The sequence below is a fragment of the Neltuma alba genome, unplaced genomic scaffold (genome assembly GCF_004799145.2).
Source record: "Neltuma alba isolate B1F8T4 unplaced genomic scaffold, ASM479914v2 tig00011269_pilon, whole genome shotgun sequence".
NCBI lineage: Eukaryota > Viridiplantae > Streptophyta > Magnoliopsida > Fabales > Fabaceae > Neltuma > Neltuma alba.
The window spans coordinates 1-64489 of NW_021635980.1; the positions used below are offsets into that span (position 1 = coordinate 1).

General features: G+C 36.9%; 6 protein-coding genes and 1 pseudogene across 9 annotated transcripts; 3 read left to right on the forward strand and 4 right to left on the reverse strand.

Annotated features, from left to right (window-relative positions):
* The first annotated feature begins 230 nt into the window (after window positions 1-230).
* Window positions 231-1652, forward strand: LOC114763276 (uncharacterized). The gene is made up of 4 exons (XM_028952907.1): window positions 231-236; window positions 530-723; window positions 827-940; window positions 1092-1652. Exons 2-4 carry the CDS (start codon window positions 559-561, stop codon window positions 1425-1427), a joined length of 615 nt encoding a protein of 204 aa, XP_028808740.1. The 5' UTR covers window positions 231-236; window positions 530-558; the 3' UTR covers window positions 1428-1652.
* Window positions 1653-2816: 1164 nt separating this feature from the next.
* Window positions 2817-5901, reverse strand: LOC114763269 (probably inactive leucine-rich repeat receptor-like protein kinase At5g06940). The gene is given in 4 exon segments (XM_028952899.1): window positions 2817-3215; window positions 3217-3379; window positions 3506-4654; window positions 4657-5901. Coding segments are annotated over 4 exon segments (2649 nt in total). The 5' UTR covers window positions 5792-5901; the 3' UTR covers window positions 2817-3013.
* A 5884-nt stretch (window positions 5902-11785) lies between these two features.
* Window positions 11786-13645, reverse strand: LOC114763273 (zinc finger A20 and AN1 domain-containing stress-associated protein 8-like). Of its 2 annotated transcripts, XM_028952906.1 has the most exons (3): window positions 13543-13645; window positions 12127-12684; window positions 11938-11949 (listed from the first exon to the last, which is right to left on the reverse strand). In XM_028952906.1, the coding sequence occupies exon 2, from the start codon at window positions 12663-12665 to the stop codon at window positions 12144-12146; it is 522 nt and encodes a 173-aa protein (XP_028808739.1). In that variant the 5' UTR covers window positions 12666-12684; window positions 13543-13645; the 3' UTR covers window positions 11938-11949; window positions 12127-12143. The 2 variants fall into 2 exon arrangements, with proteins under 2 accessions (XP_028808738.1, XP_028808739.1); XM_028952905.1 differs by lacking the exon at window positions 13543-13645 and having other exon boundaries at window positions 11786-12051; window positions 12144-12684.
* Window positions 13646-18184: 4539 nt separating this feature from the next.
* Window positions 18185-23385, forward strand: LOC114763270 (serine/threonine-protein kinase Nek6). Of its 2 annotated transcripts, none has more exons than XM_028952900.1 (13): window positions 18185-18753; window positions 18993-19059; window positions 19771-19836; window positions 19975-20021; window positions 20706-20751; window positions 20838-20918; window positions 20996-21038; window positions 21129-21178; window positions 21392-21473; window positions 21562-21611; window positions 21723-21796; window positions 22015-22066; window positions 22148-23385. In XM_028952900.1, exons 1-13 carry the CDS (start codon window positions 18635-18637, stop codon window positions 23297-23299), a joined length of 1929 nt encoding a protein of 642 aa, XP_028808733.1. In that variant the 5' UTR covers window positions 18185-18634; the 3' UTR covers window positions 23300-23385. The 2 variants fall into 2 exon arrangements, with proteins under 2 accessions (XP_028808733.1, XP_028808734.1); XM_028952901.1 differs by having other exon boundaries at window positions 18718-18805.
* Window positions 23386-34849: 11464 nt separating this feature from the next.
* LOC114763272 (zinc finger protein WIP2-like) lies at window positions 34850-37709 on the reverse strand. Of its 2 annotated transcripts, XR_003742326.1 has the most exons (3): window positions 37027-37709; window positions 35308-35869; window positions 34850-34991 (listed from the first exon to the last, which is right to left on the reverse strand). XR_003742326.1 is itself a non-coding variant. In XM_028952904.1 (2 exons), exons 1-2 carry the CDS (start codon window positions 37657-37659, stop codon window positions 35435-35437), a joined length of 1068 nt encoding a protein of 355 aa, XP_028808737.1. In that variant the 5' UTR covers window positions 37660-37709; the 3' UTR covers window positions 35260-35434. The 2 variants fall into 2 exon arrangements, 1 of the variants encoding a protein (XP_028808737.1); XM_028952904.1 differs by lacking the exon at window positions 34850-34991 and having other exon boundaries at window positions 35260-35869.
* A 7705-nt stretch (window positions 37710-45414) lies between these two features.
* On the reverse strand, window positions 45415-50952 carry LOC114763271 (1-acyl-sn-glycerol-3-phosphate acyltransferase 2). Its single transcript, XM_028952902.1, has 11 exons — window positions 50505-50952; window positions 49697-49819; window positions 49122-49161; window positions 48858-48931; window positions 48562-48621; window positions 48250-48327; window positions 47916-48074; window positions 47426-47551; window positions 46388-46480; window positions 46072-46158; window positions 45415-45945 (listed from the first exon to the last, which is right to left on the reverse strand). Exons 1-11 carry the CDS (start codon window positions 50580-50582, stop codon window positions 45703-45705), a joined length of 1161 nt encoding a protein of 386 aa, XP_028808735.1. The 5' UTR covers window positions 50583-50952; the 3' UTR covers window positions 45415-45702.
* Window positions 50953-57466: 6514 nt separating this feature from the next.
* On the forward strand, window positions 57467-63534 carry LOC114763275 (uncharacterized; annotated as a pseudogene).
* Window positions 63535-64489: the final 955 nt, after the last annotated feature.

Genomic DNA, 64489 nt, shown 5'->3' on the forward strand with positions numbered 1-64489 from the left:
TTTCCCTTCTCTGGCTCCGAAGGTTTGTTAATCTTTATCTTTGAATTTAAATTCTTTTTCCAGGTCATGGAACAGTGCATAGGCAGACTAGATGTTGCAATGTTCAATGCTATACTGCGGGAGTCAGTCCACGAGATTCCAACTGATCCTGTATCAGACCCTATTGTGGATTCAAAGGTTCTGCCAATTCCAGCTGGAGATTAAGCTTTGGGTCTGGTGCACAACTTAAAAATTCTGTGCGTTCCTTTTTCTTGCAACTTCTTGTTTCCATACATTATTTGAACATGTGTTGAATCATAATGGGAAATTATGAGAAGAAACAAAATTTGGGGGGTCATAAAGATATATATAACTATTATTAATACCAGCTATGAATTTTTTCAGAAGCCATGAAGATATGAACAATACAACTCACATCAAATTGTGTTTACATGGAAAAACGAATCAAGTTTCGTATAATGTGGATTTCTTATCCCAGAATTTAAGCCTATAAGAATTCTAGTTTGACGAAGAGCTAACTGAAATGCAGGTAGGAATTGGTCTCGATGGCTTACTGACATGTTTGGGATGGATGCTGAAACCTGTGCACCTGAAGATGAGAACTGTGAACATGACAGGGCGGGTGGAGATGGTGAACCTCAATCTTTTCCTCTCCTGAACGATTTGAGTGACCTCCTTATGCTCCCAAAAGACATGCTTATGGACAGACATGTCAGACAAGAGGTTCCTATGAACTAATTCTACTGTTCATAGAAGGACATTACCTTAGCTTTTCTTTTGCTTGCGAGCTCACTTCCCCTCACTTCATTATATTTATGCCACACAGGTCTGTCCATCTATTAGTCTTCCATTGGTTAAACGGATACTCTGCAACTTCACTCCGGACGAGTTCTGTCCAGACCCTGTTCCTGGTGCCGTCTTAGAAGCGCTGAATGCCGAGGTATGATCTACGCTTCTTTCCTGTTTAGGCTATGTTTTTGGCGGAGGGCTGTTCATATACTATCTTTTTACTCGACAGCACTGCATATATCTTGCGCTGTGGAAGTGTTAAGACGAAGTTGTTGAATATATTATTGAATTTGGTGTTTTAGTTTATTGCGGAGAGAAGATTGTCAGGAGACTCAACCAGAAGTTTCCCATATGCTGCTGCTCCAGTTGTGTATAGCCCTCCTTCCTCAGCTAATGTGGCAGAGAAAGTTGGAGACGCAGGATGCAAGTCTCACTTGGCAAGAAATGCGTCAGCTGTTCAGCGGAGAGGCTATACGAGTGATGAGGAATTGGAGGAACTGGAATCTCCTCTTACATCCATCATTGATAAACTGCCTTCATTTCCATCAGCTCATGGACAAGACAAGCCCAATGAACTAAACACTCGCACCAGCACCAATGCTAGATACCAGCTCCTTCGTCAAGTCTGGTCCACGTGAAATGTGCAGAAAAGATATTTTGGGGGGAGGGGGGGACGAAAAAGAATAGAAAGATTCTAGATGACTGAAAATCTCGAGTTATAATAATCCGACTTAAGCCGGTATATATGATCAGGTCCTGTGTAGCGTAGCGTTGAATCATTTTTACTGTTTACCAAAGAGTCTGTTATGAAAAAACAGTGCACAGAAACCTTATATAATGTTTGAGGTTACTGTTTCTTTGCTTCTTGGTTGGAATTAAAATGGGTTTGAAGAAAGATAAAGATGAGGGGCATTATTGGTAGCTCGTGTGTTTTCTAATCTGGACTTTATATTTAAATTGAAAATATACTCATCTTTCTAATGTGTAAAATATATTAAAATTTGTGAGGAGATATTGAAGGATTAAAGATGAAATTGTACAGATGTGAAAAATTCAACAGAGCGGAGAGAATGAAAAGGATTGCATGGATGTCAGAAGGATAATCTCCTTTCTAATTAATATTTGCAACGCAGTGGTGGATTTTTTTTTTAGTGCTTGTTTTTTTTTTTTTTGACCGGATTTTTAGTGCTTGTTTGGAACCATTTAATATAAGTATTTATAAGCATATTTACATAAATTAAGATATAACGTCCCTTTTGAAAATCCTATCATCATTCTAAATAAACTCTTATTCATGCTTCAAAGTAAGATGATAGTACCATGTCAAAAAGACTACGATTTCGATAGACGTGTAATTATTTGTATAAAAAGTGTATTTTATGTTTTAAATGGGTATGCATTATCAATCCCGCCATCCATGGCCAGTTTAGGTGTCGTTCTTGCTCCTAAAATAACCGCTAGAAATACAGGTGAAGCGTAATACAAGTTGATTAGACATCACTAGGCCATAATTGAGAAAGAACACCATCATTATAGTTCTATAATGTCTCAAAGTTACCTATTGTCATGATACCTTCGATCTGGTTAATATTTAAAATCATTTCGTTTTTACTCAACATGCCTTCTTTTCTTCATGGAATCCAGGCGCAAAGTCTATTCGACCAAGTTGAATTCACAGGCTGGATTCCATATTTCAAAGAACATTTCAAAAATAAAAGAATACATACTTAATCGACGCGACTTCGAAAAGTTCTATAAAGAAAATATCTAGTTTGGAAGAAATACGCTATAATATGCTCAAATCCTAATTGTGCTAAAAGGAAAGAGTTGAACTCGAAAGCTTGGAAATTTATTCTTATTAAAAAAACCGCGAGATGATCATGTTTCCAACGTCATAAAAGGGGCGAAATTTGTCTTGATGCTCTGTTTTTCTAACACCCTACGCTCACTAATTGTCCTCCCCTCCCACAATCTTTCTGCGACCGCTTCATCGTGAATTGATGCCTGACAAACGACAATCATTGACATTCGATATCGGAAGGATTTCGTGTATATATCAGTGGTCAAAACCCTAAAACAGAACCCGATACAAAACACGAATATCGTCGTCACCTTAACATTCTGTTACCACAAATCATCATCAGATATCAAAAACAGCTTACAAAATAAAACTGCATTTACATACAAAAGATTCAACGAAAAATCGACCCTCAGGGTTACGATTTCATATTGGAATCGAGGGTTCCTCATTCGAATCCTGAGAATTTGCAGCGATGGTTTGTGACTCAAGGAACTGAAGAGCTCGAACAACTTCTACCATCGATGGTCTTTTTTCAGGCACCACGGAAGTGCAACGAAGAGCGATTTCCAGAGCTCCAATCATTTCTCGCTGACTGGAATGTGATATTTTGGGATCAAGTACTTGAGATCCCATCAGTGATGTTCACTCTCCTTCGAACCCACTTCACTATGTCAAGAGATTCTGTTGATATTGTTTGCTCTGCTTGCTTCCCAGTCACAAGCTCTAGCAATAAAACACCATAGCTGTATATGTCCAATTCTTCAGTTGGTTTCTTACTGTACCCATATTCTGCAATAAACAACCACCCCTTCTATAAAGTTAATATCTTTGTGATCTAAACCTTTAGTTTGCCATCCAAAACTAACCCATTTTATAAGAAATTAATAACGGCTTTAGCGTAGTAAGTTGTCATACCTGGAGCATTATAGCAGGAAGATGCTGCTTCAGAAGCAACAGTTGACTGAAATGCGGCTTCTCCCACGATTCGATCAAGAGCGAAATCTGTGAGTTTCGGCTCAAAGTTTGAATCCAGCAGAACGTTCCTGGACTTAACGTTTCTGTGAAGCAAGTGAGGAACATAGTCATTGTGAAGATAAGCTAGTGCTTGAGCGACTCTGATGGCAATCCTCAATCTTGCCTCCCACTGCAACTCAAAATCCTCACGGGAAATCAAGTCCCCTAAGCTTCCTTCTCGCAAGTACTCATAAATGAGAAAGATTGACTCATCAGAATGGCAAAACCCCAGGATTTTAACAACATTCTTATGCCTAATCTTAGCCAATGTCTTGACCTCAGCTTTCAAACTTTTTGACGTCTGGTTGCCAAAATTGACTAGCTTCTTTACGGCCACTTGTTCACCGCTAGGTAAACTCACAACATAAACTTTGCCAAAAACACCCCCATTTCCAATCAAGCTTTTCTCATCCATTCCTATAAGCAGATCTTGCTCAGTAATTCTAAGGGGATAGAAGAACACTGAGCGCCAAAATCCTATTTGATTCCTCTTGCTAAACTTCCTATACAAAATAAATCCACCAACAAACACCGCAGTTCCCACAACGAATGCTACAGAGATAAGGGCACATGCCAGCGGAGTGAGACCTCCGGAATGGTCTCTTGGAGGGTCATCAGAACAGGAAGTGGGTAATCCAGGGCCACAAAGTTCAGGGTTTCCTTCCAAAAATGAAGCAGGAAGACCAGAAATCAGGGAATAAGGTACCTTGCCAGATAGCTGATTGAAGGACACATTGAAAAGAGCAAGCTTTAAATTTTGAAGTCCTAGTGGTATTGAGCCTGTGAGATTGTTAGCTGAAAGATCAAGGTAAGTTAGCACTGGCAAGTCAGCAAGGGAAGGAGGGATTTGTCCGGTAAGACTATTGTCTGCTAGAGACAATGAAACCAGTTTCCTGCATTTGGTCAGCTCTGGGATTGGACCAGAAAGGGAATTGTGAGAGAGATTCACAATACTCATAACAGGGGAATCACAGAAGTTTACAGGAAGTTCTCCGTAGAAACGATTGAGAGACGCAGAGAATCTGTATAAGCTCTTGACCAACCCAAGACTCGAGGAATTTTACCAGCAAAGCTGTTATTGTCAAGCTGAACTTGCTCCAACTGAACAGCTCCCGATATGGATTCAGGTATTTGTCCTGAGAATCTGTTGTTTTCAGCTCTAATGAGCTTAACTTTAGGTAATGACCATAACGAAGAAGGGAAGTCTCCAGTTAACTCGTTGTTCTGAACTTGAAATCTCTCAAGATTCTTACATTCACCAATGGTGTTGGGCATTGAACCACTGAAAATATTTGTATGGAGACTGAGATTTATGAGACCTTTTGCATTACAAACGCCATTTGGTAGTGACCCCGAAAGCTTGTTCTGTGAAACATCAAAGGACACCAGGTTCTTGAGAGAAGACACCAGACCCTGAGAAATCTCACCGGTTAGATTGTTCTGGGAGAGGTCTAAATGGGTCAAACTACGCAGGTTCGCAAAAGAATCCGGAATTTCACCGTGAAAACCAGAACTTTGCAACAGAAGTTGCCTGAGACTTCCAAGTTCGCCCATACCCTCTGGAATCTCACTTTCCAAGTATGGATTTTCAGACAAGTCAAGAACGGCAAGCTTAGTTAAATTCACGAAGATAGCAGGCACATCACCTGATAGTAGGTTACTTCCCATGTTAAGGACTTCGAGATTCTTCAGGGAGCCCAAGCTTTCTGGGATATTTCCTTCGATGTGATTTCTGCTGAAATCAAGCACTCTCAATGAACCAAACTGAGAAATCTGCATTGGGATGGTTCCCCATATGAGATTATTACTGAGATTCAAAGTCTGTAACGAACTACACTGAGAAAGATGGAGAGGGATGGGCTGGTTGAATAAATTATCAGCAAGATTGAGGTATGACAGATTTGGAAGATCACATATCGAAGACGAGAGGTCCCCAGAAAGGTTCAAGTTTTGAAGATTAATGGACGTGACAGAGAGGGAAGGAGAAGTGGAGGAGCAGGCGATTCCGGTCCAGTTACAGTAGTGAGTGGAGGAAGTATTGGACCAGCTTGACAGAGCCTTCCTAGAGTCTTCAATGGAGGCCTTGAAGGAGAGAAGGATATCCGCCTCTGATGACGAAGATGAACCAAGATTGAACGTTGTGAAGGTCACAGAGAGAAGGAACAGGTATATACAGGATGTAGCCATTAGCTAGGTGTCTGGAAGCAAGAGGGCTTGCTCTGTGTTGTCTTCAATGCTTTCCTTTGTATATATCAGTGAGTTGCGAGTGTGACGGGATTGGTATTAATGAACGTCGATGATGGACCAAGAGGAAAAGGGTTTACGTGCGATAACTCATCATAGCTAACGGGAATTTTGTCATGAAAAAATTATCCAAAAAAAAAAACTTTTTTTCTTAAAAGAAAACTCCAACATATCATATTTCATCGTGTTTTCACCTTTTTGTAAGACAGTACAAGCATTGATGCGTGCCTGCCGAGTTCCTTCTCTGCATTTCCAGTTTGTTACCCACCAATGCTTTATTGTTTTTGGCCCTGGTTTTCACTTTAATAGTATGTTTATCGATAATTACTTTTACCAAATCTCTCCAAAAGAGAACCAAGCCAACACAGCATCAGCACAGAATCCATCCACCCATTGACCCTAGAAGAGAAGAGGATCGGGGATATGGGTTTTTCAACGCTGAAAATAGAATCCTAAGAAGATAAAAACAAAGTATGGGGTTCACTCAGGATTTGACATTCCACCACCCAAGCAGAAACCTTATTAAGGAGGGAAATAAATTCAATGTACCTCACTGCATTAAATTGAAGACGGATGATGTTTGGCATGTTGGGGAGATCCCAAAATCCATGGCTCGAAGGTCACATGGCCATTTTGTCAACTTCTGTCCCGAGATGGGGTCTTCCCCATTGACTGTCAGAAATCAGACGGTTTACATCTCCGAGGATTTCCCGTTAAGGATTAAAAATTATGAAACACATAAATTAATTAATATCTATATCCAAGACAAGAATATGTGGATTAAAAATTGAAGAGTGGGTTTCTCACTCATCAGATGCCCCATGATTTTATACTCGATGAACCCAACTTGTCGAATTCCGATACCGGTAGCTGATTAAATAATTGAATCCATACTGTTCTTATGAACAGTTTAATCAGTTAATCAGTTGAGTATAACGAGAGCTACATAAAGGGGTGACTCGAATGTCTTCCACTCCTTTTTTCTTTGCATTATAATATCCATCGGATTACATTGTTTAATGTGTGAGAATCCGGAGACACAAATCTGCCCTCTTGAAAATTATAATAATCCGAAACATATAAAAATAAACAAATGGGTGTGTTTTACCTGCTCCGTTTCTCAATTGATTCCTTTCTTTTTCTTTCCCTCTCTGAGTCTCATTCAGCAGATTAAAGAATTCTGCCCAACTAAATATCGACTGAGAACAAAAATAAAAGACAAAAATTGTAATGTACAAAAAGTAACATGCAAATAATTATGTCTTTGAAATCCATTTTTTTTATTAAAAAAACAAAAAACTGTAATGGTTCATTTGTTTAACTTTTAAGATGTGGTGATAATTTCTTCCATTTATTATCAAAATAATTGAAATGGAATTTTGCAGGACATTTATAGTATTTGCTTGAAAGAGAGCGTCTTTGTCAATAATATGCTTTCCGACTTTCAATTGCTAACAAGTTTTGTGAGCCACAGTGCTCACAACAAGCATAAAGAACCTAGAGATTTATAAAAATGCTCCTAGAAAAATTTGAATACTTTAAAAGTAAAAAGCCGTTTTCTGTTTTTTTTTTTTTTTCAAACAAGTGATGTGAAACTACATGAACTTTAAGGAATCCAAATTGAAAAGCTGTATGGAGATTGTAAACGAAGGGGTGGAAAGGAGTGAAAAAAGCGAGGTTAGCGTCTCGTGAGCAAGTTTGATAAACGACAATCGCATTACCTGCCAAAACTCCACCTCGCTCGTGCCTATGCCCAAGACTTTTTGGGAACTTGCACATATCACTAAGAATAATACTAAAATACAATCGCTTTTTATTATGATACTTAATTATTAAAACAATTAATAATAACAATAACAATATTAGTGATATCTGCTTCATTTATTAGTCATGAGCACCAAATGTCAATGGCTTTGGTCACAAGCGAAGGCCTCTGATATGTATTCAGGATCGGCATCGGCATAGCAACAACAGTAATAATGGAAATTTGGAAATGTCCCTTGCACATACAATACAACCACGGACTCGTACATTATTATTATTCATTGTGCTTATGGACCACATTTTATTTATTTTTATTTATTTTTTTCCGTTTCATCTCCATACGGTAATAATACTTCCAGGTGAAATTAATGTCCAGATTATCACCCCAAAAAAAAAAAACAGGGGAAGGGAATGAATAAGTAAACAGGGTTTAGCTTTCTCTGGCAAAAGAGGATATGGCACCTAAAAAAGTTCTTGGAACGCATCAAAGTGAACCCAGGTTTTAGTTTGGTCCTGAAAAGTGCAGCTACATTAAAATTATAACCTTTTTGAAAGGATTTCTATCAACTTCAACTGTACAACGTCACGAGGCTCGTCTCCCTTTTTCATTTTCAGAACTTTCCCATCCGAACACGTACCTCAGAAACAACGCCTTTAATTTTTTTTCCCTGTATGAGTTTCCAGGAATAATTGCTGTAGATGAGAGGGGTTGTTGAATGTGATTATGGGAGGATTTTCTACAAAGTTGACTTTATTTACGTACCGTTTGACCTTTAGCTGTAAAGATGTAAAAAGATGTGAAGGACCACAATTATTATTACTGGCACTGGAAAAATGGGTGAAAATGAAAAAAAAAAAATCTAAAAGACCTGCAGCATCTGAAATCTTTTAGATTCTTCTGGGAGAGAACAGTGACTGAGCGCTCTGAAGCACCCCAAAACCGGAACGAATGAATGAACTAGAGAGAAGGTGAAACGACTTAAGCATGATTAACATTAATTAACATTAAGTGGTTATATACGTTTATCAACCATTAGTTGGGTTTGGTGCCCATTTAATCAACATCCTTGACTTTGCTTTGAAACGTACTCGTCACGAAGGAATGAGGAGTAATTAATTAGATGGATAAGATATGCCATGTTGCTGCATAATCACTGCTAAATCGTGAGCCATAATCAGTCAGGAGAGGACCAATCAAGAAAGTCAGATCCGTGTTTATTTAATCTTGTAAATAAATAAATATGTTTAAAGTAGTAATGAAGAGTGAGGAGAGCAGAAGAATAAGTAGAAAAAAGTACTGGGAGGAAAAAGAATATATCGGTTAGCTGTATGCAATGAGACAAAGCTTTATGGCTCATCGATCATGGCGGTCAAAGGCATCAAGCGATGCGTGCGCTTTGGAGAATCATGATTTTCAATGCCACCGACTGATAAAGGCGTCTCTATCACTTAGATTATGCTTTTATCTCCCTTTTTTTTCAATTAAGATGTTCCATTAAGTATTAACCTACCTATAGTTAGTTTTGGCTCTTCCTCAATAGTGCTCAATGCTGGTAAATACAGTTCCTCTAAGAGTTAAGAGAGGCATGGAAATTTTAAGGAGAAAAATCTGCACAGATGCTGTTAAAGATAAGGGGGTATATTTCCCGAGTGATTAAATTTTAGGAAAAAACAGAGTGGACATGATGCGGTTTTGGCACATTTCACACTGGCCATTGGGGAAATCTGAACAAAGGCATATTCCAATACTTTCGAGAGTCAACTTTACAATGAGCAAAAAGGTCAAATTTTGGAGCATCCAAGAGGAAAAGAGATGCCAAGGACAGCATCAAGAGTTATTTTATTCGTGTCACGAAGAAGATAATTTATAAAAGCAGTAGTAGCATTTTCAATACGTTGTGAATTGTGATTCAGATTTGGGGGAGTAGAAACAAAGAGGGCATGGGTGTCTGTGCTGCTCTCTTTGTTAGCAAAAAATATTCGCCAAGACCCAAAATCACAGATGGGATATGAGAACCCACGTAATGAGGGCGACATCTTTTTGTCTTTTAATACAGAAACGGGACACAAGATCGTGGGTGTGAGCAAAGGGCAAGCTTATTGTCAAACGCCACTTATTACTCCGAAGAAAGACATGAGGACTAGGGTCCATAATAATGATACTAATAATAATACTTATTCCTATAGCTCGGCTTCATCAATTTTGGTTATGCCAACACGTTTGCTGGGGACGGGGGAGGGGTGGGGTCGTTTCGTTTCAGCTTCATGTTGCTATACTGGCCCCTATTTATATAAGTTGTGAAGTGCGTTACATTGCACAATGCACACATCCAACCTTCGAATTTGTAGAGTAAAACGGAGAAGAAAATCAACCCCAGCTTCTTTTTCTGCCTTGCCTTTCCACCTTTCTCCTCTTTTGTCCGAATACGATGGCCATGGTTGCTTAGTTACATGAAACAGCTTACCAACCGAGTCAGTCAAACTCACGAGATTAAAACTCCATAGCCAAATAGGGAAAAAGGGCAGGGCCAAGGACTACAACTTTCAGTAGGATTAGGATGCAAATAAGCAGACCGAAACAATTAGATTTAGCCCTTTCAAACTCATCCTCCAGTTGTCGTCGAAGGAGCGTAGCTGAGAATATCGGGATAGGACGCAAATTCGTATCCCCACGCAGCAACGTCTGTACGTATCGGAGCCATTAATGGACATATTTTAAGAATAGAACCGCTTATGCAGCCATCAATCACAATTTTATTTTGGCAAGAATCCCATCGTATTTTTAGCCAAGAAAAGAAGCCATAGCTGCACACACCTGTCTGAAAGCATGAGTTTGACGACCAAGGCTCCAGAAGAACAGAACATCTCCCACGAAACTTACCCGTGATCAGTGTGGGCAAAATTCGGGTAAATGAATTTAATAAGGATGCGATTCTCTAATCAAGAAATGAGAGATGCAGTTGCTCAGGTCAAGAAACGGCTAAAATCACATGTCTGTCCACCGGAAGCAAGACGTCTAAGATGTTTAGATATCTTTAAAAGTGTTTTTTAAAAATATTTTTTTTGTATAAATCAAGACGAATTCCTTTACATATTTATTTCGTATAACATACAATCACTTCTAAAATCATGATTTGATTTCATCCAAACACTTTTTTAATGTATAACAACTTCGATAAAAAGAGCTCAATAAGAACACATCCAACTGTGTGCGCCACAGCATTCCGTTCCGTCCTCTTGTCAACAAAAAAAACGGATAATGACGGCCCAACGGCGGTGCGAATGCTACAGAAAAGAAAACTCGATTAAATATATCGCCAAATGCCAGTAGCAACTTCAACGCAACTGCTCGGAGACAAACAGATCCTTAATGTTCCGATATGCCCCAATGACAAATTGAACACTTTGAAACAACGTTATATCAAATAACCACAACCAAAAACAATCAAAACAATAGCCAACAGGTATTCAAATCATGGCAATGAACCATGACAATCACGTTATTGTTTGTTACTTTCTAGTCACACGTCACACGATGATATCAGCCCCTCTGGCATCGTTTGTTAAATCTTATCTCTACACAAGATCCAACTTTTTAGATCTCTGACTCTGTACCTAGATATCTCTCAGACTTTTCAAATCTCAATACTTGAGAATTTTAGGATTTCGCGCATTAAACACTTACACATAGCTTCGGTCTTAAATCCATTACAAGATAACCCAAAATAGAAAAAGCAGGCCATAGGCGCCCTCTCTCAGCCACGTTTAACTTAAAACACTGCCCCAACTTTTGGAAGGCCAGCAGTATTAGATCCACGATAGTGTTAGAAGGCCAAAACTATCAAATAAAACAAAAGCATCCTCCCCAACAGCCAACTGAATTGATTTTGTATCTGAACTCATAACCTCAACATATATCAAACACAGGGACAATAGTTATGAGTGAAGAGAAGCATCCTCTACCGATGAAGAAATAACACTCTAAACAAAATCAATGTGCACATAGATTCAACTATGCAACATGCAATCAGATAAAGTAAGACACATTATTAAATATATTTCTTTAAAAAATACCTAAGGCTCATATGACGTGGACTAAAGACAAATATACCTTGCTACGACAGAGTCCAACCCACAGCCTCCAACTTTGGAAGAACACATAAGAGCGCATAATAGGGTAAATAAGTATTATTTAAACAGCCTCAAACTTCAAAACACACACATAGATAAGTAATAAATAGCATTCATGCACCAAAATAATGCAAGCCAAACAAGGAAATCCATTTACAGAATGACCCATCGGTGTCCTTCAACTAGCACAAACATTCAAGCAACAGCTAGCTAGCAAGTGAATCTTTGCCAATCAACCCATAACACGGATATTCCCCAGTGAGGTCCTTGTTGCCGTGACATTGATCATTAAAATCACTAGAGGACGCCTGAAAAAGTCAAGAAGCCAACATATATGAAGACATGTTGATAAAAAGGGAAGCATCAAGCTATATCCATTTGACTTCAGTTTAGTGCATGCCTAGATTTTGTCAAGCTTTTCTGCCTTAACTACAGGGTTGGCTTTGGCTATAGCATCCTGACCAACGGTCCGATAATCAAAAGGGCAATTGTGTTTGTCAGAATAGCGATGTGTTGGACAGAAAATGTTCCCACATTTGCAGCTAAAACCAGTTAATCCAACACGCTTCCGGCAAGTTGTACATCTGCTGGGACCAGCCTTGACTTTCATCTCTAAACTCTCACTAGAGGATGAATCCTGACAAATTTCTGCATGTATTGTCTTGACCTCCATAGTTCCGATTTGTACATCAGTAGAACATGCAGTTGCAGCCTCTTTCCCACTGCCGCTGCTAGAGCTGCCATTCACAATGTTTTCAACTGATGATGCAGCTAGTTTGGCCTGATCCTGCTTCAGCAGCATATCCTTGTAACATTTGGAGCACATATTCATGGTAGCAGCTCTGCCAAAGAAGCCACAATTGTTAATACAAAGAATGGTGCGATCTGGTGCCTGGCATCCTGTCTGATCGTGAGACTCCATTAATTTTTTTTTTTACCACCTGCAAGTAAAGCACCTCACCATCTTTTAAGAAGATATACAAAAGCAAAAGAAAGATATTCCCTCACAATATGCAGTAAGTAAGAACTATGCCTCACAACAAGGGTTTACATTAACACAGCAAAATAAACTTGTACGCAACGGATAGCAGCATAAAGCGAACATAAATATCCCCACAAAAACTACAACTAAATGCGTTATCACCCTCAAACGCGGACGTGTAGCCCCAGCCACCCTCCAAATTCTTTCCCTTCGCTTAATGCTGATCGTTGGCCCAAAACAAAATTCGATTATAAGAATTACAGTACTGTAAAATTACACACAGACGCATACGCTAAAGAACTCAATAAACAAGCAGTATTTGCTCAAAATTGAAACACGCAAACAAAACTTATCAATCAAGATAAGCAAGCCTCTGTCGAAGAGTTACATAAGCGAAGTATACAACCAGGTTGGCAGAAATTTCCGACCGAATAAGGGAAGTGAGAAAACCCATCGACAACTTCGTTTTCTGTCGTTATAGGGTATACCCGAGAACCAAAATGCCATAAAATTGACCCCAGCCAAAAACCAGAATTAAGAAACCCGAAATACCAACTCATCCAAAATGATTAAACTGGGAAAGAGGGGGCTTCCACCAGTAGGCCAATCGATCAGTAGACAAAAATTAATTAAATTACCAAACAGTAGAGAGCAGTAAATCAGAAAAAGGGAAAAATCAATGGAAACATGACACTCCCACCAGTCTACTAGGGTTCCACGATTCACACAATCAGACAAGGTAATCAAGTCTCCAGATATTAGCAGATGAATAAGAAGATAAATTTGATAAAACGCCACAAAATAAAAGATCAAATACCTATAAAGGGGAATGAAAATAGTTATGGAAATCGAACACCAGACACCAGAACCACGCCAAACGCAGCAGCAGAGGCAGAGGCAGAGGCAACGGAGCGACAAAAAGAGAAAAACGTAGAAGGGTCGGCACTCCCTGTTTTGAATCGACTCTTATCTGCCAGTTGCGTAGTCGGTGATTATTGATAAAACGCCCTTCTAATTGCTCTTAATTACTGGTTTGCCGCCTTTTTCTCTTTTCTTTTTACCTTTCTTTTAATATTCACCCAGTTCAAATATACTCTTTTTGTCTTATTTATAGAATGGGAAAAAGATTTTTTTTTGTCATATTTATAACTTATTTTATTAAATTTTCAGTGTGAATATACTATTTTATTCTTTATTTGTTATGATATAATTAGCTATCTTTTTTAAAATATGTGTATATTAAATATGGGCAAAATTAAAAAAATTGTTATATTTTAATAGAATAGTTAATGTATTTTAAGGTTTTTTTGTCTATATAAACTATTTTGAAAATACTTTATAAATAGGACTAGAAGAGTAAATAATATTTTTTTTCCAACTGTTAAATATAAATGACAAGTGTTTACATCTCGGTACGTACAAAATTCCAGGGCCAAAAAAAATTAATTCCAGCTCAAAAAAATCAAGGGTAAGAAAAAAAAATCATCAATTCCATTAAATCATAAAACATGCATCTGGCTGTTTTAAAATTATTAATTAAAATACTGCTCCTGATCAAAATTCTCTCCATATCTTCGGTGACTCATCAAAGTCAAAAAAATTATGTTGCACACGCCACCCTTCTATTTTTCAGGTTTTTTTTTTCCCTATCCAACCATTATTTTTATCGCAAGAAATTACCCGTTAAAAATTTAAAAATCACATAAGCGCCTGCCTTGCCCCAAAAAAAAAAGTACTTATATTTTCAAACTTTTTATATGATATTATAAATTGATTAATTTTACTAACATATTTATTTAGTAAACAAAGTATTTTATATGTAGAGTTAATTCAATAAATGACAGCACGTAAATCTGAAGTGTCTTGGAGTGAGAATGTTGATTCTCGAATATTTGTGTTTTAATGCGATTTCACAATAAATTAATTTACGAAAAAAATTAAAAAATTGCATGTTCCGGGATTGGGTAGGATAATGAAGTTTTAAAATAATTAAATTTGAGCAGATTGATGCATTCTGGAGATCTTACTTGATATGCAAGGTTTAAATGAAATGAAGAACGGAATGTGAGACAATAAGTAATCTGTAGATTAAGTTACAAAAACAATATCATCCTAATAAAAATAAATAAGCTACTTACAGCGTGGAAGTCAGGAGACATGAAAATCCATGATGCAACTTGTTTTCTTAAAAAGCACACAATACGATAAAAGGGGTGTCTGGGATCATGTTTGGACCCCCAAACGTACATCTTAAATAGGCAGAGTTTTATCATGTTTGGACCTAGGTTTTCTCAATCTGGCTTCTGAGGCTGAAATGGGCTTCTGGAAGAAGCAATCTGAAAGAGTTTTTTTTTGGATGATGAGGGGCGGTGAAAAATACTGTTAGAAAATTTATGTGGGTGTTAAAATTTTTTACTCACATGACCCTGATCCTGTATGAATTTTTCCTCACCTCACTTAAAACAAAAACACGAAACCATGGCTCAAGGGTACCTATCTCAAAGAAGGAGTCGCTGAAACCAAAATCCCCCTCCTTTCGTGCTTCTCCTATGTCACTCTAGGCTTATCCTTCCCCGGACCTCAAATCCCAGAGATTTCCTTTTCTCACGAATCAAATGGTCACATTATATGTATAATTTTTTTATAACAATAAATTAAATTTCCTTATTTTTAATAATTTTATTTTCATTACTTCTTTTAAAATAGTCACATTATATATATAATTTTTTTCTAATAATAAATTAAATTTCTTTACTTTTAATAATTTTATTTTCCTTACTTCTTAAAAAATAATCACATTATATATATTTAATATTGGATATATACTATTTAATAAAATTCATGTCCTTTTAAGTTATTTTGCATCTAACATCCAAACAAGTTTCAGCTTCACTGACTTTTTTTCAAAATCTAATCCAAATAAATCACATTACCCTATCTGACTTTTACTCAATCTGACTTTGTAAAAGTCAGATTGAAAAAAAGTCACTTCTGCCACCGCTATCCCAAACACATCCAAAGTCTATTTAAAGAGCGGCCGTGGAGTATATACGCCGAATAGTTTATGTGGAGGCATGTATGATCATTGCGTCTTTGCTGCAACATTCAACTTTCCACGCCTCCTCTTCTTCCTAATTCTCCTGTATTTAGTTCATTGTATTCTGCTTTTAGCCATGCATGGCTAATTTTTTAAGATTTTTTGGGATTAGCTTGAACTCATCAAAGAACCAGTGCCGGCAATATTGAAGCCAAGTGTGTGATTTCTGTAGTCTGGCCAACTGCGATGAACATATGTTTGAGTGTTCTGATAAGAGTCTGGATCAAGAGAAGTGGGATAGACGGGGTGACTTGAAGCATTGCGGGGTATTACTCGTTGAGAGTATTGGTGAGTTTTTCCAGAACAGAACAATATAATGCAGAAGAAATGGCTCTGAGCAGTCAGCCAGCATACCCGACACCCATGTTCTGTTTTGGTGGTTTTATAATATAATACGAGAAGGGTAAAGTAAAATGCAGGGTGAATGAAGGCAGGCATAAATAGAAGAGTGACGTGTGAAGCAAGGGATTGAGGATTTGACTCTGAAAAGAATGATTTGCTTGATTGCATAGATGTAAGTGGGGAGTATGATGGGTGAAGCTTTTCTTTCCTGAGAAGGCTTTCAATTTGATGGCAGAAGCAACCTCAGCTCGGTTCAATGATTATTGGTTGGGAGAGCTTAAACCAACATCGTTCTGTGTGATGTTTGCTTCTGCGAATCCTTTCTTCACTCCAGTAACTTTATGAGACTGTTAGGGTTAGTGACACAGCCGCAAACTAGTTCTTAATTAACTCCATCCATGTATTCAAGTCAAAACTTACGGAGCCAGCTGAAATTGATTTTAAAGAAAAAGTCGTTCCGTGCTTTTCTTTGTAAACTGTGAAAGTAAAAAGATCATTTTTAGTAACTCTGTTTAGATTTTTTTTTAGGGGGAAGTGGCGTGCTTATGAAAAAGGCGGCCCATTTAGAGTTGGGATTAGAATGCGCAATTACTCATGAGCTTCCTTAATTAACAACTCGGCCTGTTAGACAGCGCCACATTGGGCAGCCATTGGTTTAGGCCTTCAAAAATCTATCTGGGCTCACTTAAGGTTCATATGCCCAGATACTAATCGTCCTCCAGTTCAATTTAAGAAGTACAGAAGAATTGGTTACTCGAAGTGGCGAGTGCTTTGATTTCTCTGCTTGGGTGGATCACCAACTTCTGAAATTCCCATCTGTACACACAATTTAATATAGGGTCACTTAAAGAGTCGTTGTTCAATAACGTCGATGATTTTTTTTTTTTTGTGGGAACGCAACACTCATCAATCAGTTATATGTTCAATAACAGTCGAAGAGATAATTATTTTTTTTCCTTGGAATGCGTAAGCTAAAAAGTCATTTGTCAAATATGCTGCAATGGACAAGGGTGACCGGAAAATAGTATAAACAGAACCTGAGAAGAAAATAGTTGGTGAGTGCCACTTTAACCAGGGAGGATCACCCGTTAATACTATTTTACTTATTCCCTGTGAAACAAAATATGGACAATAAAGCGTTATAACCTGGGGTATAATTATACGATTTAATTTAATTTAACTATCAAACAACATATTAATGATGTACGTTGCAGAATTTCTCATCCGTACCTATACCGTGACTTTACATAGAAAAATATAATCAGGGGGTTCTTGAGAAGGTTGGTTGAACAGAAGAATTAGGTCCAGATTTGACACCACGACTACCAAATCAACAGGTAATCTGGCTCATCAAACATTAATGCAAATAATGATAGCATCACTTACTCCTAAACAAACCGATCAGCTGCAAAACCACTCAATTTTGGAAACATAATTACGACATGTTTGTTGACCATTATTGCATTAGCAAAATCATCCTCCATTTTATATCCCCCTCAAAATTTGAAGTCAGCGAAAGATTTTCAGATCAACTATCCATACGATAAAAAAATTTAAAAAAAAAAAAAATAGAAATGCCTTTCCGCCGGAGAAGGCAAAAGTTTGAGATGTTAAACCATTATCACTGCACTGGACCCACGCTGGTGGGTGGCCTCACAAGAAAACTCAGGACCAAATAACTTTATGAACAGTATTAGGATTGGGTCGTTCCAATTTTGGATGATTTTATTTTAAGGTGCAGGGACCATGACATCTCAACTTCGTGGAAGGAACATCCCCTCTTGCGAGCGAAGATCTCCCATGAATCTGTAAATGCAAGCAAGGATATGGATTTGCCTTTTTCTTTAGTTTTCCACACCTGTCACACTTCCTGTTTCTCTCTCACTTTACTTCCCCATTTTCTTTTCTTTTTAGGTGGGAGCTATGATGCGCTCGAACTTAAATTAAAAAAATAGCAAAAGTATTATAAATGTGACAATATGAATATGACATTGGGCTTTACTATAATTGAGTGACTTTGTTGTCTTTCCACCTGTCTCTCTCTGTCTTCCCCTCTTGGTTCTTTTTGGGGTAAGTCATCAAGCTTTCATTTTTTTTTTCTCGGCAGCGCAATATTCTGCTTTTGCCTAGTCAAGCCTTGCCTCTCTCTCCTCAGAAGGTTGTTTAGGATCATAACTACGGAATTTAGCTTTACTCGCATTTATGCCCCTTCTGCATGTGAAACCCTTTAATAGGTGCAGGAACCTATTCAGGAGTGTCCGAACTCGTTCTCATGCGATAGTTGCTTTCCCTAATTAATGCTCTTCAATCGACCGGTTGCCTTTAATTAGCCCGTCTGGATTGAACACAGAGCTAGAGGACAAGGTTGGTGAGCCTTCGCCACAGAATTGTTGCTCTGCTGCGTCAATTGGATTTGCAGCAATTAGGATCTGCAGCTTCACCGTCTGTCTGCCCGCTTTTGGAGCTTTCCATGGAGACCGATAATGGTGACCCCAGGTCCAAGATGGAAGACTATGAAGTGATTGAGCAAATTGGCAGAGGGGCATTCGGCTCCGCTTACCTTGTTCTCCATAACTCTGAGAATAAGAAGTAAGACACTCTTCCCACAAATTCTATCCTCATGGTTGCTACTTTGTAAATGGTAAACCATGCATACAATGGGTCGGAGTTCCTTTTTTCTTTTTGTGGTAAAAAAATGTATGCCTTAACAATGGAAATTCGAAGATTATTTTTTTTTAAAGCTCTGTGTGTTTAATTACACCTGCTCGATTAAATAGAATTCTCTGTAAGCTGCAATTTTTACTTCAAATGCTGTTCATTTTCGGTAGGTATGTGTTGAAGAAGATTCGCTTGACCAAGCAAACCGAGAAATTCAAGCGAACAGCGCACCAAGAGGTTGGTGTAACACCCTTCCAACCGATACATTCATCTTTAGTGTACACTATACAACCTTTTGAATTTATGCTGTTTTAATATATTTCCTTGTGTCTTGCATGAGAGAAAAAAAAAAAAAACTGTCGTTCACATCCGTTAGCTACCACCTTTGGGTCATATTAGTGGCATAAATGAGCCACACTTTTCAGTAATATTCAATTTTTCTGAATACCATTTTTTCTTCTATGACTCTACGAACATGCCTTTGCTGACTGACAATGCTATCTTCATTCTAGAAGGAAGTCGTCTGCATATGTTGTGTATCTCGCAAGCAGTATCCCTTCTGCCCTGCTAGTTATACAAAAAACATGATATTAGCCAATGCTGTTTCAGTTTAATTTGATTTGATGCAATCTTGAAGACGTATGTCACATATCATTGCCTTTTAGAGTAACGATACTGATCAGACTTCCAGAGAAGAGAGATTTGTCTAGTGCAGTTTCTTATGCGTGCACAACCGTGGCACCTTTTTTTTGGCCAAGGTGGCAATGCTTAATAATATGGCATTTTGTGTCAAGTAGACAAGTATGACTCAAAGCAAGGTTTTTAATAACTTTAAAACAGATTTCTTTAGAATGATTTCTCAGACTTTGTCTTAAGACAAGTCTGAAGCCATTTTTTAATGTTATTCTTACCTGCTTACATGCATTGGTTATTCTATCTCTGTCACAGATGAACCTGATTGCAAAACTAAATAACCCATATATTGTGGAGTACAAAGATGCTTGGGTAGAGAAGGTAAATACACAATCTTTCTTTTGTATTAACAGTTGACTAAATAGGTCTGGAATTTTAAAGTTGCACGCCTGATCGTTCTGATGGTTACGAGCTTATGACTCTTTAATGGCCTCTTTCTGAGATTCTCATGTTTTGCAGGGGGAGTATATATGCATTGTAACTGGCTATTGTGAAGGAGGTGACATGTAAGTAATATCTGTCGTCACCCCGGGGGGGGGGGGAACTGTTGGTAAAACTGAAGCTTTCTGGCTTGAAATAAGATTATTAATGTATCGTTTACAATCATAGAGCATGTCTATCCAATAAATTTTGTTCCTTTATGACAGTACTATTAAATATTCTCTCCCCTAATAAATTGTAAGGAAAAAGGAAGATTTTATTAGAAATTAACAAGTAAACTTTTGACCTGAAAGCTTAAGCCATTGGGTTCCTTAAGTGAAAGCCTACGAGACCTGAAATATGCACAAAAGATTAATATTATTCTTGTACTGAAAAAACATGGAATTTCAGGCTGAAATTTCAATTTTTAGACAGATGGCAACAAGGATTCAGAAAAAGGCAGAAAGTCAGAAACTTTTAGTTGTGGGGTGTGCGTGGATGTTTTGCATTTGATAGATGTTAAGGAGACTTTTCAAAGGAATCCTCGTTAATTGAGTTTGAATATGCTGGGGAAAAACACTTCATATCATTAATTATATTAATCATAGTTGAGGGTTAAGATGACATAGCCTAGCCCAAGGATTGATTTTGTTGGTGTCATTTTTGTATAAGAAAGGCATATATCATCTGTTATACATTTATGTACATGCCAATATGGGTATGTGAGTGTCGGTGATGAATGATGGAACACTGGAATCTCTCTGGATCAGGGCTGAGAACATAAAGAAAGCTCGGGGATCATTTTTTCCTGAGGAGGTAATAGTAATATTTCATGAACCATTCTTAATATGTTCTTGTGTGAGTATTCCATACCCATTCTGCATTGTCATTTTATCCTGCAGAAGGTCTGCAAATGGCTCACTCAGTTGCTGATAGCTGTGGACTACTTGCACTCTAATCGTGTGCTCCATAGAGATCTTAAGGTATTACATATTCCCTTGTACTGGCAAGGAAGTTCTTTACATGATGTATATGGTAATGTAACTTTATTTTGTTTCAGTGTTCCAACATATTTCTCACCAAAGATAACGACATTCGTCTTGGTATGAATGCATTGTCCTTTGAAAGCTTACCTATTTGGGTTCGATTTAGTGTTGGTCCTAAAGCAACTATGTCTTGTGTGTACTATACAGGTGACTTTGGTCTGGCAAAGCTGCTTAACACGGAAGACCTTGCTTCCTCGGTTTGTGCATATCTTTGACATACTGTTGTTGTTTTCTGATGCCCTGTTGAGAAACTTAGTTCTATTATTGGTAACAGACATCCATACTTAGTGGTGGGTGCTTTCCATTTCAGTATCAATAACGTTTCATATGCATGCGTATCTTGCTCTGAACTTATCGCTGATGTTAGTGACACTTCAATTAGATCCGCTCATCATGCCTTATTTGTGTAGGTTGTTGGAACTCCGAACTATATGTGTCCTGAGCTACTTGCAGATATACCCTATGGTTATAAATCTGATATATGGTCACTTGGTAAGAACTGTGCATTACTGATACTTGTCATTGAAAAAACCATTTGGTACATGACCTATTGCAATAATGAGACCTCTTTTATCTGTAGGATGCTGCATGTTTGAAATTGCAGCACATCAACCAGCATTTCGTGCTCCTGTAAGAACCAACTTGAACCATTGTGTTTGTTATCATTACAAGCTATTTTGTCTCCAATTTTTCATTATGCATATATGAGATAAAATTGATGAAAAAACATGGATGTAACAGGATATGGCTGGGCTTATCAATAAAATAAATAGGTCCTCCATTTCTCCATTGCCTATTGTTTATTCTTCCACCTTGTAAGTAACTGCTTTAAGACCATTGCCAGTCACAAAGCTTTCAGGCTTTTCTTCTCCCTTGATCTTTTGATCATTGGTTTATTTATCGTTTTTTCCTCAAAATGAATACTCCTATGTCTAAAGCAACCAAAATGTACCTCTAGATTTGTGCTTCCAGCTGCGTAACTTTCTGCCTTTCATGTAAATGTTGATATTGAAACAAGATGACTATGCAACAGGAAACAACTCATAAAGAGCATGCTCAGGAAAAACCCTGAACATAGACCGACAGTGAGTTCAATTCAACCTGTGATGTTATTTCAGATTAATCTGGATAGAAGTGTTAATTATGCAGCATCTATTTGTTGACAGGCAGCTGAGTTGTTAAGGCACCCTCTTTTACAACCATATGTTCTCCGATGTCGTAATGCATCATCTAATGTTCTTCCAGTGTATCCCATAGTCAATTCAAAGGATAAAACAAAGAGGTCTTATAAATCTGGTGGCAGAAAAGAACGTAAGGACAAAGAATTGGGATTACAAAATCTTTTGATTAGGATTCATCCATTTCAGGGAAATGAAGATATGCCTAAGAACGGCAAGCAATCAGTCTCAAGCAGTGCAGAAGACATCCTTCAGACCAAGCTGGTTGATCCTACCAGCTTCATAACTGAATCATCTACTAGTATCAGTGGCTCGAAGGATGGATCAACAACATCTGAATCAACCATTTGCAGCATGGGCAAGGAAGCAGACTATAAAAGCATACCTACAAGGGAGACAACTGACAATGAAATTACGTCAGAGGGTATCCCAGTTCCTAAGCATGAAGAACAAGTAGTTGCTGCTGAACAACGAAAATCAGAAGGGGTTGACATGATTGCAGGGACCACGGAAGTTGAGGATGCTTTTCCTAATGGAGATTACGATAAAGCTGAAGTGCGGAGAGATGTCAATCTTGAGGACTTCAGGAAATCAACAGCTTCAAGCGAAGGAAGCACTGATAAAGGTGGGTCTCTTGATGAGGAATTGTCACCACCAGCGTTGCAGCCTAGCAGTAAGGTTGAAGATGACCCTGAATCGGGAGGAGTCTACTTACAGAAGAGGGAAGGCCCAGATGCATTTACAGAAGGCTCCCATATGTGCTTATCTTCTGAGACTAATGATACCGTGGCAGCTAATGATGAAGGCGGAGAAAAGCCACACGACCTGAGTTGCTCCAGGCATAAAGAAAATGATAGTGCTTGTGTGGTTGATCAGACACCAAGTGACAATTCATTGAGTACAATTACTGCAAGAGGGGGTGATGAAGCCAAGAGCGAGTTGGATAGTTCCTGCCAGGAAAGAGCTCATGCTCTAGAGACCCTACTTGAATTATGTGCTGAGCTACTCAAGCAAGACAAACTCGAAGAGCTTGCCGGCGTGCTGAGACCATTTGGGCCGGAAGCCGTCTCTTCCAGAGAGACGGCAATATGGTTGACAAAGAGCCTCATGTCTGCACAAAAACTCAATCCTGAAACCTAATTCGTGAGAGGTGATCTTCATTAATTAATTTATACATTAATGTAAGAGATGTGTATTTTCGGATGTAACACGAGGTTTTTTTTCCCCCTTCAGACTGTTGCTTGATTGGAGAATACTGGAAAAATAAGATTTTACTGATTCCTTTCTACTTCACAGGTTATATTCACACGAAATGAATTAAATCATCATCTAGTAGGTTAATTGATATTCCTTTGTGTAGCTTGAACTGCTAAAATTAAAACAGGGTGAAGGAAATGAAGATACGACGAGAAATCAAAAAAATAAAAATAAATAAATAAATTCGTGTGAAAGCAAATTATAGCAAATTCGACGATGGTCGTCATTGAAATGAAGCTGTATCGTTATTCCTCTCTCTCCTTTCATCCACAGAAAGCCTCCTTCCTTGCCACGCAATTCTGTTCCCAGGTTTAGGCTCTTGCATGTTTGATGAGGTCACTGGAAATACAAAGCAAGGAAAGACAAGAAGGAGGCACCAAAGACGGAGCCAACAACCAGCAAGCCATCCGGGGCTGAGCTGCTTGGGCCGGGAGCGGCGGCCGGAGTAGTGACTGCCATGTCGGCCAATGCAGTGCTCACGGAGGCGGCAGCAATGAGAACAGCGCAAGAAACCTTCATGTTCATGGTGACTGAAAAAGAAGTTCGAGAGACCTCACTTCGCTGGCGATGAAGAAACCGGACCTTTTCTTTCCCCGAGTCTTATGGTTATACGTTGCTCTTGGTTTTAAGGGGGAGGGCTTGAGAATTGCTTTGGAAAAATATCACATTTTTAGGCTGTGAAATGTTCGGAAGCGTGTGGTTTTCCAAGATTTAAGGGTTGCTCAATTATTTGCGTGTCAAGGCACTATTTTTGCTCTTCACCGAAGACCAATTAATGGTTCCTCTAGCGTCCGCGCGGATTCCCTTCTACATTGCCAGCTTATAATTTTCTTTTTATATATGCCTCATTTTTACCGAGATTAACGCATGCTTCTTTTTTTTTAATTGTCAATTTACTCACACACACATCTTCACAACTCCACTCGTGACTCGTTGCTATTAATTTTCAGATTTAAAATGCAATTATTGTTCTATTATCGTAGTTAGGAAGCTCGAGATCTTATGAGTTGCACACTCACACTGCAGTTTTCTGGATCCTTTTTTAAAGATCAATGTATAAAAATAAAACATTAATTGTATGGTTTATAATTGAATACATTTTTTTTAATCGAATACACTGTTTACAAATTATTTGCCATTGCAGAGCCCAACATTGTATGTCGAGATGGGTTTGCTACAAAAAAGAGTCTAACTTGGTGTCGCTGCGCAAATATCGATTCGTGGCCTTGTGGGTGAACTGCGGGTAGGATGATTGATGCTTGTTACGGGCCCCACGAGTTATGGATCAAGCCCAATATTTTTAACAGCCTCTTGCGGCCCAATACGTTGATCGATATTATCTGATTTCAGACTATATCCACGTGGGGACTGATCCCCCAAGAGCATCGAGAACGAAGGGAATACGAATAACCAATAAGTGTTTATCTGGAGTTCTGTTTAAAAAGCACTTTTAAGTACGTTCATGTAAACTAAAACAAAACTCTTATCACATATTTATTTCGTATTCTATAAATCACATTAAAAAACTACTTATAAATCATTCTAAACAAGTCCTAAATTAATGGACACATCACACTTTAAAGCCATCGGATAATTTTTTGTCGTGACGGTGCGGTTATTCTTTTATGGGGAATAAAATACTAGTTATCTTTCAAAAAGACGAAATGCGATAATCAAAACAAATGTATATAATAAAGTTTAAGCAGAGTTTAGCGGTAATAATTTTATCCTTTCATCCAAAAAAGGGGGGTTTGATTTCCCGGTAGTCAATGTCTAAGGATATAATGTAGATTTATCCTCCCTTATATTGGTATCGCTTAAGAGGAACGGTTCAAGTATTCTATCTTTGGTTTGGATTGAGCCGGAATCCTGTCTAAAATTTTTATACAAAAAACAAATACACAGTGGAGGTTAATTAGGAAGCCAAAAGGGCTCTTTTGTGATCAGGAACAGAATAAAACATTCCCGGTAGTTTTAAACTCCTATCTGTTTTGGCTACAGCACACGCGTTTTGAAAATGGTAATTAACTAATACCACTGCAATAATTTCTTTGATTAGATAATTATAAAAAAGAGGAAAATAAAAAATAGCTTCGCCCCCTTAAAAATGAATTATGCTCCTCTCCACGTCCCCAAGGACAACGAATTATGCTCCTGTCAATGAAGTATGTATTTTAAAAATTTGCCGATGTTAATGAATAATAACTTTGATTAAAAAAGTATCCTCGCTTTTATTTTAAATATACATCTTTCAAGGAACATACAGCAGAGGGAGGGAATTTATTTAATCATTGCTTTATTTTTCCTCTTTATTACATGCTGGTATATGTCATTTAATCTTTAAAGTATGTTTATTCAATAAGAATATCGTCATGGATTCATTAAACTTTTAAATAAATTTCAAAATTTTAAGCTTTTTTTAACTAATAATTAGGTGAAATATGTCAAAAGTAACTTATAAATAAAACCGAAATGGCATTACTATGGTCACTATTATAGGCACTTTCTAAAAGAAATGAGTGGTCTTATTACAAGCCACCAAATGAAATATTAATTACATTTTATAAAGATGTTCTATCCAAAATTCGATACAATTTTTCTTCGTAAATTTAGAAGTTATTTTTATCTTCAAACAAATTTAATGACTTGACAGTCCTGAATCAGTTGTAGGTGTGGCTAAAAATGGAGGGAGTATATTGGGAGAAATGGAAGGGCAAAGTTTGGAAGATGGAAAGGAAAGGAATGGGTGCGATCTAAGCAAAGACCAACAGCTAAAGGGAACCAAAAAGACAGACACTGAGAATGGGTGGCTATTTGAGGAAAGAAATCCCACAATTCCCAAATGTGCATTTATGGATGGGCATTAAAGAGGGGAACGTTAATTCCCCAGACATGTCACACAACACACTGAAAACCAGTGATTAATAAATCAGGCAGATGGAGTTAGTAATTAATAGGCGTCCATGATTTTCAAAGAATGAATATTGGGATCACAACACATCAGATTTTGTGGTTGTAGTAAATATGAGTGGGTGTGTGTTTGTGTGTGCAAGTCATTCATTCATTCAGAAAGCAGAAAGACTTAAAGCTGTGAATAATGTGTTAAATCAAGGATCCCTCGTTAGGGCAAAAAGGCATGTCCTCTCTTCATTATGCATCGCCCATTTCTATATGTCCTTCGTACGCCACCACCACATCCTCATAAATTTGACTCGTTCAAAGTCGTCCCCCCACCTAAAACTCCCCAACACATTATGCTTTACGCATCCTTCATTTGATTCTTATATTTTTACCGAATACTGCTATCTTTCGTTCTTAATAAGATCTAATTTTATAGTTCAATACTGATCAGAATTAAGATCCATGATCATTAATATAAGCACGTGCACTGTATGTGTCTTATATGCAGATTCATTCGCAGCTGTCTGCAAAATCGAAACGTGTGAGATTGATATTTCAGAGATTGCATTGAAGGCCAGCTGCCAGAGAGGAGGGTGAGGAATAACACGACCGGGACATATGGGAATGGGGGTTCGCACCAAAAAGATAAAGCCATTGTCGCTTTAAGATGACACCATATCTTAGTATGGTACAAACTTTGTTGATACTGCAATTTTTTTAAAAACATTTTTTTAGTAATTTTAGATGAATACTTATATTTATATAATATTTTGAGAGGTTAAACCCGTAACTTCTTTAGTTTGTCTTCACACCTTGCCCTATATGTACCACTATCCTATAATCCCATCACGAGTACTGTATAATGCATTTCCTTGTGTGAAAAGACAACATATTGTTGCCTCCTTGAAGATCTCATAATTTCTTTCCTCTTCGCTTAGCTGGTGATTTCTGTGATGGCCCTTTGTAACTCTCCCAAAGTTCTAAATTGTTTAGTTCAATGCAGCTGATGTGTGCGCGAGTGCGCGCGCCCAAGGTTTGACGGGGTTTGACCCTCTACTTATATTAGTGCCCTTAATTGTCTTCGTCATATAATAAAATGTGAAATTTTCATAGAAAGCATCGAAGCTAGACATTTCAGAGAGGGAGCCCTGTTCACCTCTATATACCTCTATGGCTCTATCCCCACCCAACAACTGATGATGATTACTACGTGCTAACGGGGATCATTAATTGTAATGATAACTAGTTAATAAGCCCATATATCTATTGATCGATTGAGCTGAGTGACCCAGCTATAGTTAGTGCAATTATTTGCTTCTCCGACCACTAAATAGACATCGTAACTGTCTAATCATGATGGGAAACTTTTCATCTCTTAGGCTATATAATTTCTGGAATTTCCATGCATCATAAGGCCTGAAACTTCGACAGAATCACTCAAAATTGCCCCCTTCTTTAGGCACTTAAAATTTCCAGTTTCCGTCAACATTTAGTTTCAGCCATCCCACTCGATTTCTTCCGCAGGCTTAATTATTCTCGAAATTATGATAAAATTAAATTATACTCAGACTTTGCCAGAAGCAAATGCTTGCATTACTCGTGATCAGTTAATTCAAAGCTTCGTCCTTGCTTGTTCACCAAAAGCATCGTCCAAAGAATTTCGTTCTGCGGTATTGTGAAGTTCCCCCATAACGAAACGTCAAACTATGAGAATGAATTAATAATCATAAAACTTATCATCAATCTGTGTGTGTGTGTGTGTCTTTAACTTATAGCGTACTGCTAGCATACAGGAACGAAATCTTTACATACAGAATTCTTCAAGACTAACAATATCGTACGCTTGCCAATTCTGTGATTTTACATATTTATTTATACAAATTATTCCAACGTATATAATCCGAAAGTAGGGTAGGAATATTTCCCAACGTAAAAAATGGAAAGAAAAGTCACTTTTATTTTGGGTTAGTGCGCAATGTTACTTTGTTATGCTTTTGAACTTTCAATTTCTGCTTTTTTGTTTTTGTTTTATGGTTAGTATCAAGAAAACATGCAGGGATATGATCCTTCTGGGAAGATGGTGAAAGCGTTCTTTTTGAAAGGAAAAGTTTTGCTATTTGAATTTCAACGGGAAGGTCTATTTTCAGCGAAAGATATGCGTACCACGATGATATGAGTTACCCATTCCCGGCCATCCTTTTTGTAAGCTCAAATTAACTACTATGCAAATTAAAAAAAAAGTTAGCTGAAATTAATTATTTTTGGTAAAATCTCAAGATTACTTTTAATAAAAATTATTAGCAGGAAAAGTCAAGTTAATTAGTTAGAAAAATTTATAACTAGTTAAGAATATTAGGTGAAAAAATTAATATTTTAAATAAAATATACGACTATTATATTATGAAATATGGAGCTGGAGGTCATATCAAATACTACAAGCAAAAGGGATATTAAGATGTTTTTGATTTGTAGTACTAACCCAGTGCATTTGATTTTTATTTTGGTCATAAATATAAAACCCAATCTACTTTGATTTTCATATTTATCCATTTCTTTCAAGGTAGTCCTTGTAATAATAGTAATTCTAGTCAATATATTTGATTAGTATAATATTTTGGAAAAACAACATCTATTTATTAAAGATAACTAACTTAACAAATTTTTTTAATCTACTAAGATAAGTTAATTAGTTTTTATATTAAGGATAAGAATTGAAAACACATGAAATAATGTTGCTTGTTTACAAATAAAAATGTAGTGGGCCCCTATGTGTTGCTGCGTAGTACGTAGTTAGCCCACGCTAAGGGCTTGTTTGGATTGACTTATAAGTAGCTTTTCAAACGTGATTTACGGAATACGAGGTAAGTATGTGAGAAGAGTTTTATTTCGGCTTACGTGAACTTACTTAAAAGCCCGTTTTGAACGGAGCTCCAAACAAGCCCTAAATCATTCTTCTAACGTCTCAATATGGCCTCTCACGAGTCGGTCAAACCTTGGCGATCCTGTTCATTCAAAGTTACCATCATGGCTTCCTTTTGGTTTCACACATGCCTTAACCGACTAGCTTAAATCCCTTGGATTAATTAGTTGACACAATTCTCCTCCCCGAATTATCTTAAACCCTATATTTAATCTCCATCGTTAATTGCCATACTGATCGAAATAAGAATATTTCCCACACAGGCTGAAATTTTTAAAATTATTTATTCCATGAATATCATTGTACTGTGAATATTCATATGTATTTGAAAAGTAGTTAATTTTCTTCTGAAAATTGAAGAAGATCCCTTCCACCGCTGTGAATTAGGCGTTGCAACCTTAGTTGGTAAATGCTGATAAAATTTATCGAAACTAATTAGCAATAAAAAACGATATGATGTTATTCTTATGATCCAACCCCGTTTGAGTAATATACTACTTCCAGTCCTAATTATAAGAGCCGGTTGATTAATTTGAGGAAATTAAGGAAGTAAGTTGAATTAGTTATTTATCCTAAATAGGTGTTGTCTTTCCTAAAATATTCTTACTAATATAGTGTATTGACTAAAACTACTATTATTAGAAAGGCTACTTTGGAAAAAATATATATAAATATGAGAGACAAAATGGATTGGGGTCTTATATTTAGAACCAAAATAAAAGTCAAACAGGATCTTATATTAAGGACATAAAATAGTAATAAAGTTTGTCGGCAATTATAATGGAATAGGAAAATATACAGAAGATATTGCCCACGAGAGAATGTCCATGGCAGGATTATCAGTAGAGTCATGTCAAAGTATAGACAGAGACGACAGAAAAGCAGTTGCAATATTGATTTTTCTCCCTTAATAGCCAGAGAAAGATTCAGTAAGATAACTGTTTGGTTAGCTTAGCTTGTTTTTTCTTGCTTTGTTTCAATTTGCTGCACGGAGAGGGAGATATGAAGAGTGTATATATATATATATATATATATATATATATATATATAAATAAACACAAACACACACAGTTGTTGCTAATGATTTTGTGCCTGCAAAGCTGAACTGCATAAGATCTGTGATATGCTTTTGAAGTAAATGGAAGTACTTTTCAAAGGTTATTCGTGTGGATTTGCTTGCATATGACTCATCGCTCATAAGTGCCCTTGCCTGCGGCTTTCCTCAGCTTTTCTTTGTCTCTCTCTAGCTAATAGAATCTTCAGCCACCAACACCTACCTCATTCATTGCATGCAACTCATGATGTATTTTCAAAAAAAAAAAAAAGATTAAATAAAGAATTATATTATATACTTATCTTATGATCGATTTGATGGCCATGAACCTCAAACACAATCATTAATCACTCCTCAGCCTTCAGCAAAAAGTATAACCCCATTTCAAAATCTTCCTTCCCCACGTATATATCAATTTGCTGCTAGCTAGCGCGTCTTTTTGTACGTCCCAGCCTGATCTCTTTCTTTTCTAATTCTGTACTTGAAGATTTTTTGTTATAATATAGCCGATGCCAAACACGCCCTTAAATTGGAGAATCTTGGAGCATCAATACCAAAAGAAAATGATGAAAGTAGCCATGCATGTGTCATACATAACAATAATTGATGGGGAAGAAAGCTTATCGAAAATAAAGGGCAGATTATTATTAATTAGTTCTCCCGGGCACAGTAGTCCAAAAGAGGGATTTTTGTTTTCCTTTTGCTTTAATATTTAATTACGTGTTGTCAAATTAAATAGATGCTGTATTGTTTTCAAAGTTATGGTGATTATGAGTCAAGATTATTTTTTCCTTTTTCCCCTTTACCTTTTGTTGATTGGGGTCTCCCTAACAAAGTTGTCTCATCTACTTTGAGTGAGGAGGATATCTAAAGTTCCCCCGGCCAAATTAACCTCCTTTGATCCATCAGTGGTCCATATTATCCCCCCTTTTTAACCATTTTCACCAGAGGGGAAAACATTATTAACTAACTTACAAAATATTAATTAAGTCGTATTATTAATTTCTGAATGTTCTAAACAGGCAAACAATCTAAGATATCTTTATGTCTGTAATGACTAATGAAAAAACATAGATTTAAATTATATATATATGTATGTATGGAACTCGTTTTATGTTTTTAAAAATATGTATTAATTGAGTGCTCAACAACACGAGTGAGTTGGCTTAAATATACATCACCTAATTGGATGATGAGTTTTGGATCGGCCTTGAGTGGATCTCTGATTATTCTTGATGAGTAATTATGTCTGTATCCCCACGTTTATAGCTTTATTATCAGAGTCTTATATACAGACGTAGGACTAATAGGTATATTAATTATATTGGCGTCAATAAGGGATCAAAAAAATGATTATTTAAATCCCAGGTGACAGCCCGACATCATTCTACTAATTATCGTTTTTGGAGGCATAAATAAATTAACCTGCAGTTCAAGGAACTCATGGAGTACGTGCATTCCAAATGACGAAAGTTAGGGTTGCAATTGCAATTATTTTAATTAGATCCGAAAATTAAGAAAAGGTTTATATATGGAAACAAGAGAAATAAATTAAAAATAAAATAAAAAAGATGGTGATTCGAGCCCAGGGGGACAAAGCTGTCCCTACCGTGTATTGGAATATGAAAGCAAAAGGAGAATATCGCAAATAACATATTATTTCTGTACTGGCTTGTTTGGTTTCCTTTAAATGGCCGGGCCATATGGAGCTGCGCAACTAGCTAGCTAACCCTCTATTTATATTGAATTAACTACTGATTAAATACTGTTTAGGCTTATCGGTAGAAATAATTAAAAAGATGAGAACATACATCAAGCGGATGATGCTCCAATTTGCGTCTATTTAACGAGTTTCGTATTTGATTGCTCATAAAAGAGATGGACCCAGGAGGGACAGCTTATAAAACAGAGTAATGATCGATGCATGTGCATGGACTTTATAAATGAGTACACGTACCTGTAATAATATTATTATCTTTTTGGGAATAAAATACACTTTCTTTAAAATTTTCTATGAATAACCTACCCATAATGTTTCTTACTTTCCTTTGTTTTTTTCCCTGTAAAATTTATATTATTCTCCTTTAAGAGATCTGAAAACGTACATGCTGCACTAGCTTATCCAGTTACGTATCTTTTTCGTGACTAACATTAGATTGTCTTTTGTCACAGCAATACTTGGGGGATAAGTAGCAACCTGGTAGAAGTTTTTTTAAACAAAAAAATGCATTGATATTTAAGTAAAATTTTATATTCAAATTTAAAATCCAAATTAGTGAAGAACAGAGAAGACAAAATCCAACACAATAAAGATGAAATAGAGAGACGCACAAAACTCAACGTAGAACACATTTGTGCATGTGGTTTGTGAAAAATAAATTACATGAGATGTTATAAATATGCAAATAAATTGTTCATAAATGGATACACACACCCGAATATACAAGCAGATATAAAATGCTAATTTGAGAGTAAGAAACTAGAAAGAGAGGGAATGTAATTATTTGAATAGGGACATGTTGAGAGAAAAGTGAGTAAAGGGGGCATGGGCGCTATGGTATGGGGGTGAGCTGATGAAGAGTGAAGACAGAGACTTGGCCATAAAAGCTAGCGCAGGAGACTGTGATAAGTGCGGAGCGTAACAAAGGGTTTGGATGATATTTGATTTTGCGTATCGGAGTGTTTGGGTAAAAACAAAATCATAGTTTCAGAAATATTTTTAAGGTATACGAAGTAAATACATAGATGAGTTTGCCTCGATTTATAAAAAAGTACTTCTGAAAAGTGATTAAAGGGTGTTCCAAACACCTCCTAAATCTTTTGTCAATTCTCACTACACACTTAGACACTCTACTGTTTTCCTCTTTTATGGCTTCCCAAATTTTTAACAAGAAAAATAACCTGAAAAGAAGTTAGAAATTTTAATATTTTAATTCAAGCACTTAAGAGATCAAAATCCGGGAGAGAAAGTGATACCTGATTTAATATTTTGTAAATGTAGTTAAATGACAAAAATACTTTTGTATCAAAAAGTTTATTAACAAGTTATGAACTGACAATAACTAGTGTTAAACGGTAAATAATAACAAAAATATATTGACAATGATAAGTTATTTATTAATAAGTTGTGAGTTACCAATAACAAGTGTTGAATAAGTAATAACAAGAAATAAATTGATAGTGACAAGTTTAATAACTTTTTCTTTTGAAAATCTGATACAAAGGTATTTTAATTATTTGACTATATCTGTAAAATATCATGTGAGGCATTGTTTCATCTGAGATTTTAATTCCTTGAGCACTTGGATCGGAATATAATAAATTTTAATTTCTTTTTATGTTATTTTTCTTTTTTAATAAGCACGTACGAGATGACTCATCAGTGGCAAAGAGAATGAGGAAACCCCACAATCCACATGGCCTTCCACTGACAGCGCACAGTGTGGGAGCCTGGGAGGCCATGGTTTTACACAAAACCCCCTTCTCCGCCCAAAAGCCATTACCCTCTGCTAATCATAAAGCTGACTTCATTTCCTGCATTACTATCTCTACCACAATACATTATATTACATGTACATGTACGTACGTCCCATGACACATGGCTTAGAAAGAGTCTAGAGGGGGGGGGGGGGAGCTAGGGAGGGTGGTAATTTTGATGAAGGGTCGTATCAGGCTACAGTAGCTAGGTGAGAGGCATCGGTGTATGTTGCCAATCTCTCCAACTCCAACCACCTCACGTTGGGCTCCACCCCCTCCCTCGCTGAGTCTTTGCAGATTTCACATTTCAGCCATATGCCTTTGCCTTTCATTTCATTCCCCCTCTGTTTCTCTCTCCTATCCCCACCAAAGCTGCATTTCGTTCCATTCCCACTTCTCTCTATCATACCTTACCCAAGTTCTTTCTGGGACCATCATCATTTCGTTCATCCTCCCCTTCCGATAAATCTTTCCCTATCCTTTCCTTTTATATATATAAATTCTCTCCCTAAGCTGATATTTTTCCTTTCAACTTTCCCAGCAAACGGATACTGTGACAAAATTTCCATCATCTCCAAACATTACCCATGAATTGAATCGAGTCTTTGCCTGTATGTATCGAAACACTGTGTGACCCCGAAATCCTTCCCAAGAATAACAAGGGCACGTGCAATTTTACAAAAACATATATGTCTGTGGCAAATAAAGATTAAACTTTGTCAGCCTCCTTGTTACCCACTAGCACTGAGCTTCACTTCATCATCTGCATATCTTTTCATGTGGATAATTGTGGGTAACACGGAGGATCTTAAGAGGAAAGTCATGAAATTCCCCCACGAGTTTTTGTCCGTGCTCACCCAACATATTGTCATATGCCAAAAGTACATGTGCTTCCTTCAACATCCATGCATATGCATCTAGCCAGATGCATACATATAGTATACGATGGAGCACTCGTTGCACACATTCGGAAATATCTAACTTGCTTAAAACCAGTTTTTTTTTTTGCTAGCTGTTGATATAGCTCTATCAGCAATTTGAAAATATAAATAAATAGCCAGCACTACATCTCCTATAATAAAAAAAAAATCATGTAATATATATAATAAAACAGGATACATTTTAAGCTGAATATTCTCTGGGGTATGCGCCGCTCCTTTGTCATAATTATGAACGCTTTAGCCATAATTTACTTAGTAATATGCTCCTGCCCAATCAGAAACCTAAAAAAGAAAACATTCTTAGTTATGCAATGTCTGAAGCAGTACTTGGGAGGTGAGGGACGGGGAAGGGAGGGGGGTCTCTACAGCGGAGGGCCAAAATATTTCAATGATGAGAGGTCAACTTTTCAGGAGAACCGAGTTCTTTAATGATGTCTATAGTATCTCCCTGATGATATTCCAAAAGAAGGAAGAAGGGCAAGGAAATTATATCCGATGAGTAAGAGGACGACTCAACAAAAGAAACAGGCATTATAAAAAGAGAGGGAGAAAAATAAAAAATAAAAGCTGGCTTCCCATTTAAATTTGACGTACGTACTTGATTATATATATAGTTCCCAATACAAGCCATGATCGCTATAGTAATCCTGCTGATCCGTTGGAAAAGGTTCTAAGATAATTCACATACACATACAAAATCACGAATCGGTCCGCCGCTTGTCTCACTAGGTGGATTCATTATCTTGCTCTACTTCGGATGCTGGCTCATCTTCTTCTTCTAAGCCAGCGATCCCATACGCAGCATGGCCGCTCCCAAAAGCCTTGATATGATCTTTAAGCGACCTCTTGTGTTTGAAATCAGAGCCACAAATACAATACCAAAGCTTCCCGCAGTTCTTCTCATGGGTTCTCCAATCCCCTCTCACAGCGAAAGCCTTGCCACATTTTCTGCACATGAAGGGCTTAATCCCATGCTTCCTCTTGTAGTGTGTCTGAAGGGTTCTAAAATCCTTGAGGGGCTTAGCCCTTGGGTGGTCAATGTTGTTCCTGCATCCTGGGGCACAACAATAGCAAGGAAGCCTCAGCATGCCCGTTGGTTGTGTACCTCTCAGAGATTCTGGCCCTTTTCTGTACTGTGATCCATGCCCCCACATATGCATCTGAGGAATTACATAATTAGGGACATTCCAAAAGAAAAGATAATCAAAAGCTCTAATTTTGTAGTTTAACCTTTACAGCCTTAACGCAAAAAAGCAAACTGTCAGTAAATCTCAACGAAACCATATGTACTATATATATGTTGTTCAGCCGCGAGTTGTCATCTTATATAGGCGAGGCATGGGTATAGTGCAGTTACATATGGCTGGAGGTGTGTGTTCGAGGCCGATCTCAGTCAGCTCAAATAAAGGAAGACCGTACCCAATTACTTGATTAAGGAAATATCCGAAATACCTATACAAGAAGTGTTATTACGATTTGATTTTCATTTATGAAGAAGGGTATATATATTTACCCTGAATTTTCGAGAGATTTATTGTATCTATACACTGAAGCATTGGATTAGAGAATCTTTGAAACCAAACACCGCAAATCTATGAAATCTACATAGATAGTCATTATGAGGATCTAGCTAGAACGGAAAAGAAGTAAATTAGGACGCAAGTAGAAATTATGAATATGTAAGAGAGAGCAGGAGGGAAGCGCTATATCCCATGTATATATGGGGGAATTTTTAAGGAATCGCGATGCTGTTTGGATTCAGACCGAGGGGCCTTCAAGAGAAACAAATTGGGGTGTAAGATTAATATCATTATCTGAACGATCTGGAAGAAACACTGCAAAATTGTTCAGTTATAAGCAGCTGCCAAAATATGGAGCAGTGGAGCGCGGACTTCAATGCAGTAAGGACATAATTAAGGAACAATGGCTGAGTAGTTTAATCCGCGAAAAGGAAAGGTACTGATGTAAGTCATGGTTTGAATCGGGGAAAAAAAGATCTATTTGCTCATTGTCTAGCTCAAAACCGTTTAATTTCACCGTGCATTTTTAAAAAAAAATAAATACTAATAACTTTAATCATTGTAAGGAATCGATAAAAATGACCCAGGAAGTAAGGGGGAAAAAAGGGAAGAAAAGAAGAAGTATTCAGGTTGAAAATGGAGCTATCTTTTCCTTTTTCCGCGGAAACATGTAAGAACCATTAAGAACTTAAATCCCAGAGGAAAAAAAGTGGTATAGACAGAGAGAGGGAATTGAGAAGAAGAAAGGAAGCTCTTTTAGAATTAGCAGAGAGGGGGGGGGGGAGAGAGAGAGAGACCTGCATGTTGTTGTAGCGGTTGAAGCTTTTGGAGCAAACAGGGCAAGAGAACTGGGTAGGACCAATGAGAATCTGAGTAGGAGTAGGGATCCAGTACTGGCCCTTGTTGATCCTGGAGAGTCCAGAGCAAGAGTTATCCACAAAAGCATCACCATCTGCTGCTGCTTCTTGTGCGTGAGTGGAGGAAGAAGAGAGGATAGAAGCCATCTCAGCAGCACTAGGGTTAGGCAGCCCTATGTGGAGTGCAACAGTCACACTATTCTCATCCTCTTCTTCCTCCTCCTCTTCATCATCTTCTTCTTCTTTAGTCTTAGGAGCAGTACTGTCCTCCACTTCCATGGAAGTACTGCAAGACTGGTGATGATGATGATGAGGCTCATGATGTGATCCATGCTTAGTGGGGTCGAGGTTCAGAAGAGGGAGGGCTTCCCTGAGAGGTGGGGAAGTGGGAGGCGAAGAAGAAGAAGAAGAAGCGATGAAGTTGTGGAGATAAGGATGATGATGATGGTGTTGGTATGATACCGGAGGAGCGGTGGGAGGAGGAGGAGGGGGATAATAGTAAGGGATGGGATTGAATTGGAAAAATCCAGAAGGAGGAGGAGGAGAGAAGAAATTGGAGAAAGGATCGGCCATGGAAGGGTCAAAAGAAAAGTAAGTCAGAGAGAGATGGGGGGGGGGGGGGGAACAGTTTAAGGCTTTGGTGGGATTGCTTTTATAGAGAGATGGAGAGACTACAAGATGGCTGAAGGAAGTGGGTGGTGGACACAGGAGAGATATATATGCAAGGAGTACCGGAACAGGGATGACAAATATATTTAAGCGTGCTACTCAATAAATTTCATAATTGCCTTTTCTTTTTTGTTGTATCCCATAATAATTAAGTTAAAACATTATATGATTAGAGGTTTCTTTGGCTGGCTTCATCCAGTATTTTAGGGTTGGACTGGATATATGTCCTATATAAATATAAACTTTGAATTTTTCTTTTGTTCGGTCTAGCTAGTCTTTATTTGAGCTTGAAGTCAGCCTTTTAATTTTTTTTTTTTTCAGAAGATTCTAATTCATTCGCGCAAACCAACAACTCTGACTAGGTTTTTACTAGTACCTCCGGTCTTAATTATAAGAGCTAGTTGACTAATTTGAAAAGATTAAGGAAGTAAGTTGAGTTAGTTATTTGTCCTACTAGGTTTTGTCTTTCCTAAAATATCCTTACTAATCAAGTGTATTAATTAAAAATATAATTATTAGAAGGATTATCTTGAAAAAAATTAAGTAAATATGAGAAACAAAGTGGATTGGAGTCTTATATTTAGGACTAAAATAAAAGTTAAACAGGGTTTTATATTAAGGACCGATATTAAGGACCGGAGGTAGTACTATTTAATATCAATTCACCATCATGAATGAAGTACAAATTATATATTTTTCAATTGTCACTGGCTAATGCGGTCTGAACTAATCTAATTTACATGAGTTGGGGGTTTAGTATAATCTTAAAAAATTACACTACATGTTAACATGCCACTAAATTATATTTTACTGCCTCTTTTATTTTGAAACACCGACTAACCTAAATTAAACTGGAGCATATACACACACACACACACACTGATCAAGATTGGGCTTAAAAAAACGTTGAATCACTTCAACTAACCTCAACGTTTATCACACACACACACACCCCATGAGAAATTGGTTAATGAAGTCGAAAAATAGTTAAATTCTGCGTTAAGAATTGAAGACAGATATTATCACCGTTTTAAGTTTTTCCCTACTTAATGAGAACAAATCTTCCTTATCTGGTCCGACTGAACTAATTCTACTTGACCCTCGAGTCAAAAACATAAATTGTCTTTAGAAACCCTAATTAAAAATATATGACTTTTTGAGCAGCTAACATGGTTTTTTTTTTCCACCAAAAGAATTGAGTGGTCACGTCTTATTTTGACGCCTTTGACTATTATAACATGCTAACATTTTTTTTAAATTCTTGATTGTGATTATATATGGACTTACGGAAGAATGCCGTTACCGGCGGTTTATAGTTATCTACCACCGTCCAATTAACCTCCACTTTTATTTTCATTTCCTCGATGTGTGTGTTTGTGTCTGTTCGGTAGAATTTGCCGTTCAGCATAGTCAATTGTGAATTGACTTTTTTTTCCCTTGATCTTTTCCCACTTTTTTCTCTGGGCGGATGAATGAATATTTGTCATGAACATCCAATTTTCATTTCTAGGAAAATAATCAAAAGCCTGGACTGGAAACTTTTTTCAAAACACACCGTCCGATTTCATTAAAAAAAGCCAGGAATCAGATGAGTGAATGATTATTTTTAAAAAATAATCATGCAATATAAAAGTCTTTTAGCTAACTAATTATCATCACCTGACTAATTAATTTGTTCAGTTCTCCCCCTTTACACGATATATCTAATTATCTACATAGCATCATGATGACTTTAGGTATTTTATTTTAGATGGAGTATAATTTTTGAAATATTGTAATAAAACTATATTTTAAAATTCTAATTTCAAAAACATGTATGCAATATACAATATTGATGAAGGTTAGGGATAAAGATAGAGTGCTGGCATGAACCTAACTCTGGACTGAAGGTCACACAAAAAACCCTCAAACCCTGCTATAATCTACACTTTCCTAATCCAGAACTTTATTACGATGAGATGTTCATTAACTGGTTAGCAGGAAAGGCAGATAAGTATTTAATACGTAACCAATTAGAAGTTTACAGGGGTATTTAAATTGATTCTAACTCTGGCAATTAATGGCGGGAAACCATTTTCTCTTCCAGTTCAAACTAAACTAGAAAACGGATGCACAAACCCTCAAAGCATAATAAAACACTTGATGGATCCAAACAAGTAGATTAAAGCAGTAGTAATTTGATTAATTACATGATAATATAAATTTACGGTGAGCATCATGTTGAAACCGGGATGAGAAATATCTGAAGGGAACATGATTAAAATTAAAGGGATCGTATGGATCACAGTCCAAAAAAAAAAGGGGGGAGCGTATGGATCAGAAGAGAAACAGATGGGTGTCATTAGAACAATAATGTTATTTTGTCTGGTAGAGGGGGGAAGGGCGGCAAGACGCAGATTGGGCGTTTGGCTGTTTGATGTTGTGATGAAAACATTCTGTACGTATAACAGTATTTCCTTTATGAAGCTTACCTATCAGTTTCTTGTTTTTGGCCTTGTTCACGTTTTCTTCCTCCCCCACCCTCCCTCCACAGTAATTAATAAACCCAGAAATTACAATTAAGTTCACAAGCAAACCCTCCCATTAATTTAATTTAATATATCCTTGTTATCAGATTGCACGCATCCCCGGTTAATTAGTCAGCCATAAAGGTTACAACCTGTTTCTCAAATCCTCCACCACCATCATTCATTGACAACAACAATCGGCTCCGACTAGTCCCCAGCATTTCCATCGGTTTGCGCACCACCCGGTCGGTTCAAACATCTGCGTGCTGTAGCGAGAGTTCTTAGACATGTACATATGTATGTATTGTCGTCATCTCTCGCCCCGTTATATTATATATATATATATATATATATTATAGGAGTTGTCATATATATTAACAATCCTTGCTTGTTCATTTTTACTGTCACCTTCAGATTACTGATCTTGGGGTTCATCAGGTGTATGTGCTGGTTGTAAATAAATAAGTAAATAAGGGTAGGTTGTGTGTTGCAGCGGAATAGTGCAACAGCTGTTTGTTCTAATTCCTGAGAGACAGTGAAAACTTGAAAAGCAGGCCATCTTGGATTATTAACCTCAGGTTGGGATATGACTATTGAGGGGGGGAGAAGCTAGCTAGCATTTAATGAGACACATGCTGTTCACAAATTGACCACAGAGACGGCAAAAAGAGCCAGAGTGTAGTGTTGGCCAGTGCGAGAACAGCAGTCTAAAGACTAGGAACAGCGTGGAAGAAGCAAACAAATCAAACAGGCCGGGTGGTAGAAATATATATAGATTCACATATATATACTTGTATGTATTAGCAAAAGACAGTGCACATCAACACTTAAATTACATGTCACCATACCAATTTGCACAATTCAAACATCACTGGCACCTGGCCTTCCACTTCTGAACCCGTGGCTCCCGCGTATTGAGAGCGATGCCTTGCCTTACTCTCATTTTCACTTTCAAATTGTGCCTTCATGGGACCATGCTGTGTCACACTTGTGGTTTTAGACCATGGAATTAACCTGGCCTATTCCTGTTGACAGTTTTGCAAACTATAGGCGCATGAAAAGGGCTCAGGCTATTGGCATTATATATGGGATCCATATATAGTCAGGAAGGAATTAATTGATTGGTGGTATAGCTCTCATGACCATGAATCTAGGTTTTTCTTATCCCCAGCATTTAGAACCACTTTCTTCTGCTCCTGTCGCTTTCTCGCTTGTCTTTAGTTTTCAAAAGTTCCCCTTCTACTAAAAGCTTCTTAAGTTGGCTTGCTTTTGTTCTTCTTCTTTATACATACCCTTATTAAAACATCCCATCTGACAACATTTACTATATCCATGATAAGCGTTGTTTTTGCTTTACAGTTCACCCTTCACGATCATTTTGAATGCCAAAAGATATATGGTGCATTTGTAGGATCCATATCTGCACTGAAGTAGAACTGTAGCATAAACTGTGTGCCTTTAAATATGCTTTCAATAGTTATACAGACTGTTCATTATTACTCATACGTCGTCTTCACCTTATAGCTCTTCGCTTTTACACCCCTTTCTGACTTTCAGTCTTGACAGATTCACGAACAAAACAACAACAGAAAAAACAGATATATGTGTGATTACATGAAATGTGCAGAGATATACATATATATATATATATATATTTATCAGTCAGGTGAAACCTGTAGAGCATGATTTGGTAGAATTAATTAAGAAGGCAGGAGAAATTTGTAGATGGAAAAGGGGACACGATCAAACATTTTAAGCAGAAAGGGTAAGTTAATGTCTTGATCAGAGATCCCATGATATTTTCACCCTTTACGTTTTCGAGACACCACGAGCGAGTTTACGTCGAAAGATGTGTGAATTGGGCAATTAATTAAGTATAATTCTCTGTTTTCAATATTTCATGTCCATATATCTCTTCTGAAAAGTTCTTCATTGTTCATGTATAGCACTGCAATTGTTAATCCCCATGAGACTACACATGCGTAAATTTTAAAGCCCTGTTTATTTTAATTTAATCTCCATATATATTAATTCCTATCGTAAATTCTAGTGTGGTCCCGCAAGTGCTGCTTGCAGTAATTTAATTTGTAAAGCAATCGATTGCATGGGATGCCCCGGTTAAAAAATCAAGAGAATTAACTTTTATTAACGTGCCATCTAAACAATTCTAAGATCGATGTTTTAAGTTTCATGTGAGCCAACGATATATTTCAATATATGGAGAGTACTTTGGGCCTATAACGCCCAATTGAAATCTTCTCGTTACTCTACAAATTAATTTTAAAGAATTAAATATAATTAATATGAATGTGTAGAATATATTTCTTTCAAAAACAAGTAAAACTTTGGATTTTCACAATAGTCCGGTTAAATAGAGATATATTTTTGGAGGAGACAGTTTTTTATATTGAGAAAAGTATTATTTGTGGCGTGTTACTTAATTAAAAATAAATTCATTTTTTATCGATCGAGCATAATTAACTGATGATAAGATGCTCTTAAAAAGTAGAAAACAGCACAAATGTAAAATCATTTTAACTTGATAAAAAAAAAAACTGTGTTAATATAATTTCTAATCCCTTAAATCTGTCATCATTTTAATTTTAATCCCTCGAATTTTAAATCATAGATTTTGGTCCTTTAAGTTTTTTTCTATTTAAAATATTGGTCCATATGATTTGATAAAAATTTAGACTATTTTATCTATTAAGGGACTAAAATCTATTATTTAAAATTTGATGAACTGAAATTAAAATGAGAGCTAAAGAATTAAAAATTGTATTAGTCCGAAAACTTTAACGATAACATGAAGTGGACAAGGGATTCAATACGCAGAGCGTGAGGTCCACAGTTCATAAAGTCACGTCAGAATTTCTCACTGGAAGCCATTGAAGACCAAAATTTAAGGAAGCCTCTGGTTTTGCAAAACAACGGAAATACTATGAAACAATGCAAAATGAAGCTATCTCTTTTGAGTATTTTCTTCTCATTCATCCCTCCCACGTACATATAACTGTTGTTCTTTTCTTATCATTCAAAGAATCAACCTTCCTGGTGCCACTTTAAGTGAATTAATTAATATTCCCCGTGTCATCAGCTCTCATTTATGAGAGGTTAGTTAATGAAGCCGTAAATTTTCAAGAGAAATTATGTGGTGGCAAGTAACGGAGGAAGATGGAGTAATGACAGTTAAGAGTTGAATGGCAGCAACAGGATACGTGATGATTGGGACTCACTGTTCACACGCAGTGTGACATCATCAGTAAGTGATTCCTGTTCAATCCTACTCTTTGTCTCTCTGCCTATCTCAACCTCTAATCACTTTCACAGCCCAACTTTCTTAATTTAATCCCTCTTTCATAAATAAACAAGGCAGTGCTGATTATGATGATAATCTCCTGAATTTTGACCCGAGCAGTAAGCCCACCATCTCATATTCATTCTTCTTACCTTTTTTTCCCGTGGCCTGAATTCTAATTATTAATTAATTAATATTATTGAAAGTAGGCTAGCTGTAAAATTATGCAGATTCTAAACTACTCCCTCCATTTCATTACAATGTTTTTAGAGGCATTAAAGTACTGTTGGCAATACATGATTTTTCCCAGTATTCACTGCACTTTTAAACCTTTGAGCAGTAATCTTGAAGGACAAATATAATGAAAGGGAAGGAGGAGTTTTTGTGCTTTGTTTTGGCTGTGATGGGTCAACTAGGACCTAGAAAGCGTTGGATGAACAATCAGCATCACGAGGCAGTGGCAGAGGCTGAAATAGTTGGTTAATCAAAGACTCAGTTATGAGGGGGAAAAAGAAAGGTATGAAAGCTTCCTTCTTCAGTCATTACTGTTACAAAAAACTCCAAAAGTCGTGTCCTTTTCATTCTGTGCCTTGGACTGATTCGTGACTATTAACCCATTTAGAGGTCATTATTGTGATCTTGTCACTTTGTCCCAACATTTCTTTCTTTTACTCCTCTTCTTTCTCCTTTTCCTTATGCGAATAGAGTTACAGGGTATCTATGTAGTCGTTAAAATCATCAGTATCTTGATTACCTGGTTCAGCCCATATCCTTTTGAGGAAAAATATTATACAATATTTGGTGCTATTACATTGAATCATATTCATATTAGGATCGGTCTCAAATAGGAAAAACTATTCCTTTTATATATATATAGACCCTGTAATATCCCTAACCAATAGCTAGATACTAATCCTCCCAAAAAACAAGGGTTACTAAAGTGAGTTTTGCTTCTTCTAACAAAGCCTTTTTCCATATATATGACTTGACTCGAACCCAAAACGTCATGTTTAAAGGACATAGCCATTTATCAATTGTGCTAGCTTTGTTGGTGAAAAAACTATTCTAATATTATACCCCCCAAAAAAAATACTATTATAGTGGTATGCGAAGTCCCTTTCACCCCGCAAATCATAGTTAGCATGTATCCTTTATTTTCTTGTTAAGTGAGAAAAACCTCACAAGCAACAAAAAGATTACTTAAAATTTCATAAAATTTTTGTTGAGAGAAAGAGTTTCATTCATAATCTCTTGTTCTCACGATTAACTTTTTCATTCACAAGACTTAAATTTCATATCTTATTTAGAATAGTGAATTCCTTTCCATTTAGCCACCATTGTCCCGTTTCCTTTATTTTCCCTTAAAGATGCAAATCCCATATGCAACCTAAAATAAAGCAATTACAAAAACAGAGCTAATTTAAAACTTCGTGAGTTTTTTCATGAATTTCAGAGAATATTACAGCGTCCAGCCCAGCTTCTTGCAATCCAACTAATAAAGCCCACCTTTCTTGTTCTTTTTTCCCGAATTTTTGAAGTTTACATAAATTATTATTAAATAATTTAAAATCATAAATTATAAATTAGAGCCTTGAGAAAACAAGAAACGAAATACATCGCGACTGATACCGGTGCCGTTCTTGGTGGTGAGGACACCAGAGGACTCATGAAAGCTAAATAGGCTCTCGTCAATTATTTCAACGAATATTAGTCCTCAAAACAGGGAAGTCACCGCTCACATAAAGTTTGTCCGATGAGGCCCAGGTCTTCATGGATATATTCACACCTGTTCTTCCACCAAGTTTAAATCCAAAATCACAAAACAAGAATAAAATGGAAGCCAACGAGAAGCACATGCGAAAGAGGGTATATGGATATACATGGCCAAAATATAAATGATACCAAATTAATTTAATCTACTCCGAAGGCCCTTCCACAGCCAAGCCTAGATTGTCTATACAGTTTATCCTAATAAAACTAGAAAATAATGAGCCCATATGCATACCAAAACCTGCATGCAAGAATTGAATGCAAACGAGTAAAATACGATGATTGAGTCACTAAACATAAGTGACAGTTGACGCGACAAAAATAACATTGTAGAGAAAGTCCCTATGCATGGAAGCCTTGAGGAGCGAGTAATTAATGTTCTTTGCTGTTGCTACCATCCTGCTCTCCTCCCCTGTTCTTGGGCTTTACTGGGGTTACCTTGGCAGGAGTTGAGCGTTCTGACTGTGAGAATTGAATCAAGATGTGCATGAGCACGGTAACAACTGCCAACCCAAAAGCTGACAATGCAACACCCTTCCACGACGATAGAATGGAAGACCATTGGAGGAACTTCACACCCCCACAAACAACCAGACAAGCCCAAGACACAACCACCTGTGCTCCCAACAGGAAATTCTAGCAGATTAGGCAAACTACCATAGGCACAGAGCATAAATATGGGAGGAAAACTGAAAGTTGAAAAATTAGTTAGTTGACCAGCTTGAACTATTAGCATCTCACCAAAAGAGACTTTATAGGTCGACCGGTATTCTGCAACGGTTGATCACTGAAGGTATCCTCAACTTTATGTTTGTCCAACAATACATCCTGGTATGTGGTGTCCCCAGGGGAAAAATCAGTAACAAAGAGAAAGAAGAATGTATGAAATTGTAAAATGATCGCACTAACGGAATTATAGACAGAAGCACTAAAAATATGAGGAACAGATTCAAGCATAGATTATTTGCACACAATTTGGAAAAATGAACTACTAGTTCATTTTCTCTATAAAAGCATGGACAGGCATCCCAGAATGTCAGCTACAATAGACAAGCACCTTGGCAACAAATACATCTCGACACCATTGAGCAACAGCTTCATCTGTTTCAGGTAATTCCTTCATCAAATGCCGCTTGATATGCACATGAACCTGTTGTGGGAAAATGAGTACACGTGTACGAGTTAAAGGTTTTAAACAACCATTTGTTGAGAAGTGAAACCACCCCCCTCCCAACCAAAAAAAAAAGGGTCCCCGCCCCCAAGCGCAGGCAAAATAAGAAACACATACGACTGCAAGTAAGAAATCAAATCCTCTTAAAAGAAGCAAATCAAATGAAAACAAACAAGGGAAACCTCTTAAAAGTCAGAGGCACCCTGACCTTGTCCTGCCATAGACATCAAAAGCCTCCAAAATACGAGCTGTGTTAAAACTGATGGTCATGTATCTCATGGAAATGGCAAAATAAAACTGCTCTGAAGTAAGAGCTTAGATAGTCAGTGTGCTCCTACGTCAACTGAATGAATAATAAACTCCAGAGTCCACTCCACAAACATTATGGCATAAAAATTGAACAAATTAAACTCATCCACGGGCCACAAAAAAAAAAAGAAGACCAAACCAAAAGGAAAGAAAGAAATCTTGAACACAGTGAAATAGACTATTAACCCTGACCTACAAAATGCATGGCTTCCAATAGACAATCATATACAGAAATATAACCACCATTAATACACAACGTATTCAGATATCAGGCTCACTTCTTTCAGCATCTAAATCCTATTCATAATCCCCCCCAAAGCTAATTTCAGCACCAGCAGTTACGTATACTGCCCATAAAGTGCTTTAGTTGGGAGGCAGTGCAACACACCCAAAAAGAAACATAATGAAAATTCCATAAAATAACAAACTTGTGATTGGTTGACAGAAGAACCAAAGTAAACTTGAGGGAAACTGCAATAAAGCAGATATATGAGGAAAAAACATGACAAGAAGTTTAATATTCGAGAGCAGTAGAAGATAATATGGTGGAAGAAAAGGAGTGAGGAATCAATGTTCAATACAGTTGCTTTTAAATCTCAACTTTGATCCCCTTACCACTGATGGTTTCCCCTTGAAGAGTCTTAGCATTGTAGGGGCTGGAGAACCTTTAGGAATAGCCACAGTCACATCATAAATGGCAGGAACGAATGAGCGCATATGACTCACTGCTGAAACAAAACCCTGAAAACAACATAACTGAGTAAACATCTCAGAGAAAAGCACATAAGAATGATTGAGCCCGAACAGTCGTATGTCTATAATTTTTTCCAATATTTTTAGGGATAATTTATAATAAGTAGAAAGGTAGATAGAGTGGCGCCACCAATTATAATATATCATATGGTAGCATGTTTTCATAAACAACTATTCCAATACATGAATACTACTATAGACAGATGGTTAGATAATTTAGCTGTTACTGATCCTGCTAGTGCTAGCTAGACTAGCTTCTAGCAAAAGGTCTACCAATGTATGTAAATCGGTAAGTGGCAGCAAGCAGAGGGAAAATGAAAACAACAAAGGCAAGACAATAACAAGAACTCACTTTAGTTCGAGGAATCAACACATTTCTAGGAACAGGCAATCCAGTTGAGGTTGCATATTCCTGAGCAGCTAATAGTTTTGCCTGTGTAAAGCGAGTCCCCTCTACAAAGAGAGCCAACCAAAAAGGAAGAGGATAATCCTTTAGTCTTTGGATGCCTGACTGCAAATACAGCATCACAAGCTCAATTCAGAACCACAACAGGAAAAGAGAAAATTTCAGAGCAAGCACATAGGACCTTAGTTAATGCATATGAGCTCATCTACATAATATGGATGAATGTGAATCTCTTACATGCATGCAGAATATATGCTTGGTATATTTTAACAAGTCATACCTTTAATGTGCTTTCATCCTTGGCCCAACTTCTCTCCAGAAAAAGATACTCAGAGAACCACATTGACCAACCAATTACCTGCATTTATAGAACTTTAAAGGTAGACCACAATGATAAATTAAACCAGCAAGTGGTCATGCTATTGATAATAAGTTCATACACATCAATTATATATACGGACATTCATACCCCAACTTAAAATTGCATGGATACACATCATCAAATGGTTAGATCATAATGTCAGCAAAACAAGAATCATTCCATCTTCTCATTTTGGAAAGCACAAGGACCACTTTACAATGAGAGACATACCGGCAGCATTTTTGATGATTTCTTCATCACAGCTAGAGAACTTCCGAGGCAACCAGAGCGCTGTTAAATGATGTTCAAAAATCAATTAGAGTTGAAGGACATATAACAACACAGATGTAAGAGACACAAAAAATATTAATCAATTAGCACCACATCTTCGAGTACAATAATATACATGGAAAAAGTAAGCCTGAAATAAATGAGCTATGCTATCCATGGATCCTAAATGTGCTAAATATACTAAATGCCTGCATTATTTATACCTGTTAAAAGGCCATAACAAATAAGAGATTCACCTGAGCTAAAACCCATCCAACAAGCCAATCAATATCACTTCTATGATTGGAGATGACAAGTGCATGCTCTTTACCTATATCAAGAACAAAATAAGAAAATCATTTACAATCTGGTCACAAATGCTGGGCACAGCAGAACAGAAATATTTATTTTTTCCCCTCCAGAATACAACAAATGCAAAACATGGAAAAAAAGAATTTGAAGAGATGAAAGAAATGATTTAGCAGGCTACCATTACTTGCATATGTTGATAAGAGACTTACCCATCATACGAAAAGTTTCACTGTCAGCAAATAGTTGGACCTGCAGCCAACCAGAAAGTTAAAAATGAAAGATTTGGTTATTCAAAAAAGCTACAGAATGAATCATTCAATGGCCGTTCATAATTGACTGTCACAGCTTCAACATGGCTAGAGAGAATGAGACGTGCAGCCATTGAAATGAACCATAAAGGTATCAATTACGTTCCCTTTGATCAATTACAATGCTTAAATGAATAAAATATTTGAAATACGAACCAGGAAGCCTTGTTCAATTGGAAGTCCATATTACTGAACCCAAACATCAATTTGGATAATTAATTCCCTCCAGCAAACTTATGAGTATGTAATAAGTATCTAGATCTCCCCCTTTTTTGTGAATTTAGGTGTAAGATATAATATGTAACATATTACTCTTAATGTAATCGCACTTAACTTTTGCCACACACTCAATACGCATAGTGCAAGACATAGAATGCGAAAGGAAAATAAGAATTTTTTCCTAGTGACAAGCACCTAGCTTTATCGGCAACAATAATGCAATAAAACATGACAAAAACCAGGAACTGCTTAAACACCTTAACTCCTGCCCACCAATCAATAATCCATACGAGTTCCAGCCACAACAGTTCAGCTGCAACCCTGTTGATTCGTCTATACAAATTTTTCGATAGGGGCCGTACAAGAGCATAGCATGTTGCCTGAAACAAAGGAATCAAAAAGTAATTATAGATCTTTTTACATTTGTTTCGTTTTTAACATTTCAGTCGTTTCTAATTACATTATCTGAATATTCAAGTTTGAATTGAAACAATAAGATTTACAGAGCTCTCGTATTTATGCACTAGATTTGCTTTCCTTATAGAATGGTGAAATAATTGTTTAATCATTCATCAGAAAAATCTCAGATGAACAAAGGTAGTATGGAGGAAGGAGGCAAAATGCACTGAGACGAAAGTAGTATGATTTAAATATTGGGGGAAGGGGGCACCCAAAACTTGCTTTCTGCAGCCTCCAGAGGACGAGATGAGAGGTAGAGGAAGGCCAACAGAGGTCCAAGAAGTGTACAATACAAACAAAAGGGAAACAAAAGCTTAGATTTATAAGCATGTTTCCATTACAGAACCAAAGACACCGATAAATCATATACTAGCACTTCTGCTCGAATAAAATCACTGCAAGTAGCGAACCAATCAAGCTAAGGACATACTCCAGGTACACCAGAAAACAAATATCAAATCCGAAAATGGAAGGAATCTGTTTAAGAAAGAAAAAGAAATAGATAGCACTTTGGAAATACAACACAAGCCAAGAGGGGAAAATAAAAGTTAAGCATGAACTAAAGAACAGGCGATGACCTTAAAAGAAGTAGTGAAATATTGATACCTGGATGAGATTAACGACAAGACCAGAGGCGAAGAAGAGCAGGCCCAATGGCACGACGACTGCAGCTGCAATAGCCATGGCCACGCACAAACACACACTCCCCGATTTCGATAGAAACCAAGAGCTCAGAAACAGATAAAAGGAGCAGCGGGATTTATAAATGAAGTTGTTGGAAGGCGGGGGATACGAAGACACAGTAATTAGATTAGAAAGAAGGGTAGAAATGGTTTGACGTCAAGAATTGCGTGTGACATGGATTATTGACATAGAATTAGAGAGATCAATGAGAACGTCTCTCTCCAGTCTCTCACTCCTTCTACCTCTGTCTCTCTGTCGCTCGGGGATTATTGGGAATGCCTCTGCGTCGCTGCGTCTTCGTGCAGTCCGAGCGTGCCTTATGCGCAAATGTCCAACAGCCAGTGCCTAACGTCGTTAGCCATCCCAATGGATATTGGATTTGGATGGTGATACACGCGATTCTGCTAATCCCACCAAAATGTCAAATATATTATCGCAGCTTAGTAACATGAATAAGTGCGAACTGGCGGTTTTTTTTTTTCCACTGAAAAACTCGCAGGTTTATAAAAGGTGTTTTGGTGACTCTCAAAAGTGCTTCTCAGAAGTATTTTTTGTAAAACAAGACAAATTTCTCTACATATTTATTTCGTAAACCGTAAAGTATTTTTGAAACCATAGTTTGGTTTTCATCCAAACACTCCCTAAATATTAGCTCTTCTAATTAAACAAAAGAGAAAACCAAACAAAAAATCCTAAAAATTAAAAAATTACACACAGAAACGTGTCCACAAAAATTGTCATTAAAACTCATATTATTATTATTGAAACCATTCCAAGTATCATGAGTATTTATTTACAATTTTTTTTATTTGACAGTTTTTTAATGATTTTCTCATTAAAAAATTCTCGCCAAAGTAATCCTGTTAATCGCACAAGGGAAATGTCAAATAGAAATCATAAATTCAACATAAAATATTTGTTAGGGATAAAATGACCTTCTTTCCTCGCTGTACTGATTCTAGTTGTGGCTGGCGCCCTGCCACTCTCGCTAACAGTGGGCAGTGATGGCCCTTTTTTTCAGAAATTTGCAACTGTCGCGCTCATATTTTTATGAGTCAGTTTAAAATATTATCATACATGTTGCTTTCTAAACTCCTAAACTCGAAAGATTCATTATCATGTGTCCCTGCTTTTGAAAGTCAATTTAGAGAATGAGACCTAAAAATCTACATATGTTTTTTGAAAAAAATAAAACTACATTTTTGGTGGCAAAAAAAAAAGATGTTGTTTTTTTTTAAATCACAACTACTGTAAAAAGAGATTCGTAATCACCACCGGATTTGCAAGATATCTAATTGCTTAAATCGTAATACCAACCAGATAGTACTGCCACCAACCATAAATTGAGGGGTGGATCGTATCTTTTATAATTTATACTACACACGAAGATTATTCTACACTAATAACAAGGTTTAAGGCAAAAGTAGACCTCTTCCAGCCAGGTTATCGTATGTATGAGAGTCGGGATCTTTGGTAATGATTTAAAAAATTCAGTTTTTTATTTGTATTTAATTTTATAGTGAGGTCTTTGTGTCATTTATTTTCCTCTCCAGAGCACTTGTTTGGAATGACTTGGGTTTTGCTTGTTTAAAATGATAATAAAATTATTTAAAACTAGTCTTTGAATCATAATTTATAAAATATAAATAAGATTTAGGATCAATTTTTTAATCATAATTTAAAAAATATAAAATAAGTAAATAAGATAGATCTTGTTAACATCATTCCAAGTATACTCTGTCTCAATTCACGTTTTCGAGGAAGACATGACGGGGGCTCCACCCAGGTTTTGGAGTGTGTTTGGATGAAATCAAACCATGATTTAGAGAATAGCTTCTGGAGAACAGATTCTGGAAAAAATAGATTTTGTGAAAAAGTGATTCTAAGAAGTGAGAGTGTTTGGATAGCTGTTATCAAAAACACTTTTTATATGTACAAATTATTAAAAAAAAACATAAGTTAATATGATAATTACATAAAACATAGATTGTATGATGTATTTTAATTTGAAGGAATAAAATTGTTAATAATTTTTTTTACCAACATAATTAATAATACATAAGATAATATAATTAATAAATAATTAATATGTGTATATTTATTTATAAGATATAAGATTAAATATGATTAAATATGTTTATAAAAAATTAATTAAGGGGTGTTGAAGTCATATTATTGTTGAGATTTACTTTAATAGGCACGGTCATACTCTCCAATTTGAGCCAGAAGCAGAATGGATTTGCTTCTTCTGAAACCATAGTTTTAGGTTCCCAAACCATAGTTTCAAATAATTTGTGCCTGTTTGGGTTGTTTTTTTTCCAAATCATAGTTTGGATCTCCAAACTATAGTTTGGCCTCCTATCTAAACAGGCCCAGTCTCAACCTCAAAACCCAAGTCCCACCCTGACCCCTGGCACCCCACGGTCCCACACTGTGGCCCTCGGGATTTAGAGCTTAGATAACAGGGCTCAATTGTGAATCATAAGCATCTCCATGCACCACGACCGCCAGATTTTATATCACCATCAAAATCGAAACTCAAAAGAAAATTGAAAGTTTCAGATAACGGAGAAAGAATCAAATGCCTGGGCATCACACGCTCTTCAATTTCATTCGCTGCACCTAAGAATCCGCGCGATGTCAAGATACGGTTCTGAATTGCAAGCCTCGTCCGCCCACGTCAACACTCAACAAGCACATATCCTCTCTAAATTAAATGCCACTGCCTCCTATCCTAATCATAAAAATTAGTTAACTAATTTAAAGAAATTATAAAAATAAGTTAAGTTAACTATTTGTGATGAATAGGTGTTATCTTTTCTAAAATATCCTTACAAATCAAGTGTATTAGTTATAACTATTATTATTAGAAAGACTATCTTGAAAAAAAAACATAAATATGAGAGATAAAGTAGATTGATGTCTTATATTTAGGATCGAAATAAAAATCAAACGAGGTCTTATATTAAAGACTAAAAGTAGTATCACTTCCGATTTTTAGTATAAGAGTTTGTTTGATTTTTATTTTGATTGTAAATATAAAATTTCAATTTATTTTGTTTCTGATATTTATCTTTTTTTTTTTAAATAGTCCCTATAATAAGTTTTGGTCCATGTGTATTAATGAAATTTGTTCCGTGGAAGATACTTCATTGATGCTGGGATTAACTTTCCATTTGATTCTCCGTTACCGGGAAACAAAAACACCATGTGATCCTCATTATTATTATTGCACGTTTTAAATAAAACTTTCAAGACTCTAACATGGTTTATGTAAAAAAAAAAAATCTTAATCGGATAATATTGGAGTACCCCTCTGATCCTATATATAAGTTTTAAATAACCGAATCACGAGCAGTTAAAATTAATTAAAAATAATAAATATATCAGAAATGTTTTTTTTTAGTTTACTCTTATTTATTAAGAGAGTAAGTGAGAGAGATAATAAATTAAAAAAAATGATGAAAGAGAATATATGAGGATAATATTGATAAAAGAAATAAAGTATTAAATACAGTCAATTAAAAGTAAAATAAAAATAATAATAAATGCTTAAACAAACTTAAAATTAAAGTTTATATTCTGGATCAGATTTCTCTCTAAAAATAAAGTTTACACATAGAACCGGAGGGAGTATAATTTTTAATAATATTGTCAAAATCACTAGAATAAAAATGTTTAGCTGGCATATGAAATATATGCATTCATGTTTTTCCTCGGTAAACAGGCGTGTTAAGGGATCGGACATCGACCTTGACGGCATAAAAACGTGAGTTCACGTGGAGGCGTTAATTAGGGTGCTACTCCATCTATCTTATATGCTACTGTGAAAGTCATCAACAATAATTTATGTCAGCCAAATAGTTCTTCTGATCCAAAATATAAGCTAAATTTTTTTAAAGAGGTTGGTTTTTTTATAAAATAATATTTATTTTTGTCCAAATATTTAATGAGTTTTTTTTTTTTAAATTTTGCCCCCACATATTCTCTTTCCTTTTTAATTCATTTACTACATCTTTTACTTATTCTCTTCATTAATAAATAGTTTATTGTTTTGAATTGATTTTAATTAGTTTCTTGATAAACATAATGATGAGATTTAGCTTATATTTTGAACCGGAAGGAATATAAAATAAGCGAAAAATATACAAATGGCCTATCGCCTAATAATTATAAATATGGTAACTTTCGTCATGATCATGGCAAACACGCTGCCAGTCACAATGCAAAAGGGGGCAATAAAGATTAACGTGGAGTGTTGGGGGGCCAAAAAATAAGTGGAAAATAAGAGGATGCGTCAGCAAAAAATGTGATCACTAGTCCCAGTGGACGGTGGCGTCCCATTTAAATTCTTGTTCATTTAGTGGTAAGTAAAAATGTAGGACTAAGTTTAATTATAGTAATGATGACGATCATAATCGTTAATTTGGTTGGCCTAACTAAATGAGCTGAGCTTAACCCGCGATACCTTCGTAAAGTCCGCCTGAGAAGACCGGACAACATTCATGACAACACCCACCCCCCCCCCTTTTGTTCTGTGATTTGATTCTAGACAGGGGCAACCGTTGGGAAAGATAATGACAGCATTACTTCAACCAACACCAAATCTTCCTAACTTCAGAATTGATAACGCATATTTGAGTTGTCCACAGCTCTCCATTGTTTGGATGGTCCAAACAATCCCTTATTAATTACGGCTGTCTCGCTTGCGTCAAAAAGAAAAGGACAATACTGACCAACTTTAAGTGGATCTTATCCGTATCAGCTATTTTTTGGAGCTGTACCGGAATAAAAAAAAAAGGCTATTATTTGGGGCCTCCGTAAAACTTGTTCGCGAAACCGAACGAACCCTTCAGCAAGTTAATGGGCCAGGCCCAGAGACTATCCCTGCACTCACAACGAGAGACAGATCCTTCTCATTTCGTTTGTGACTACCTTTTTGTAAACCCTCACAGGACTTAGCTGGTTGAGTTGTGACGGTTTACTGGGGGAAGATGATTAATTAATCATGACTTATGTCTTGACATGATCATTGATCTGGTCTTTTAATTGTTGAATCATTGTGCGTTTTAAGTGGTTATTGGCTAGCCCGGTGACCTGCCGGCTTCAATATTTTCTCTCTATACCCCCCACCTGCCTAAGGGGATCTAATAGAGTTGCGAATGTGAGGGCAATCCAGGTTGTTTGTTTATGAAATGATCTCTATAATTATGATTTCTTCACGTACACGCTACAATTTATTTTTCAAATTGCTGGGCCGATATTTATGAATGATCATAGATATTTTCAGCAGAGCACTCATCAATTGCTCGGGATGTTCCTAACAACCACTCCAGTCCAAATACCGAAGCTGACAAATTAAACATAATGATCTTGTTTGATACCAAGCATTAGAAATAAAAAATAAGGATTGTGATTGAGACTTGAGAGTGAAAAACTATATTAAAAAATGTTTAGCATGAGTAATTATTTGATACTTAGAATTAGATAAATCCCTATATGTGGGATTGGAGAATACTATTGGTCGAGGTGGTATCTTCTAATCCTATCTATGTGGGATTGCCTAATCTATGTGATAAGAAATAACTTATGTTAAATATCTTTTTAATATGTGTTTTTAATTTGAATCTCAATTCTTACTCTTCATTTTTAATCACTCGTATCAAACGGGACTGATATGTTTTGGATTATTCCGGCACACCGATCCAAATTGACTCTGCTCATATATTTTATTCCATCCAGCCTGCACATCACATGCCTGACTATTTTGATGGTGGGTTCACATGTCCCAGCTCCCCAGAGCACAGATAGTATGAAACATATTCACCACCTTAAATTAGCCCACTTTGATCGCGAAAAGAAATTTTCACAGCTGGTGTCAGGTTTCGTAACTCAGGTGGCCACATATCACTGTAACTCTGTAAGGTTTTGATTCTTAAATGCTCCCCAGTTTACCAAGGGGGAAAAGATCGATCCTCGGGCCTTTTCGATCCATCGGTCACTTTCTCAGAACCAAGACACACCTCCCAACATGCTGACCCGCTCATATGCGTGCTAGTCAACAATCACTGAGTCTTGCCGTCTTGGCATCACTAATTAAGTAATTATACTTGGGTAGAATAATATTATTGCACGTTCTGCCAAGTAGGAATATAGTATACATATGTAACTGCTGCATCATTTTTTTCATTAGTTAAATGGAAATCATATTTCACTTTAATCGGACCCCACGTCTTTCTGCTGATTAAAAGAACAAGTTGAATACATACGGAAAAGGAACAAAGTAATACCACCTTGTTAGTGTTTTTTGAGTTTTTCCCCTTTTTGCTGGGGAAAAGCTTAAATTTGTTTGTGCTGGACCACGACCCTGCCTGACATGACAACCGAGCTCGGGTGCCCAAGTGTGAATCCCCCGTCTGGTAATATTTTAAAATTTTTTATGGATTAAAAAATTAACGAAATATAGCTGAACAGGCAGATATCATATTATAAATATGAATATGAACATGTAAGCTTCAAAATGATGGGAATTCCGAAGGCATGAGATTCTAACAAAAAGCGTTGCTTCCACATGAAACAACAATCTTAATCTTATATAGTATTCGAATGTTATTGATGAGACAACGGCTGAGCCACGAGAGGTAATCCATCCATCCAGTTACGATGACAGATGCAATGAAATGACAAAATTGCCCGTGCAAGTTTACCCGGGATTAACGGTATTCTCGGCGAACCAGTTCCTCGCTTTCCCAGTTAAAAAGCAGGAATGAGCAATTCAGTCTTTTCACTGCTAGAAGACAGTTGGTTCAAAATCCAGGGAAGCCAGAACTTTGGCGGCTTTTGGGGTGAAATCCCAGATTCCCCTTCCGGGTCAAGTCCTTCCATTCCCCACGCAAATGGTTTTTTATTGGGTTTTTCTGCAAGACCGTGTCTTGAAAATCAAGGCGAAACGGCGAGATAAGGGTGTTGCCTACGGTGTAGAAAAGAGAGGTCTAAGTTGACAGCTCGCGAGTTCCCGCAATACTTGTTGCGTTGGGAGACGGAGTCATTCCCATCTCCGCTGAACAGAAACCTTTTCCCCGTACCTTAGTTGAACTCGAATTCCGATTTAGTCCTGCTCTCGATTGTTAAACTGCGTTGTTCTTATTCCCCGTTTCATTCATTTTCTCGGGAATCTGCTGTTCGGGTTCATCTCTGTAAATTTTAATTGCTGCATCACGTCGGAGGTTCTCTACTTCAGAAACCTGAAATTGCAGATCCGCGAAAGGTGGGCCAACAATCTTCTTATGTATTTCACTGATAACTACTCACACCTGATAATGTGGCAGCGCATAATTACCGTTAACTATTCGATCATGTTTTTTTGTGCGTTAAATTTTCAAATGCGTTTGCCTTAGTAATAGTAACTTAGCACTGCTTGTCTGATTACCACGTCTGCGAGTAGGAGTCCGAGGCTAGAAATCCGGTTCGTTTTTCTAATAGGTACGTTCCTGATATGTTGCGAATTGTTATGGTTGAAATTTCATATCATAATGCAGGGCCGGGCGATTGAATCAGAACAAGTTGTTTCGTAAAGTTACTATTCAATATGGGAAGAGACTTGTTGGACACGATCTTCATCCAGAAATGGAAGCGCTCTTGGTTTTTCGTTGCAACCATTGCTTCTATTTTGGCATTGGTTTCTGTGATACATCTATTCTTTCCCCTGGCACCTTCTTTCAATTATTTTAAGCAACAGCAGAACTCTTGCCTTCCCACTAATTCAGCGGCTGAATTATCAAGCACTGATGTCAATGAAAATTTCGAACCAGCAGTCGATTTGAAGCATCAATTTCCATCTGACTTGCATGGAGCAGTTGTTTATCGTGGGGCACCATGGAAGGCTGAGATAGGACAGTGGCTTGCGAGCTGTGATTTTGTTACAAAGAAAATCAACGTTACTGAGGTCACAAATGATGTTTTTTACTCGTATTCTCCACTTTTGTTTAGATTCTTGTCCTATCTTTCTGAGTTGCCAGTTTCTGAGGGTCAGTTTCTTTCCCAAGTGGCTGCGACGAGTTTTCATGCTTGTCACTGTCATGCATATGATCTCTGCTTTTGAACGCATTTTGAATTCTCAATGATTTGGTTCGTAAGCAGATAATAGCTGCCAGCGACTGCAAAAATGACTGCAGCGGTCAGGGTGTTTGTAACCGAGAATTGGGACAATGTCGGTGCTTTCATGGATATACTGGTTTGTTTAACCTCCCCTTCTTTTATGATTCTAACCTAATGTATAATGCTTAATGAGAAGCATATGGTATTGATATTTACCATTTTGACAACCCGGGAATCATGCCTTTGTAATACCATTTATTAGTTCCCTTAGTATAACGAAGTAACAAAAATTTGCGTACAGTAGGACACTATTGTTGATCGACCACCACTCCCCCCCCCCCAAAAAAAAAAAAGAAAAAAGAAAAAAGGGATCTCTTTGCACTGTCAACTTCCCTCCTGCATAAAAAAGAAGATAAAATAAAATTTGTATAACTCAACCACCTCTTTTGCTATATTTCTTGTCATTGAATAAACATTAACTAACATGGCATATGGGTTAAACTGTGATTCTTTTGGTGATTATTATTTCGCTATATGACAGGAGATGGATGCGCTGAAAGATTAAAGTTTGAATGCAACTACCCAGGATCGCCAGATCAGCCATTTGGACGGTGGGTTGTCTCAATTTGCCCGGCTAACTGTGACAGAACAAAAGCAATGTGCTTCTGTGGAGAAGGCACAAAATATCCAGATCGTCCGCTGGCAGAGACATGTGGGTTTCAATTTATGTATGTAAAATCATATTCTAACTTCAGCTTTGGTTTGCTAATTTTTTCACCATGCGCCAATTAAGTTATACTCCTGACATCTGTGTCAGTCCATCTTCTGAACCTGGTGTTCCCAAACAAGTTGATTGGGCCAAAGTTGATCAGGATGTGTTCACAACTAATAGTAGTAAAGAAGGATGGTGTAACGTGGACCCAGCTGAAGCATATGCTCTCAAGATAAAATTCAAAGCAGAATGTGATTGCAAATATGATGGTCTCTGGGTCGATTTTGTGAAGTGCCTGTGCAATCGACTTGCATTAATCAATGCTCTTTGCATGGTCATTGTCGTGGTGGATTTTGTCAGGTAATTCTTTTGTTTATTAAAATGCTTGCTATCTTTGGCGCCTGATTTGGTTACTAGAATTAATAATTTGTCACCCGTAGTTTAATCTCTTAGCACTGAGAATCATATGGTGACATACGTTTGAATATTAAAGATGCTTAATAAGAAATTATTATTGTTATTATTATTACAGAAATTTATTACAGAAAGAATTAATAATACATGTTTTGCTGCTTCTGACCATATAGCTTTGTATGAGAAATTTAGGAATGTAGTTCCAGAGGAAAATAAACATGCAAGGCTGAAAAGAAAAAAGGGGAGAATGGGCACACACAGTTTGTTAACAATGGAAATGATAACTAGAACTGGCACTCTTGTTTTGACTATGAAAATCTGGTAATTTATCCGGATAAAATCAGGACTGAAGCAAATTAAATCTGTAAGGCTCCTGTGTCAAGTTCGGAGGGTCTGTGGTTTTTGCTGTCATTGTGAGAGTCTATAGAACTAGGAAACCTCTTGGGCTATTTCAGGTTGACTTTAAATTACACGTATCAATGTTCATCATAGCACATAATTTTCCTCTATACCTTTAATTACTTGCCATCCAATCTTGGTAGAACAACTCAACTAGTATATATTTCAGTGTAACAATGGCTGGTATGGAGTAGATTGCAGCATTCCATCTGTTTCATCTTCTATAAGAGAGTGGCCCAGTTGGCTCCGTCCGGCTCAAGTTGATGTTCCTGAAAATCTTCATTTTGAAGAAGAAAAGTCAACCATAATGCCACCGTGGAAAAGAAAGGCCTCTTATATATGTCTATGATTTGCCTCCAGAATTCAACAGCCTGCTCCTTGAGGTCAGGATTCTCTGAGCATCACTCTTTTTAACATCCCAGGAACAAGCTTGTTACATAAATTATGTTTATTTGTTTTCTTTGCCTATTATAGGGCGGCCATTTTAAGCTTGAATGTGTAAATAGGATTTATGACGGTTCTAATGCTACAATATGGACAGATCAGTTGTATGGCGCCCAGGTAATTCATAAATTTAGATCATATTTAAAGCGTTTCAGTTAGTGAATTTATATTTTATAATGTATTGCAATATATCATCTGAGTCTGACGTTGCTTATTCCTCAGGTAGCACTTTACGAGAGCATCTTAGCTAGTCCTCATAGAACTTTGAATGGTGAAGAAGCAGATTTTTTTCTTTGTTCCAGTTCTTGATTCATGCATCATAACTCGTGCTGATGATGCCCCTCACTTGAGTCTGCGGTAGAATTTTTCAGCTGTTGTTTATTTTTACCAGCATATATCTATCTGTAATTTATTTCTTCGTGCAGGGCATGTGTGTGAGACAGAGTGCAATGAATACGTCAGCATAGTGGTGCCTGCGCATGTTAATTGTTGTTTAAAAGGTTTAATGAATTGCGTGTTTGTAGTAATCAAATGATAGTCACTTTCCAGATATCTATGCCATGATGAGGATGAATTTGTTTTCATTTATTTACATGAGTAGTAAAGTAAAAATTATTACATTTGAATTTAATATTCTGTTTCACCTATTAAGAATGCAACTTGTACTGTTGGGTAAAGTAGGAATAGAAATGCTTTTGATTTTTCCTGCATTTTGTTTTATAATCTTCAGGAACATAGGGGGTTAGGAGCTCTTTTACATTGGAATATTATAAGAAAGCACACAACCACATTGTCGAGCAATATCCTTATTGGAACCGTTCTTCAGGAAGGGGACCACATCTGGGTATGAGTAACAGAATAATTTTTCCGAGCGTTGAATGGAATTTAGGGAAGTAACGCTAACCTAGTTTTTCTGGTGATGAAAGTATGCTAATGACGTTGCTTTTATATGTTAAGGCAGTTTTTTTCATGGGATGAAGGTGCTTGCTATGCTCCCAAGGAGATATGGAACAGCATGATGTTAGTTTCATTGGGAAACACAAATGTAAAGCATAACCGTTCAACTACAGCTTATTGGGCTGACAACTGGGACAAAATCCATCCAAATAGGAGGGGAAATCATTCTTGTTTTGATCCTCATAAAGATCTTGTGCTCCTGCTTGGAAAGTGCCTGATGTTGGTGCATTGACTTCCAAACTGTGGGCCCGGTAAAGTTTTTTTTTTGAAGGAACTAATCATTACTTCAATCATTTGCTTTATTTATCAGTGTATTCTTAAGTTCATGACTAACAATGCAACCATTTTATGATTTGTTTCCAGGCCCCATGAGATGCGAAAGACACTGTTCTACTTCAATGGGAATTTAGGACCAGCTTACCCTAAAGGAAGACCAGAGGATTCGTAAGTTAAATGATGAACTCTTTTGGAATCTCTTAAAAGATTGTACAATAAGGCAGCATCTGATTTTGTGTTAACAGCATTTCTCGTTTCCTCTCTCTAGTAACATTGGCTTCCAATCAGTTGATTCTCCACAGGAGATTTTGATACATAGTTTCCCATAAATAAATTCCCAAAGATGCGATTCTGAGTTTCTTGGAAATGATGCAGGTATAGCATGGGGATCAGACAGAAACTAGCAGAAGAATTTGGATCAACCCCTGACAAGAAAGGTCGGCTTGGGAGACAGCATGCAGAAGATGTTATTGTGACCCCATTGCGTTCTGACAATTATCATTTGGATCTGGCAAGCTCTATTTTCTGTGGAGTGTTGCCTGGAGATGGTTGGTGGACGCATGGAAGACAGTATCCTGCAAGGATGCATTCCCGTGGTAATTCAGGTAATATATCAACACTGTCGCAAGTAAAGGGGAATAAGATAATTTTAGTTTTTTTTGGGGGGGGGGTGTGATTCCTTAGAACTGAAGCAGCTTGGCTAAGCTTCGTCATTTTTCATAAATCCATTTTTTTCCCCTTCAGAGTAATTACTAAGTGACTGAAAATATCAAATACTTGCATACTTTTGACCATTTCCCCCCTGGCTGTGTAGGATGGTATTTTCTTACCGTATGAGAATTTCCTCAACTATGACAGCTTTGCTGTTCGAATATCTGAAGATGAATCCCGAACTTGATAAGATTCTTCGGGTAGCTTCTCCTCCACAATCTTTCTAGATTTTCGTTAATGGACAATTTAAATCAAGAATTTCACATTAAGTTGACATCCTACATCTGAGTTTTTGGTGGTCTCTTGCATCCATTAGGGATTTAATAATACAGAAATAAAATTCAAGCTGGAAAAAGTTCAGAAAATCTGGCAGAGATTCTTGTATCGTGGTTCTGTTATGCTTGAAGCTGAAAGGCAAAAGACTACTGTTGGGCATGTTAGTGATTGGGCAGATGAATTCTCAAACTTGATGGAAGATGATGTCTTCACCACTTTCCTACAGGTACTTATCTGACTTAGCCATATTACATTGATAAATGTTGCACCTCTCTACAAGGTCTGTCTCCAGTTTTCAGGAAAGTCTAAATTTATGTACTTGCGGAGTAGCAAGAAGTCTTCTAGACCTCCCTTTGGTCGTTTTTATTTTGTAGGCATTACTGTTGGAAGTTGAAAATGTGAGGCCCGTTTGAGCAATTACAACATTATGTGCTACAAAGTGGAAATGATTTTACTATTGCAATTTGTCTCTAAATTTATGTGTTGACACCTAGTTTTTGTTTTTAATCAAGGTTTTGCATTACAAGTTACACATGACCCTTGGAGGCAGCAAGTCCACCTTAACAAGAAGTATGGATTGCCTAAACAGTGTGTGGCAAGCACCAATATGGGGTTTGATTGATTAGAAGGCTAGATGATTATCAAGGTCTTTCAGAGGAAAATGGAAACTGGATGGCCGTTCTGCTTTATCTGAGGATTGAGATTCAATAGACACTCTCGGCGTGCGTAAAACTGGGTCAGAGTCAAGATTCTATTTGATACACTAGGATCTCCAATACAATAATACATTCAGCCAAGGTAGACCAATATGATTCTTTTTCCCCCTTTCACATAAATATTTTGCATGTAAAATGCATTCGCTTCCTTGTTTTTATAGCCGTCTTAACTCTTAAAGGCCTTTGTGCCGCGGAATGTAAAGAATGTTTGTTGCAATACCTTATTGCTAATATTGAGAAGAGAAAGTAATCACAAATTTGTTTTCATTATCATGGTTAGTGGAAAAAGTCTTACATACATGGTGTTTTCTTTTTGGGTGAAGACACAGTGTGTTTTATTAACAGTAAAGGGGCAAGGATGTATGATACCAAACGTACGAAGGCATCGGTATAATTTTCAGGTGTGCTCGCAAGATTATCTGCCACCAACATCGCTCTGTATTTAACACAATTGAGCTGTCAGATTATAACTGAACCATACCAAACCTTGTTTTCGCCTTTTATGCGTTACTGATCTGAACTCATTCAAGTGGGCGACGAGGGCGTTCTATTTCTACTCTTCTAATTATTTATAATATATTCCTGTGACTAAAGTGTAATTCTAAGTTCTAACGAAAATTTTTAATGCTATTATAATTGTGTGTGATGATTTTATTTTTCTCTCAAGCGCTATTCTGTTTGACTGGAAGCAAAAGCAACTGAAAAAGGAACAAGGAAAAGGGAGAGAATGAGGCAATGGTCATAGTCTTCTCATTCGATTTCCTTTCCGGAAGGAGAGGCCATTATTTTCATGTTAGATGGAACCGGATTCCATATCAAAATCGATGGAATCTGATCAGATAAAAAAAAATGAGTATTCTTTATTAGATAAAATTTTCATATAATGATTAAAGTATGATGTCTTA

Bases quoted from the DNA above. Each gene is read 5' to 3' on its own strand.
- LOC114763271 (XM_028952902.1), bottom strand. From the start codon at position 50,582: ATGGCTATTGCAGCTGCAGTCGTCGTGCCATTGGGCCTGCTCTTCTTC. The intron at 49,162-49,696 runs GTGTTTAAGCAG...GGTTGGCTGCAG, and splicing joins ATTGGTGGGCAGGAGTTAAG to GTCCAACTATTTGCTGACAG. The intron at 48,075-48,249 runs GTATGACTTGTT...CTGTATTTGCAG, and splicing joins AGGATGAAAGCACATTAAAG to TCAGGCATCCAAAGACTAAA.
- LOC114763272 (XM_028952904.1), bottom strand. From the start codon at position 37,659: ATGGCCGATCCTTTCTCCAATTTCTTCTCTCCTCCTCCTCCTTCTGGA. The intron at 35,870-37,026 runs GTCTCTCTCTCT...GTAATTCCTCAG, and splicing joins ACCGCTACAACAACATGCAG to ATGCATATGTGGGGGCATGG.
- LOC114763273 (XM_028952905.1), bottom strand. From the start codon at position 12,665: ATGGAGTCTCACGATCAGACAGGATGCCAGGCACCAGATCGCACCATT.
- LOC114763270 (XM_028952900.1), top strand. From the start codon at position 18,635: ATGGAGACCGATAATGGTGACCCCAGGTCCAAGATGGAAGACTATGAA. The intron at 20,022-20,705 runs GTAAGTAATATC...TCTCTGGATCAG, and splicing joins TATTGTGAAGGAGGTGACAT to GGCTGAGAACATAAAGAAAG. The intron at 21,612-21,722 runs GTAAGAACCAAC...TGGATGTAACAG, and splicing joins AACCAGCATTTCGTGCTCCT to GATATGGCTGGGCTTATCAA.
- LOC114763276 (XM_028952907.1), top strand. From the start codon at position 559: ATGTTTGGGATGGATGCTGAAACCTGTGCACCTGAAGATGAGAACTGT. The intron at 724-826 runs GTTCCTATGAAC...TATGCCACACAG, and splicing joins ACAGACATGTCAGACAAGAG to GTCTGTCCATCTATTAGTCT. The intron at 941-1,091 runs GTATGATCTACG...TTGGTGTTTTAG, and splicing joins TAGAAGCGCTGAATGCCGAG to TTTATTGCGGAGAGAAGATT.